Raw genomic sequence first — 72,089 nt, forward strand, 5'->3', positions numbered from 1 at the left:
TTATAGGGCCCTGTGAAATGTATTTTAGTTTTTTCCAAATTCCATTTTTTTCCCGTTTAAATGTTTCTGAATTCCATTTTTCAATGGTTAAATTAAATAATATTAATCAAAAACACGTCTAATTAATTGAGATCGTGAGAACTTACACAATTTAACAGCAGTTTAGTAAAAGATTAACAAAAATTACATTTTTAGAGCCCTATGAAGTATGTTTTTGTTTTTTTCGCCTCAAATTCAGCTTTATTCTTACCAAATTCCATTTTCAATCAGTTTTAATAAATCAGAAGCATCTCTAATGAAATGATTTTATTTAAAAAAAAAATATATATATATATATATATATATATATATTTTTTTTTTTTTTTCAGAAGTACTAAGTTGTGTTTTTACATTATTCTGGTCAATAATTTTCCTGGTAAGTATTCCTTAAAAATAATGTATTTTATTAATAATGTCACAGTTTCTTCAAATTAAACCAAACTTTTATTTTGACAGGTTTCTGTGAATACCTGTTTTTGTTTGTATATATGACAATGGTTTTTCTCAAAAGAAACGTTAAAATGTCCATTACGTGTCCATAACATTTTGATTTAAGTGTACTGACCTAATTTTGATTTATTCATCCAAAATTTGGCAAATTCCTTGATCTCCATGACATTATGGGCCCTGTATTTAATTTTATGCATTAAATTGTCAGTGGTATTGTGTATATGAAAGAGATACAAATGTATCATATCGGGACTCAGTAGTAAAGATTTATTAATTTATTAATAAGGGCTTGTGGTTTGACTACTAGTAGTTTACTTGCCCTGCAAATATTTTTAGTAGCCCCACCACAAAATGACTGATTTTTATTTATCAGTGCTTTTTTGGGTTAAATATATTTTAGATTAAATGATAAGTTTTCTAACATTTTATTATTTATTTAATTTTTAGAGTTGACAAAATAAAATGATTTGCATTGAATAGTAAACACACGCTGCAAAAAATCATATAATTCAAAACGTTACACTTACTACTTTTTTATTTATTACTTCAGTGAAACTGGACCAAAACATTCTCTTATTGTTGAGCTCTATACTGAGTGTGTTAATTAATGACTAATTTTATTGATGAAATCTTCTGCTAAACACCCATACATGTCTGAAATGTATTGATTTTTTTTATAGAAGTCTTAAAGGTCAGATTGCATTTCCTCAAAATAGCCAATTATCAGAATCTAATGTGTAATGATATTCCATGTGGGCATGAGTTTCAAAACAAACAAATTCATAGAGCAAGGCATTGTTTTTTTAACACATAAGTTGTGAACTTTCTGAACTGCCGGTAAACTCCAACAGAGTTTATAATTAGGTATTTCTACGTAGGTTTTATAAAGGTCAGTCATTTTGGTGGTTTTCACTATTTAAAACATTGCGTACAGTCAAACCAGCAAGCAATTTAGAACTGAAGATGCACTTCAGCGACCTCGCTGAGTCTGTGGAAAATTATTTGTCTCATTTAATAGAGTTAATGATGTTTTAGCATGCATATTCAAAGAGGATGTCATATGTGGCACAGCAGTGCTCACCCCACTGCTTGTTTTACATGGGCCGGATGGAAAAAAGTGAGTCAAAGAGGCCAGCGCTTGTATCAAGTCGTGTTGCGGTGTGTCAAAGTCATGAGTTTAGCAGAACTAACGAGGTTAAAAGAACAAGTTCCCTTTCTTGAGGGCAGAGTGTGGGAGGAAGTTAAATCTCCAGAGCGCAAGTTTGCAGCCTTGCACTATAACTCAGAACAGGAGGTGGAAAAAGCGCTAGCTCGCACAAGTACACAAACTCGTGTTGTCGCCGAATGAGTTGCGACCGCAAGACTGTTTTAAAAGTCCCCCTTTTTTCCCCTTCTATCGCAATGCGCCGCTGTTATCTCTGAGTGACAGTTGTGGCTTGAACGGTGGCGATATATCCTGACTGGGAAAGTGAGACACTGTATCTTGAGAGAGAGAGAGAGAGAGAGAGAGAGAGAGAAAAAAACAAGCCCACAGACCATAAACCACATGCGAGCAGCCTCTGTACTGCAGCGCGCCTCAACTTCAAACGCTAACAAGTTGGAATAACATTTTGCTTGGGGAGGCTTCTGCTGGCGGTGGTAGCAAGCTGATTTGAAAGAAGCCAGATTTATTACATGGCTTGTAGACCTCAGATGCAAGGAAAACCGCATTGCATAAATAGCGGGGGTTGGGTGCGAGGGGTGTCGCTGGTTGAGTTCCTGATTGCTCGACGCAGACCCTGGCTTTTCCGCTTCGATTTCCCCTGCATCTTTTTTCGTTTCCTCTATATTAGGCCCGGTCCTCCTGGGAGAAGGCGAACACTTTCATTTCGAGCTGAAACGTAAAGGCGCGCTTTACCGGCGCATCCGACGAGAGAGAGTCTGACTCTTTCCGAATATGCTGACAGGGAGGTAAATTATGCCGAAGGGAGGACTGGATGTGTCAACTCTCCGTGGCTGGGGCGCAGCTAGTTCTGTGACAGCATGGGGCAGAGTGCTAGGCTCCACACTAAATTCCACTTAGGCTAACTGGCAGGGCTGTCTGTTGTCATGGCAACAGCCAAAAATTTTCACAACTGACCTCCCAGCATTTCTTGCCAGAGTGTACCGTTTACCACGCTTCACAGATTTCTATCTCTTTATCTCCTTTTATCTATGACTGTCTGTTCCTTAAGCTCACTCTCATTTCTCTCTCCCTCTCTCTCCACACCTTTTCCACTCGCACGGTTTCTCTGATGTGATAACAGGAAGTCGGAGCCAATGGGATCCAAAGCGTCTCCTCGCACACACACATCGCAATCGTGCCGTTGCACGTAAGAGCTTGCGCCCACATAAAAACCAAAGCGGCTAAACAGACAGCAGGGCCTAATGCGATAACTACTCGCACATGTCTGAACAAAGTTGCGGCTTTGCAACTTTGGTGGGACATCGACTCATGCGCCATCTGAGATGCAGCACGAAGCGAGTGTGAAAAATGTAAGCGAGAGCATGTTAGTTCAACCACACCGCACTAAAGGAAGTGGCATGGAAAGTATGGTTGAGGGCTCTCGGTTGAGACGTAGATGCTGTTTGTTTTTGTTACAGACTAAGGTCAAGATCAGAGTGTGTTTTCAGTTCCTCTGTAATACGCTTCCGATCTATTTGTGTTTTTCCATCACACAACAATAGAAGCAAATCTCACTGCAGAGATGAGCGTAGCTTTACCTTCACCTCAGGCTTTGATAGTAAGGTTAAGGCATGGGCTTTCAAGAACACTCAGCGATACATCCTTTTAGTGGATTGTGTATGTCGCAGTATGTACAATGTGAAATTCTTGAGCCTTCGCCAAGCATCTCCGTAGTGTATTTAAACTTGAGAACTTGCATGTCACCAGAGGTCAAAAGCGTTATAGACGTCTCTATTTAGATTCTTTTCTAAGGATGAAAAAGTAGGTAGTGGCTGGAAAAAGCCAGCGGAGGCAGCTCAGACCACCCACCTTGTGACGGAAGTATAAATCGGGCAGAGTGTGGTCTGGGTGAAATGAAGCCTCTAACCAGATAAGTCTGTGCTTTCATCAACCACATTAGAGGAACCTACATCTGCAGAACATTTCCGCCTTCATACAACTCAACAGAACTCTCCATTTAGACATCACAGGGTTGGAAATTAATGATTTTATTGATGGTGATAGGAAAATGGCCACATTTAGTTTAATGAGCAAATGAACACGGCTGATGTTTCATGTTTTAAGTCAGATAAGCGTTGTCGTTTATTTCGTTCGCTCATCTCAACCGGAAATCCTGTGGGACATTCTATGAAATTCTATGCAGTTTTAAGTTTGTGAAGGTTTGGTACATTCTGTCAGACAGGTAATGGAAGATATACAGCAGTATACATGAATATAAATAAGCTTTTCATTGATGCACGATAGGAGAATATTTGGCCGAGATAAAACTATTTGAAAATCTGGAATCTGAGGGTGCAAGAAAATCAAAATATTGAGAAAACTGCCTAAAGTTGTGCAAATGAAGTTCTTAGTGATGCATATTACTGATCAAAAATTAAGTTTTGATATATTTATGGTAGGAAATTTACAAAGTATCTTCATGGAACATGATGCTTACTTAATATCCAAATGATTTTTGGCATAAAATCTATCATTTTGACCCCTATTGTTAGCTATTGTTACAAATATACCCGTGCTATTTACGACTGGTTTTGTGGTCCAGGGTAACATATTTAGATTTGATAGGAAGGCACAGAAACAAAAACTGAAAATTCTGGGTGCACTTGGCCGTAAACTGAAAGCGAAAATGCTTTTTAATTATTATTTATTACTTTATTAAATGATATAAAATTATTTTGGAAGACTTTAATTTAACTCAGTAATTGTAATGATTTTAATGAATTTAAAAAAACAAACAAATAAAATAACCACACTTTTATGAAAAGTCAAAAAATAAAATTGGACAGAAAATATAATCATTTTAAATATTAATATATTCATTTTATTCAGTTCTATGCAACAGAATCAGGTTTAACTTTCATCTAATTATCCAAATAATGTATAGGCCTACAAAGCTATTATTATCAGAGCATGTCACAAGATGATAGCGTCATTTTACCAGCATTGCCATTTTCACCTGTTAATTTTCAGAAGCCGAAATTTCCGTGCATCCCTAAGATTTGATCAAAATTTGCGCTTGTTGTTGACATCAGCTATTCGCTGTTAAAATAATTTATACGCATATGTATTTAATAGCCACATATTCATTGGTTGGACAAACATAGTCTCATTTATCTGACCCTGGACCACAAAACCAGTCTTAAGTAGTACAGGTATGATTGTAGCAATAGTCAAAAATACATTATATGGGTCATAATTATCGATTTTTCTTTTATTCCAAATCATTATGATATTAAGTAAAGATCATGTTCCATGAAGATATCTTATGTTTTTCCTTTCATAAAATATATCAAACCTTAATTTTTGATTAGTAATATGCATTGCCAAAAACTTTAAACCTTTACTTTAAAGATGATTTTCTCAATATATTTGCACCCTCAGATTCCAGATTTTCAAACAGTTGTATCTCGGCCAAATATTGAACCCTTAATTGACTGGTTTAGTGGTTCAGGGTCACATATGAGGGACAAATATGAAGAACATTTTGAACAAAAATGTAATTTCTGCAGCACTAATGATTGTTTCTAAACAGGTTTCCCAAACTCAGTTGCTATCTGGTTGGCATTCAGTGTGTACGCTTTTTACTTAGAGATGTTTTTGTTGTATTAATGCAGGAGAAAACTTTTAAAAAGATTGTTTCCATTGTACTCTCCTTTCTTGCTTTCTCTTTTTTTGTGAGGACAAACACTATCTGCTGGGTTTTTCAAAAACTCTCTTGTCATGGGCAATCAATACACAGCCATGATTGTAGTGGTTAAGAGCTTCTCTGTTGACATGCTGAGACCTCTCCTATTCTTATTCTTGAGTGGTCACACCACAGTGTTCACTGTATTGGATGAATGGCCAAAGTTCAACCCAAAGTGGGTTGAAGACGGCAGAGAGATTAATTACGCGAGCTTGATGTCTGTGTGGTTTTTATCCTTTTCGTATTTCATTGATTTACAGCAGCGAAGCAGGCTCATTGTCCCAGCCACTAAAAATAACAGAGAAGGAAAACAACAACAGTGACACGGCAGCGGTATTGATTTTAATGGCCGGCCGCAGCCTCCCAGCCGCCCCAGGGTGCTTTTTATCGAGAGCAGTAAAATAACAAAGGAGATCGGCTGGAAGTTTTCCATGTATACCAATCAGAGTTTATAAATTGCTCCATTACCTTCATTTCCCTTGGTTACTCTGGGAACATTAGCAATTATTTTCTCGCGGGCTTTGCCCATGAAACTAATAATCTGGTGATTTAGTGCCTTGTGGCATAGTGCACCCTCTCCTGCCTGCCTTAATCCATTCATCTTGCCACCTATCAGTTTGACTTTTGCGGGGACAAATTGCTTTTCTGAGTACATCCAGGAGAAAATGGGTCAATAGGTGTCTTCATGATCAGTCTGAAGGTAATTTCTCTTGTAAAATAAGCTAGGCCTGGGCAGAAGGTGGAAATTGTATGTGTGTGTATGTGCTTCCTGTATAGATCATACACAAGCAGAGAGGCTTATACATTGTCTGTTTGTTTGTGTGATTATCTGCGAGTACACTAGTGTGCAGGGCAGCGGCTTATTTTAGTTCTGTTAGTACAGTAGATGGATAGCAGGCTGCGGGAGCGGAGAGGGCAGCTGCGGTGTTGTGGCTGCAGCATGCTGTCCCATTAGCACACCCCTGGGGAGGGACAGACCTGGAGGACAAGGAGACAAGCCTGGATTAGCTCATAAATCACAGCCCCGGGGACCTACGAGAGGCTGTGACATCATCATTTAGAGACAGGCCACTGCTCCACACAACCCAGCTTACTGCACACTCCTCCTGGTGTCTATCTATCTATCTATCTATCTACCGTTCTATCGTTCTGTCGCATTTTATTAGGGCCCTATGAAATCCATTTTATTTTTTCCCAAATTCCATTTTTTTCTATAAATTCTAGTGCTGTCAAACGATTTATCAAGATGAATTGCATCCAAAATAGTTTTTGTTTACATATTATATGTGTGTGTACTTTGTATATTTATTATGTTTATATAAATACATGCACATGCATGTAAAAATTAAAATATTAATAAATAAATTAAAATTAAATATAATATAAATGATATTAATATAAATATATGCATGTAAATACATGTAAATATTTTTAAAAAATGTACTGTATGTGGCTTTATATATATATATATATATATAAAATAAATATACACAATACACACACATATTATTTAAACAAAAACTTTGTTTAAATAAAAATCGTGATTAATTGTTTAACAACACTGCCAAATTCCATTATTTTCTGTAGTATTTTTTTCTTAATTTTTTTTTTTTCATTTAGATTCAAAAATATTAATTAAAAGCATGTCTAATTAGTTGATATCATGAAACTTGCACCATTTAACTGGAATTTATTAAAAGTTTCACAAAAAAGTGATTTTTAGGGCCCTATAAAATACGTTTTATTTTTACCAAATTTTGTGTTTTCCATTAATTTTCTGGATTCCATTTTTATGGTTTCATTACATTTTAATAAATCAAAAACATCTCGAATTAATTGATTTTATATATATATATAAATATTATTATTGTATTTCTTTTTTATTTTCAGAAATACTGTGTATAATATGGTAAATAAATTCTGGTAAATATTTTTTTCTGGTAAATAGTCCTAAAAAATAATGTTTTATTAATATATCTTATTGGTCGTAGTAATATAATTACATAAAGGAATATATTTCTGTCACAGTTTCTTTAAGTTCAACTAAACCTTTATTTTGACGGGTTGCTGTAAAGACCTCTTTCTATTTGTATATGATATGATGATAGTTTTTCTCAAAATAAATGGTAAAAAGCTCATGAAGTGACTCTCAGAGCAGTTCTAGATGTTTCTGTTCATTTACTCATATATTGAGGCAGCAGATGCTGAAAACAATGCGAGAGGCTCAGTATGTGCGTAGTAAACAAAACTGTGCGTCTGTGCCATTAATTCACACAGAGACATGCAGAACATTCAGGATTCATATTTAAATAGTATTTTTGTGGCTTAATATTTGATTTACTTCCATTTTTATGACTGGATACCGTGATTCCATCCTCGTTTTTGGCATCACCGAATTCATAGGGCCTTATTCTATCTAATGTTCTATCATTCTCTCCATATGGCCTATAAACCTTCAAACATCAAAGCATTTGAAACTTTTAAAAAATTCTTTTAACTTTTAACTTTTAATTCAATTTAATTCTACTGAAAGTTCTTAAAATTCAAATTGCAGTTCTGCATCCTGTTCGCTACTTTAATTCAAGAGGAATTGGTACAGAAAAAGAATTGGAATTTAAAAGGCATTCTCAAGTCAGTTCTGAATTGCTATACAGTATATACAGAAGTCTGTGTAGATAGTAAATATTTCTTTTGGAAACTTTGAGGTGGATGTTTCTGTCCATTTTTTTTCTTTGACTAGGGGAGTTTGTCTTTAAAGTTGGTGTGCGGGATGTGTTTGTTTTTATGGAGGCCTCAAATTTGTCCAGTTCTCAGTCTGTAATAAGGCTTGTGGGTCTCCCTCCTTCACACAAACTCACACACATGGATCTGTGGTAAGAGAGTGATCCAGCGTTGGCTGACGGCCCTGACCTCAGCTCTTCCCAGGCTGGGTGGGATGGCGAGCCCAGCCAGGCCGCAGTTTTACCAAAATGGGCCGAGAGCGCAGACACCACAATGTGCGTATATGTGTGTGTGTGTGTGTGTGTCCATAGCACAAGGGGATGTGGTTGTTCCACCAATGACCCTGTTATACCAATGCCGCATACCAGGTTAGCCCACCCAGGAGCTCCTGAACACCAGTAACCTAATTACCCGCCCAGCACCTGGAAGCGTTGCAGCGGCTTAGTACGTGGCTGTGCATCAAAGGTAAAGGGCTTGAGCAAATGTGGTGCTTTCTGTCCACAGCAATTCATGTCACCTCCGAGGCCTCTGCGCTCGCCGTAACAGCAGCACAGTGCTGTGGGATGAAGGCTCTGTGTATAATAGGAGTCGACACCCCGCTCTTATACCCATTGGCTGGGGGGTGATGGAGTGGAAGAGCGTTTCTCTCCTAGGTACCGCAGACCCAGATCTCTCATCAAGCCGTCTCAAGGCGCTGGGGGCAGAAACTGTGTGTCACCCAGGCGCGACTCACCACTCTCTCTCTTTGCTCTCCCCACGGGTGCTGCCCTTTGTCCCTGTCATATTCTGTTGATAGAATCTCTCAGACTAAACTGTACATTCGCACAGGATCTAAGGCCGAGATAAGATTCCTCAAGGGCCTGACTTATCTGGAGGTATCAAAGAGGGAGCAGGAGTCGAGCTAACTTATCTTGCCCACCAGTGTCCACAGGCCTGCTGTTTTGTCTGACTGCAAATGCAGATTTTGTATAAAAACAAGAAGGAAATAAGCTCGATATAAATATTAACAGCTGTCACAAGTTTACCGCACTGCACATTCCCACATGTAGGATTGTCTGCGGAGTGTTTCCTGCATGTTTGCAGATGAGAGGCGAGAATGTCTGTCTGCCTCTGGGTTTGCGAGAGCTACTTTTTACAGCTTGCTACCATATGAAATATCAAAACAGAGTCTGAGCAGGAATGAAAATAAGACATCACAGTTTAAGTAGCAACAGTGTGCTCATCTGAATACTTCCTGTGATCCTGATGCCTGTGGAAGCATTATAATAGTTGATGTGTTACAGCCGAATCAATGGCGTAGCCATAGACATTGCATGCAACCGCAGGGGCCTAGGCACCACTCAGCACTACCGCAGTCCCAAATACAGGGTAGTCGGCTCCACGCTAAACCCCATGTTAAGCGGCTTCCCGACCTCAGCGCTAGGGGTCAGAAGCGGGAAAAAAACATCACACAAGAGCCACAATTACAGCCCTCAGACATGAAAAGTGTCTCTTTTTATTCCCTGACAGGGCTCCCGTTGTTAATGGCCGGGTCTGCATGCTGCGTAAACAAACAGGCAAGCCGAGGCCCGGCCGCGTCTGTACTGGCTGCCAGCAGCAGCGGCAGTGGTTTCAGCGGTGGGGGACGATTACAGGATGCAGCATGGGCTGTGGCTGAGATGGCACACAGTTCAGTCCACTTTGGGCTTCCGTCACATTGTAAAGTGCTGTCTATCTGTCTCCGTTTTTCCCTGACCCTCAATCTCTCACTTTCTCTCCATTCCTATTTCTTTATGTCTCTGTTTATCAGCAGTTCTTGCTGAATGTTTATAATCAAATTGATGGCTCAAACGAACTGAAAAGCCTTCATGTAAACGCCTCAGTCAATCTGACAGAGCTGGCTCCTAATGAAATTTCCATCGAACTGAAAGAGCTGGGCTGGAATAAAACAATCAACAGGAAAAAAAAATATTTTTATAACTTATTTTTTTATCATTATTTTAATATGTTCCTTGAGGTTTACTTATAATGTTAAAGGGGTCATCGGATGCCCATTTTCCAAGTTGATATAATTTGTTAGGGTCTTAATGAGAAGTCTATAACATACTTTGGTTAAAATTTCTCAGTGGTAGTGTAAAAAATACCCTTTTTACCATGTCAAAAACCGCCCTTTTTAGAGTGAGCCATTCTGTTGCATTTGTCTTTAAGTGCTAATGAGCTCTGCTCACCCCGCCCCTTTTTTCTGTGGGGTGACGAGCCGTAATGTTTACTTTAGCCACATTTAACTGCAAAACTTGCTATTAAGAAAGGCAATTTGCAACGATGCATAAAACCCCTTAAACTCACTTCTGCTGTAGGTGAAGCTGGATCACGAATGATTCGCACAAACATAGACACATTTATGTAGATTGCCGGGCACATTTTCTTCAAAAGTGAAAGTAACGTCTTCAGCGGCTCAGATGTTGGGAGTAAATGACGACTGATGTGTTCATTATTACATCCAACAACAAAACACCTCAAACGCTCAGTTGGAGACATTATTGTCTTCCCCTGCACCGAAGTTGACACAATGGCGGTCGGACTGTTTACAGCTCACTCAGCTCAGTCAGGGCGGGTCTAAGGTAAGACGGTCATGTCAGTCAATTATCGTGGGAGCGGCCTTGGTCGGTGTGACGTCATACCGACAAGAAGCTGAGAATGGCCTGACTTGAAAAAGGGGATATTATTTAAAAAGATTAAAAAAAAAAAAATACCACTGGGTGGTTGTGTACACACACTGCCAACACACATATCTGTTCAAACAACATGTAAAAATGAGTATTGCATCCGATGACCACTTTAATAAAGTTTTTGCACATAAAAAAAAACCTAAACAAATAAATATGTGGAAAAATTATTATTTTCAACCCTCATTCTGATGCTCTGTCTAAAATGACCTGTTTAAAGGGGCATGTCCTTTAAGGCTTTTCAGTAATCTTCCACTGTTATCAACAGTATCAATGCCCTGCCCCCTTACTATTGCATGTGAGTGTTTTGACAACACAATCAAAATAAAACGGTCATTTCCAGACAAAGCATTATGAAACCATTTACTTACAGTTTGTGATGCAGCTGCAGTCAGATCTAGTACCGTAATTTCTATTTACTTTTGACGCAACACGACATTTGCATTCAGCGTATTGAAGTGTCAGGCATTAAGCGACTGAGCGCAAGAGGGTGGGGCCTATGGTGAGAAGATGGGTTTCTCATGTCATGACCCCTGTAATAAATGATAATGAGAATATTTAAGACAAGTTATGTTGTTTTTCTTTCTTTTCTTTTTTCTTTTTTACTTTGAGCACACATACAGTGAGCAATCAAATAGCAATGCTCTAGCAACCACTCTAAATATTATAGTATCATGGAGGCAAATTTTGCAAGGCAAACACCACTCATATTTTCTTTAGAAAACTGTTTCTCTTTCTCTCCTTGCTGCCATCGAAGCCTCATAGTATTTTGGAAGCCTTTAGGCTTCCCACAGATTCAAATCAACTATCTTCTGGTTTAGGAACTGTGTGTTGTACATTTGTTATGCAGATATGGTCCCTGAAGGAATGACTGCCGTTATGCTGATAAAGTCCGTGAGGAATGACTGTGTTACCATCATTTGAAAAATGATACTAATATACAATATCTTTAGCGCTGAGAACATCATACCCAAGAGTTGGGAATTATCCTGCTTGAACTTATCTTATCCTTTACATATTCAGCACAAACTAAGCCTTCAAACCTGCCTTTAAAGCAGCAGAATTAGGTGGAATTTGAACTCCATATTCACAATCCCTTATATACAGATGATTTTACTCTTAATCTTAGTGGAACATTAACAATGAACAGTTGTATAGTTGAGGTCAAAAGTTTACACACACCTTGAAGAATCTACAAAATGTTAATTATTTTACCAAAATAAGAGGGATCATATAAAATGAATGTTATATTTTATTTAGTACTGACCTGAATAAGATATTTCACAAAAAAGATGTTTACATATAGTCCACAAGAGAAAATAATAAGTGAATTTATAAAAATTACCCCGTTTAAAAGTTTACATACACTTCCTTATTTCTTAATACTGTGTTGTTATCTGAATGATCCACAGCTGTTTTTTTGTTGTTGTTGTTGTTGTTTTTTAGTGATAGTTGTTCATGAGTCTCTTCTTTGTCCTGGTACAGTTAAACTGCCCACTGTTCTTGAGAAAAATCCTTCAGGTCCCATAAAAAAATGGTTTATCAGCATTTTTGTGAACCCTTTACTGATTTTGAGATCCATCTTTTCACACTGAGGAGAACTGAGGGACTCATATGCAACTATTACAGAAGGTTCAAACGCTCACTGATGCTCCAGAAGGAAAAACAATGCATTAAGAGCTGGGGGGTTAAAACATTTGCATTTGAATATCAGGGTAAATGTAACTTATTTTGTCATCTGGGAAACATGCAAGTACCTCCTGTAGTTTCTGAAGGTCAGTACTAAATGAAAACAATATTATATTTAGGCAAAATAAGAAAAATGTACACATCTTCATTCTGTTCAAAAGTTTACACCCCTGGCTGTTAAATTAGTGAGTGTTTGAACCTTCTGTGATAGTTGCATATGAGTCATTGTTGGAAAGAGTCCAAATACACAAAAATGCTGAAAACCCAAAGAACTTGTGGGACCTCAAGGATTTTTCTGAAGAACAGTAGGCGGTGTAACTGTTTTCGGACAAACAAGGGATTTATGAGCAATTATCACAAAAAAACACAGCTGTGGATCATTCAGGTAACAACACATTAGTTTTGCAGATTCTGCAAGGTGTATGTAAACTTTTGACCTCAACTGTATATAAGCGCAAGCCAAATTACTATGTTTATATTTAAGCCATCACTAAACCTTGAACCACCCAAAAAGAAAGTAAAAGCAAAAATATTCTTTTATATGCAAGTTAGATTACAAGGTCCAAGCATCCAAAGTCCAAGCTGTCTTTTGGTGATCCTTGTAAAGTAAGCTAAACATTAGTCAGCTCGTAAATACTTGAAGAGCCTGTGTTTGATTAAAAATACATTACAAGGAGTAATGTTATTACAATTCCCAAAAAATTTTAATCAATCAAAAAATGAATTTATTCCTGTAAAGGCAAAGCAGAATTTTTAGCAGCTGAATCTTTAACGATAATATTTGCCTAATATTTCTGAGAAACTGTGATAGTTTTTTCAGGATTCTTTGATGAATAGAAAGTTCAGAAGAACAGCATTCACTAGAAATTTCTTTTTTTTTTTTTTTAACCTTCACTGTCACTTTATCAATTTAATGCATCCTTGCTAAATGAAAGCATTAAAATCTTACTGACCCCAAATTTTGAACAAGTGTGTAAATATATAAAAAATGATATTTGTTCATGTTAATACTTATACTACATCATCTAACATAGACGTAAAGAATATGTCTTTTTAAGGCCCCTGAAGTTTTTAGCTTTACTTTTTCGAGTGGCTTAATGACGGCTTAAATAGGCCTCCTCATAACACCTTTGGAAATTGTTTGATGTTAGTTTAAAGTAGACAAAACTGAAAACGAAAACATAGGACAAATTGAATGAGGAAGATTATGGCAAATACAGCCCTTCCATTAGACATGCACACACAAACATCCGTACACTTACACACAGCATTCCCCCAGCGGCCTCTGAAATAGAGAGAGAAGTGCAGCTGGTGCACCTGCCTGTGTTTGTCTCCTCTCCCCTCCTAAGCTCTGCTAATGAGGGGGATTTTAATTACTGATAGCGTGTCCCTATCCCTCCGCTAACTGTACTCGGCTTCATTAACCGCCATCAACAGGAGAGTGCTGAACATAAACACAGCTCATTAATGCTGCCTATCCTCCCGCTCAACTCGCCTCATTTTTCTCTTTCTCTCTCTCTCTCACACACATTTTCCCTCCCTCTCTCTGGCTTTCCTCTCATTTTCCTCGGTGGCATTCCTGTGGGATGAGAGGTCACAGTCCAGGTCAGCCCTCACTTAGATTAAGATGCAGAGCGCTGAGAAAGTGATGTTTTGTGTTTGTGCAAGGACTATTTCAGGGAGTTCTCGGGGTAGGTCAATATTTGTCCCCATAGAGGTCACATGACTGTATAATCTCCACAGGAGAGATTCACCTTGATATAGAAATGCTGGCTGTTGTTGTTGCTGCTGAATTATCTTATGAAATGTCACAGAGCAGTTTGAGAAGCAAGTGAGCAGAGAGCACCCAGCGAGTCCCCGTGGCACGTCAGATAATATGGATTAATCTGCCTTTCACACTCCAGATACAGCAACAGCATGAGTAGGCCCGGTCCCGCTCTCTCTCTCTCTCCTCACTCTGGACTGTTCATTGGACCTGAAAATGTATTTTCACATCTCAGCCATACAGAGAAGGAAGGAGGGAGGGAGAGTGCTTGGGCAGACCTCTCGGATACAAGAAGCACACAAGAACTGTGTTTTACTTTCTCCATCTTCCTCTTTATCTGTGTACACACTCATACACAATGTCTTTACACTTTACCAGTCTGACAGACACCCCACACTGCGTGGGAAGCTGTTAAACATCACAATTTCCTTTGTATTCTCACCCAGGAAGTTGGTTTTAGTACTGTGTGACAATGACAATAACAACAACACACTAATGACTTGTTCATGACTTACATAGAAAAAAAATGGCACAACATATATACATACCCTATTTATAATATATATATATATATATACACACAGTGCTGGGTAGTAACTGATTACATGCAATCTGGATTACGTAATTAGATTCCAAAAATGAAGTACTTGTAATTACAGTATATTACATTTTAAAATGCTCATAATGAGTTTACAGATTATGAACCAGACTGTTAAGTGTTCAAGGGTTTCAATAATTTTTATTTTGCATTTTTATGATGTAATTAATTTATTAGCTTTTTTATCAACTCATAAACCCACTGCAGTTCTTATAATGTAAAAGTAATCTAAAAAGTAGTCAGATTACATTACTTAAAATGAGTAACCTATATGACGTCACTAACTACAATTTTATTATGTAATTTAAAATTACATCATAACTGGTTTAATGTAATGTTTAATGCATTTTATGCTATTGATATAATGTTGACAAAAAATGGAATGCATTTCTATGTTTGATGGTAAGTTTAATATAAAAAAGTAGTCTAAAAGTAATCTAAAAAGTAATTACGTAATTTAAAATTAAAAATGTAAAAGTTTGGGAAAAACCCTGAGTAAATGTAATGTATAATGCATTTTATGATGCTGGTATCAAAAAATGGAATACATTTCTTTTTTTTTTTCACTTTTTATGTTAGTATGGTATGTGTGATGTCAAATTTAAAACAAGTTTGATAAAAAAAAGTTATCTAAAATTAATCTAAAAAGTAGTCAGAATACATTACCTTAAATAATTAACCTAGATTACATTACTAAATACAATTTTTATTACATAATTTAAAACTAAAAATGTAAAGGTTTGGGAAACCCTGGTTTAATGTAATGTTTAATGTTTTTATGATGTTGATATCAATTTAAATGTAAAGACGGCCACACCAAGGCTCCAAAAATATCAAAAAATGTTATTTAATTGGTCTGATGAAGAGCCTGTGTGCTCAAAACATCACACGCTATGCGAAAGCTTTTTAAATAAAATGTTTTGATATTTTTGGAGTCTTGGTGATGCCGACTTTACATTTAAATTGTTGTACTTGTACTTGTAAGTTTGGGAAAACCTGGTGTAATGTAATGTTAAATGCATTTTATAATGTTGATATCAAAAAATGGAATACATATGTCTTTTTTCCCACTTTTTTTATATCAATATGGTATGTTTGATGGTAAGTTTAAATTTTACATTTCCTAAAATGGGTAACCTAGATTACGTTACTAACTATAATTTTCATGATATAATTGTAATCAGTAACAGAGTTTGTAAGTATTCTGCCCAGCTCTGTGTATAAAAGTACTATTATATCATACATACATAGTCCAATTACATGCATGTGACCCTGGACCACAAAACCAGTCTTATTTTGCACAGGTATATTTGTAGCAATAGCCAAAACTACATTGGATGAGTCAAATTTATCGATTTTTCTTTTATGCCAAAAATCATTAGGATATTAAGTAAAGATCATGTTCCATGAAGATATTTTGTAAATTTTCTTTATTATATATTAAAACTTAATTTTTGATTAGTAATATGCATTGCTATGAACTTCATTTGGATAACTTTAAAGGCGATTTTCTCAATATTTAGATTTTTTTGCACCATCAGATTCCAGATTAACAAATAGTTGTATCTCGGCCAAATATTGTCATTTCCTAACAAACCATTTATTCATTATGATGTATAAATCTCAATTTCGAGAAATTTACACTTACGACTGGTTTTGTGGTCCAGGGTGACATATGAATGTATGTGCATGTGTGTAAATAAAAAATGTGCGCTGTGCTTCTTTTCTTGTCATTTCTAACGTGGCTTCACCTGTATTATGGTCACATTCAGAGACAATAAAGTTTAGAAATCGGGTGAATCAAACCAAGTTTAGCTTGTTTCAAAAGTGTTGTTACCTTTATAGAGCTGCAAGGTTTTGTTACTATTTGTATGTGTAACATGTATAAGATTGGGAAAGAAGTGAAAACATTTTTCTTGCATAACATTTGGAAACACGCAACGCTTGCATTGATTATCTAGACATCTTTCACGGTCCAGGATTGTCGGTAAACTGATTTAAGGTCAGCAAAGAAATCTCAGCGATAAGCGTTATGGGATATATGGCCTCGCGTGATAGCAGCGCTCCAGTAAAACCAGTCCTGGCTCTGGGATCAATGATTAATGTGGCTACAAAGAGGGAACGTTTATGACATCATCTTCCCTTCTGGAACATGAAATGTGTCAGATGTAAATGCAATCATTTACCATTCTAATTACTCTCCAACCAATCTCTTTCTCCATCACACTGGCAGAGTGATACATCGCACCAGCGCTTGCACGGCGGCACAGTCATTAGGCAAAAGTGGCGGCAATATCACAGGCCTGGAATGTCGGCCCACGTATTTGGAGCTGCGCGAAAACATTTTGGACCGCGACTCCGAATCCTGCCCGCCACACGTCATCAAAGCCTTTAATGTTGGCTGGCTTAGGCGTGCACACTGTAGCAGGTACACTGTGCTCTTTGTTTACCCTCTTCTCTTACCAATCTGGTGCACAGATGGCTAACAATTATTTCTCTGTGTGCTCATTGCTGCTGGCAAACTACCAGCGTGCTCTGAGATTGGTGTAATCTTTTATTATTTATGATTGTCTTAGATTTCTGGATCAGTATTTGAGCACAATCTGTTGAATAGCTGAGAGGCGCGAGTGAACGGGGGAGGCGGAGGAGTAAAATTGAGTGTAAACAGAGCCGAGAGAAGTGGAGGAGCTACCGTAATGAAGCTGTGATATTGGGGCCGTTTAAACACGAGACACACTCCTGAATTCAGCTGAATTTAATCCCATTACCACACGCTAAATATACAATTTGTTTTAAGCTTGCCGTCGGTTGTGTGTATGTTAATAAGCGGCATGCTGTAGGCGCTTTCAGGGAGACTTTTGGAGGGCACAGGCTAATAATTAGATTTCAAAAAGGAAGTCAATTTAAATCCTCATTTGAAGGAAAAATAAGAGGCTTAGTTTCACACTGTAGCACCACATTAATTTGCATGGCTTCTGTTCGCTCTTCTAAGATTCCTAGCGCCGTACCATATCGAAAATCTTAAATTAGCCAATGTAATGACCTCGTTCCAAAGATATCAAGGCTGCGAGGAGTCGTTCTTCATCGCACGGCCGTTTTTGTTTGTTTGTATGTTAAACAGCCGCCCGGCAAGGGGGGAGCTATTGCGTGAATGGCGTATAGGTCTCGGACCAGTGATCGGTGTCATTTCCAGCTGATTGTTTTGCAGGCCCACCGGCGAGATCAGAATGCTCCGCTTCACGGAGTCTTCTCGTCCCAGTGAGCGATCTCTCGCAGAAAGGCCAGAGTTCCAGCTAGAGGCTCGCTCTTAACACCAGGCCTCATCTCCTGTCAGAAATCCCACTCTATCCATCGATCTGTTGTTCCACGTAAAAGACATCTCTCTCCCTTACCCTGCCTCTTTTCTCGCTCTCTCGCTTCTCTATTATTCTTTGACTCTAGTCGTCCTTCTCATTTTTCTCCTCCTCTCTCACCGTATCACTCTATTACATTCCCTCCCTATCTTTCTCTCTCGTTTTCAACTTAATAATGGAATGGAGTCCCCCTCGGAGGCGGCACGGCACCGCAGATGGAGGAGTAATTTTTTTAGGGAGCATGTGTCAGTCAGCAGCTATAGGAGTGCTTGTGCACAGGCAATTTTGCCTGGAGGAGCAGGGCTTTATTGCTTTTGTGGCAGGAAATAAGAAAAGAGACTCTCCATGGTGTGGAAGTCATGAAATTACAGTATCTTGGAAGAAAATGAATAGGGGCCGTGTGAAGTAAGCGCCAGCCTTTGTTCTGTGAAAGCAGCACGCACTGGCTGCCTGAGCCTGTCCGAACGTCACCGTTTTCCTTCCTATCAAACCGAGTACGATGGAGATCAGGTGTGGGACGGGAACTAATGCAGAATTCAGTTTTTAGACCACAACAGTGAGAAGCTGAATTTTCTTTTTTTGCACGGTTATGAAATGGGTGCAGGACACTATAGTTAATTTATGTAAGGGAGGATAGCAAAATAAAACAAACTGTGACATATGCCTAAAAATTCTAAAAATAATTGGACTACCATTACAATTAATAAAAAGACACTTTTAATTTTAATTAAGCATTGCTTGGTAATTGGTCAACAAAGTACTTGTAGTTGTGGAAATATGGTCATACTAACAGTTGGCTGAATTTTTGGTTAATTGTAATCCATTACATACCTTTTTAATTTTTTCTGACACAGTTTAACTCTTGAGTTCTTGTCATATTTTATTACCATTTTCTAAACTATAGTGAACAAACTGTGATAATATGAAAAATGTTGAAGGTGTCTGAATAAATTTTGATTTTACACCGTAAAAATTTGTTTGAGTTAACTTAAAATAATTTGTTACCCCACTGCCTTACAAATTTTAAGTTCAGTCAACTCTAAGTTTAGTCAACTTGAAATGCTAAATTGTACTAAGTAACAACTTAGATATTTGAGTTGGCTAAACAAAAAATTTGGTTTGTTGGACTTAAAAGCTGAGCTTGTTACCCAGCTGCCTTCCAATTTTAAGTTGAATCAACTATAAGTTGTCACTTAGTACTTAACATTTCAAGTTGACTAAACTTTTGGCAGAACTTAAAATTTTAAAGGCAGCCAGGTAACAAATTATTTTAAGTTGACTCAATAAATTGTTTTTTATAGTGTATATTGATATTGTAGCACAGCCTCTTATCTTGTTGCTTAATTACAATATGTGAGATCTAAGATTTAAAAAAAAATAGATATATATCATAACCAATTTATTTTTGCTGTTCTTGTTAACCGCATATGGGTTCTTCCTGCAATGCTGTGCTAAAATACTCTTCGTTTCCTTCATTACTATTCAGTGAGAACATACAGTGCGACCAGTGAAGTCTGTTTCTCAAATGAATCAAAAACATACAGCAGAAGTAGTCTGATTCTTCAACAAATTACTCTTATGAGACAGTTGTTTTCAGTGAATCAAAATGAAACCAGTAAAGTCTGATTCCTGAGCTAAGCTAGTTTTTTTAGTACAACGTCTGCATGAAGTCTGACTCCTAATTACTCATTTTCCAAGCAAAAGACTCTTATGACCTTTTGGAGCAGTTTCTTAATTAATCTGACTCATTCACTGAACCGCAATTTTGTACTACTCTTGAGACCCCTAGGTCAGTGTAGTTATTGACTGTCTGTTAACAACTAACAACTGTTTCTCAGTTTTTCTTTTTTGTTGTTGTTTTTTTTTTGTTTACATTTATTATACAGTGATCTCAGCATTTAACAATTTAGACAATTTAGAATTGAAGAGTTTGGTTGCAAAACGCGATAAACGCCATTTTTTGACATTTGGATTTTATTATTGGAAATCACTGTTCAAATGTACCTTAATCTATGTGTGAATTGCTGCCATTAATAAAATTTAAGAATGTACATTTTAGGCCTTCTATAAAATTTATTTTTTCACAAAACGCGATATCCGCCAGACCAGTTTCTTTACAAAGTGCGATATAACCGGGGTTCGAAATTAACACCCGCCAACCCGCCAAATGCGGGTTAAAAATCATTTTGGCGGGTATTGATAAAAACTTACCAGCCAGTTTCGCCGGTGATGCATGAGCCAATCATGCAAATCATGTCAGAGACGCTCTGGGTCGTTTGTCCCCTCCGTCCTACATTTCACATGAACACTACACTACGGGTGACGTTTTAGATACCTATTGGCAGCAGCGCGCAGATACTGTACGCTTCGGTTTGCGGGTCCAATCAACGACGACAAGAGCGCGAAAATACAAACAAGAAATAGGAAATATCGGATGAGCAAAGAGGACTGAGCTGGACAGCGAAATAAGCTAAAATCAAAATGCTGCGGTGGTTAGGACAGACGTCAGGATCAGGAAGAGGTGAGAAGAGGAAGGAGGCAGAAGATGAAAATGTTGACAGAGCGTGCGAAACAAAGAGAAGGAAGTTTAATTGTAAATGGCAGACAGGTCGTCATTGGCTAGTGTTTGATAGTAAAAATGCGGTCATGTTTTGTCAGATTTGCCGTGAGTACACGAAAGAAAATTTTATTGTTTATACTGTAGGCGAGCTTTCAGTCACGTAGGCTACGTTTATAGCGTTTTGCAAAAAGTTATGTTATGTTATGTTGTGTATGTTCTGGCCAAAACTAACTCAGAATCTTATTATTATTAATCAATCTACTATTCCATATATTTATGATGTATTGTTTTTTTTTTAACTAATTTAACATGTTTGACAATGTTAAGATAAATATGTTGCATTTTGGCATGGTTTTTGACTTATTTATGAACTATTTATGGACATAAAATTAAATAAAAAATATCCTGGATTTGAAAAATATTGTGTCCCTGGCCTTCACTGAGCTCAAGTAATAGTTTAATGTACAAAAATTGTGAATGAACTTGACTGTTGATGTCTTAAATAATAATGTCAAATAACCAACATTTCTCAAAATGGATATATCTCGTTTTGCAACGAAACTCTTCAATTGCATTTCTGTTATCTAATTGTTTCTTTCTTAAAGGGGTCATCAGATGCTGCCTGTTTTGTTGCATTTGCCTTTGCCTATGCTAATGAGCTCTGCTCACCCCACCCCTCTCTTTTGTTTACACTGGCCGCATTTAGCCGCAAAACTTGCTAACTAGCACATTATTTAGAAAGGCAATTTGCAAAGAGGAATAAAAAACCCTTATACTCACTTCTGCTGTAGGTGAAGCTGGATCACGAATGTTTCGCGCGGACATAGACGCATTTATGTAGATCACAGGGTGCATTTCCTTCAAAAACGAAAGTAATGTTAATCCTCTGCATATTCAGTGGCTCAGATTTCAGGAGTAAACGACAACTGCTATGTTCATTATTACATTCAACAACAAAACACCTCAGTTGCTCAGTCCTGCACTGGAGTCGACAAAATGGCAGTGACTGTTCAGAGCTCACTCAGGGCGGGTCTAAGGTAAGACAGCCGTGTCAATCAACTATCTTGGAAGTGGCCTTGGTTTTTGTGACATCACACAGACAAGATGCTGAGAATAGCTTGATTTGAAAAAGGGGATTTTACTAAACTACTATAAAGATTTTTAAAAAATACCACTGGGTGGATTTTTGTCATTATAGGGTGGTTGTGCCAACACACATTTATGTTCAAACTACATGTAAAACTGAGTTTTGCATCCGATGACCCCTTTAAATTCAAAAGAACCACAGATAGATGAGCATTTGTGGTTAAAGAGTATATCATTTAAAATTTTTTTTTTCAGAAAATGACTAATCGTTTTGCTAGCTAACTCCTTGCATTGAAACTGCAATTTGGACCTTCAACCCACTGATCTAGATTGAAGTCCACTATACAGAGAAAATCTAGGAATGTTTTCCTTAAAAACTTCCTTTTCCTTTTCGACTGAAGAAAGAAAGACATGAATATCTTGGATGACATGGGGGTGAGTAAATGATCAGGAAATTTCCTTTAAGAAACCAGAGTCATGTCGGCGCCAATATCCTCGTGTTTAGCGTGCCAACCCGAGTTTGAGTCCCGGCTCATGGACCTTTCCCGATCCCACCCCCTTCTCTCTCCCCCACTTCGCTTCCTGTCAAAACTACACTGTCCTATCTAAACAAAGGCATAAAAACGGCAAAAAAAAGAAAAGAAACCAGAGTCGTTAAATTCCTTAGTTCCCACCCAAGATCTGTCATAACATTCATCTCTTTCTTCAACAAGTGTGATTTTGCATGATCCTCTAAACGGAGGTCCTCTGTCCTCTGTAGCACAGGGTGCAATTTTTATTATTGTCATATCTGCATTCTGTGCTTGTAATACATCTCTATAATCACACAACACCGCTGTTGGTCAGACAAGTGATAACTTAATCTGTCTTCTAATCCTTCTCAAAGCATTCACTTACACTGAAAGCCTTGACCGAATTCCTAAATATTACTTTAAAGCATCACTTCGCATAATGCGTAGTTATCTGCAACTTGTCGAGTCCAGTGTCAGGTTGACCGGAGAGCCATCCCTTAATTTAATTACAAGTCAATTAGAAGAATGAACCGCCAGACTGCCTATCTAGAAATAGCGAGTGCATTTTGTAAAATGTGAGTCATGGTTTATCATACGAGCGTACGTTGTTGTGTTTCTTTTGCCATGGATTGCACTTTTCATACTTGTTCCCATGGCAACTATGTACTGCACCTTTACAAAGAGATTATGTTTTGACTTAAGCGTTCCTAATTTGAGCTTTGAAAATGAAAATAAATTGTTTTTTTATTAAGTCTTTATGCACAGATGAAATAATAATCGATTTTGATTGAACAGTAGCATCTTAGCAAGCTGCGTTCGGCGCATATGACATTCTGGAAGTGAGTAACAAGCACGTAGGAGATAACAACTTGGCATGTAGACAGCGCTCGAAAACCTGCGGTGAGTCTCCTGGCGTGGAAAAGCATCCAGCGACAGAGCAGTTATGAGAGTAGACAGCACGCTAAAGCTGTTTGTTGCACGGGGGGAGCCTGTGCATCTTGGTTCGGCATTAGAAAGCATTTGATGGACATGGGGTCTGGAGCCTTCACGCCGCCCCCTAAAGTCTAGAGTCCACCAGGCTGGCACGGGAAAATAACAGCCCCGCTGTTCCGTGCTTACATATTGAAGCTCCCTGCTATGGTTTCTGGCACATTGATGACATGATGACCCAGTCAACCACCTGCAGCGCGCCTCGAGGGTGGCGTTCTCAGCTGCAGACAGACGACTCCCCCCTTCTATCTGCTCAGACAAGTCTCCCCGTGATTGACCCACAATCCACTGGGCTTTCAGTTCCCATGGCAACAGATCTCCATGCAGTCTTGAAGTGATCTACAAAATAATGCACATCAACGTTCCTGTAATATGCTCCGCTGTCTCTCTTTCCAGCAGCTCGGCGCTTGCAGACGTGCGCGCACGGGCTGGAAATCTGTCAGACAATTAGTTTTGCTTAGATTCATCACAGAACTGTCAGGCACGAAGCTTACATCAATCACACTCCATTGATTTTATCTAACTGCTACCGCAAGAAACGAGACCTTCGCAGATGTACAACAGATAGTGTTGATTTGTGTGAAAATACAGGAGAGGCAGAATCTAATTAGAATCGGATTAATCTTTAAGGGGGGTTTCTGCCCCCCGCCCTCGCACGGGCACAAACTGATTTCTGTTTCCAACAGAGAGGGGGAGGCGTGTGAAAAACAGCTTCCAGTAACTTTAAGATGCTGATGGCATCATCTTGCAAGGTGTGGTGGGTTTACACCTTGGTTATGGCCCATTGTGCTTTTCATCCTTTGGGGACAATTTGGGCTAAGGTTTATGACAGCGAGAATCTGCGGTAGGGGTAGTTTGGGGGGGACAGTGGCGAGCGAGAGAGCCTTGTTGATCAGTGTGGAATAATAATGACACAATACCCCATTAAAATCTCCCTCCTAGTGACTAATCCCTCTCCGCTTTAATGAGAGTGAACGAATCCAGCAGAGACACAGAGCGGTTCGTGCTCTGGGAGTTCAAAGGAAAGGCTCTGGGAACTTTAGCGGCTCATTGTGAAATTGATGTAAATGCCGAAGTAAGTGTCGCTAGCAATTATCTAACGGCATTGCTCCGGCCCAGAGTGAGATGTGACTGGAGCACGGATAACAGAGGGCCCTTTTGCTGTTTCAGCCATGGGTTTAACGCTAACAAGAGAGCGGAGGGGGTCGCGACGTGTTTACAACAACACTGAAATCCCTCCGCAGGAGAAAAAAATGCATTCTCAAGTGTCATCATGTGGCTGGTTTGCGGTTAACCTAAAGCTACGTGATGCTGTGTATTAATGGGTTGCTAATCAACAATGGCACAAGAGAGGCTTTCAGTAGCTTTTTGTAGCTAAGAATGCCTGACAGGAGGTCAGACTTCAAGGGTTTGATATCACACAGTCTGCCAGCCTGAGCGGAATAAATGATGGCCGTTACCATTATGGAGGAGGAGAGGCTTTGTAAATGGGAGCATACAAGCCTCTTGACAGATGAGTCAGTCGCCGCGCACAATAGTCATTAATGCGGCTGTGTTCTCAAAACGGGACTCATTGTAGCATTTTATTGTCACGGGCTGAATAGCATTAACCCTTGCTCTGAGGATATGAATATACTCTCAACAGATCCTCCAAATGAGGAAAAAATGACCATCTGACTGGTAGTGAAATATTAGCGGGCCGGAGGGAGTGTGTGTGTGAGGCGTTTCTTTGGCCGTTAGGCCTCTTCTAAAGCCAGTGTAGACAGGGCTATTGATTTTTACGACAACACAGTGAGAAGGTCATTGTGGTTGAGAGGTTTTGGGGGGATCTTTACTGTTCATTCTGCTAGCGTTTCACCCTTGGCGGTTCCAGCAAATTGCCGAGGCAGCTGTACCTTTCAGACACTCGCGTGTAACGAGATCTTGGCTTGAAGTGAGATCAAAACGCTGAGGAATGAGACCGATCGCATTTATTAGTGACAACCAGAAAATTAAATGAAACTAAGAGTAAAAAGTGACATTATTTTTAAGTATACACTTCCAGTCAAAAGTTTTTGAACAGTAAGATTTGTATTATTTTTTTAAAGAAGTCTCTTCTGCTCACCAAGCCTGCATTTATTTGATCCAAAATACAGCAAAAGCAGAAATATTTTCACTATTTAAAATAACTGCTTACTATTTGAATATATTTTGAAATGTAATTTATTCCTGTGATCAAAGCTAAATTCTTCAGTGTCACATGATCCTTCAGAAATCATTCTAATATGCTGATATGCTGTTCAAGAAACATTTTTATTATTATTATTATCAGCAATATTTAAAATAGTTGAGTACATTTTGTTCAAGATTCTTTGATGAATAGAAAGAACATCAGCATTTATCTAAAATAAAAAGCTTTTGTAACAATATGCACTATACCATTCAAAAGCTTGGAGTCAAAGCTTGTAGAAATTATAGAAATTAATACTTTTATTTAGCAAGAATGCTTTAAATTGATCAAAAGTGATGATAAAGATATTTATAATATTACAAAAGATGTCTATTTCAAATAAATGCTGTTCTTATGAACTTTCTGTTCATCGAAGAAACCTGAAAAATTCTACTCAGCTGTTTTCAACATAATAATAAATGTTATTTGAGCAGCAAATCAGAATATTAGAATGATTTCTGAAGGATCATGTGACTGGAGTAATGATGCTAAAAATTCAGCTTTGAAATCAAAGATAAAAATTACAATTTAATATATATATTTAAATAGAAAACAATGATTTTAAATAGTATATATATTTAAAAAATGTACTATTTTGCTGTACTTAGGCTTGGTGAGCAGAAGAGACTTCCTGCTGTTCATAAACTTTTGACTGGTAGTGTAAATATAAAGTTGTGATGGGGAGTTTCGCATGAGGATGAAATCCTGCATGATTTGAAAGTGACTTGTGTGAGTGGTGCTTCATACAACTCTACATTATAATGGGCTTCCCACACAAAATGTGACCGTACTGTAAGATTGTGTCATTCTCAATTTGTGTACAGTGCGACGCAGAGACAAAGCATTTCCGTTCGCTTGCCGTGCGTAGTGCTAATGCCTGTACTTGAGGCTTTAAGATATCAATGAGTGGCTGTTGATGTCAGAGAATTAGAATTTCAGAGTAGTAATTGGCTCTGTTTCCCCGCTGCTGGCTGCATTCAGCCTGGACGGGAGCCTCTGCCAACGGCTCCATCCCTTTTTGTTTGGCGACACTGTTCATGTCTGCATTTGTCCCTTTTGATAAGGCCTTTCATCCTGTTTGCATTGATTACAGCCTGACGAGTCACCCTGATACACTGTGGGCCATTCAATTCCCTTCACCACACACTGGGCCCATTGTGGGCTTGGAATGCTTGTGTGTGTGTGATTGCACTCTCTGTTCTTCTGGCTTTTAGGTACCAAAGCACAAGCATGTCAGTGCCCCGGAGACAGCACCGCGGCACAATACTCACTCATCGCAGAAATAAGCCCCCCATTTTATGCTCCACGAGCAGGAACCTTCCCGATTGAATATGGCGGAGAGTGTGCCGCATTACTCATTTATGGGCTGAGAGTTTACATTTCACCCTTGCTTTTTATATGCGTCACATTAATGACCACATACTGAGCAATCTGCATAAGGCACCAATCGGATGGTGATGGATGCTGGTGCAGTTTCAACAATTTATCTGTGCCTCGTTTTCAGCGTACAAACATTAATGGGGCTCACAAGATGTATAGCCTCCTTATGAACTGGCATTATACTGTATGTTTAACAACGGCTGAGCCAGAACACGAAAGAGCCATCTATAATGGCAAGAGGGAGAAACATCAAAACACACAAGACGACCTGAATAACTGGAATCTGTGCACACATTGTTACTCAAACGTTTGAGGGCGGCCTGCTTGTTTAGGTTGTGTGTGAACGTGTGGGAACCGGGCAGCAGATCAGGTTGAGAGCGGGGCGGGCGATCCTTGTTCTGCGAAGAATTAAAAGCACCTCTGCAAATAGTGGCATGTGTAAATTCTGGGGGGTGGGAGCTTCACAGTGGCTGGGGTTTCCATGTAAATAAACAGTGAGGAGGTCTGCGTGGGTGGAGGGGCCCTGGCCTTCTCCCTGGGGTTAGGCCTAGTCTTTTGTTGCTCTAAATCCAAGCACTTTCTATTGAGCGGGATGGGGGGGTTGCCTGGGAGAGATTAGTCTGCCAGTTCTGACACCCACACACACACATACATTCTGTTTCTCTTTCAGCCAAAAGAACAGCCCTGATAAGCACCTCCTGATTTTTTTTTTTTTTTATCAAAAGGATGGACAGAATCGAGAGTATCAGTCACAGGCCAACCACAGAACATGACGTGTGTCTCTATGCATGACACCCCCAATTCAAAACCCAAACCACAGTCCATAAATACTAAAGACTTCACATCACTGAGCTGTAAGTAGTCCCAGACCTGGAATAAACATTAGGCAAATTCATGGTGCATTGCAATTTTTTTTTTTCTTCTAAAAATCATAAAAAGACCACCCTGGTGTTTACATGTTGTAGATTATGCATGTCGGTATGCGTATTCAAAAACATATAAAAAATATGTAATATGTAAATTTAGGAAGATGTAAACAGGTTTAGAAAAAAGATTTATAATATATATATATATATATATATATATAGTTTTACCATACTTTTTCTTTATTTTTACAGGAAAAAATAATGTATACTGTAATAATGATGCTATATGTCTGGAAGTTGCTTTTAAAAGTATGTTTGCAATTTAAACATTAGAATTAGATGTAGGCTTATTAGCCATTAAGATCTCTTAGTTTACGGAAACGTAAATGACATTAATATGACTTTATTGGTATGTGGGTAACATGTGATTATGAGTGAAGGGATTTTTTTTAATGTTATTAAGTGTTTGCATGCTCCTTTGCTCCTTTGTTTTATGTAAGGCTCTCATTACCACGTGGTAGTAACAGATTGTTTGAACTGGAAAGAAAAGCCATTCGAAGCTAATTAAGCAGCCATTCCAGGCACTATTCACGGGCAGAAGAGCGAGAAGCACAGGCATTTGTCAGCGCTTGACCCCGCGTGGTATTGATTGACAACAAACCTTCTTGAATGACAGCCTTAACCTTTACTGTCCAATTGCAGTCGAGAGAATATGAGCGCCGCGCTGCGATTGGCTGAGAAGCTGTAAAGCCGCAAAGGGATCCCACGTGGGTGCAGCAGAAGAAACTGCACAGGATTGGGCGCTTCTTCTGAGTTCAGACATGGCCGTTGTTCACGGAGATCAAACCTGAACAATCATCGTATTCCCAACGCTAGCTATCTGTCCATCTTGATGATAGGTCATATTCGTATAAATGTACAGGATGGGGTGCTAAATTACGTTATGAACGGGACACTAAGCTCGAGAAATCGGAAAAACAATGTCCTTTTGTAAACACCGATTTAACCCGCATTATTCAAATAGGAAAATGCAATTTTACAACTGTTCCAAAATAGATCTAGGCAAATTATGACGTGTTATATACGCCAATTTTAAATTGTTGCGTTTTAAATAAGTCAGATGTACACAAAACAACACCTCAAGAACTTTAATATAATACGTGTGTGTATATATTGTTGTCCTCTTAAAAACTGCAAGGCAGAAAGCTGACTTACTCTATGTAAACATTAGCGTTTTAACCGACATAAATAATAAATAATCGTGATTTTTGTCATGTTTTTTCCGCTCAGAACGACGCCCGCGTCTATACTGTGACTGTATTATATCTCCAAACAAAGACATTCACTGTGACATCGGACCACTTTGTTCAAAAATACCTAGAAATGTTCAACGGCTGCATTACGAGCTACCTGTTCTGATCTAAAATGGCGAGTATGATGTCATGCATCAGGATGCAGTCCCCACGTGGGGACAAGACCGTGCGATTGGCCGGTAGGGCAAAACTCTGGGTTCTCTCATCTGATTGGCTAGCAGGAGGTGCTCTCGCAGTGGCTCAGCCCTCGTGTCAGTAGACTGTCTGTGTGTGGCACAGGGTTGCATTGCTGGACGAAGGGGAAATGCTCGAGCAGCGAAGAAGTACAACGTTACACTTTTAAACGTTCCAAACCTCGTCAAATTCGGAAGTATATTTTTGCCAGTGTTTTCTGGGGATTACACGAACATTTTTTCCCGCGCCGTGGAGTTTGGCGTCTCTTTATTTCTTTGCTTCGGAGAAGCTGATCTCTCACCGAGTAAAGCGAGCGGACTAGAGATGTTCGCCACCGTTCGCGTCCACCAGGAACCATATCTTTCTCTCAGATATTGAAGCGGTGATTAACATTTCAGAAGTTACTGGAAGCGTGGAAGCAATTCGGCAGCTCGGACGCACAAAGACAGGTACAGTGGACTAGCAGGTTAGCTAACGACAATAGCTTGTTATCCAACCAAGCAAGACTTGAAGCGCTTCTCACACTCACACACTGACTGAGCTCCTCACTTATCACTTTGTCGACTCATTTACGGGCTTCTTATTCGGTTTCTTTCAAGTAATGTGAAGTGCTAGATGAGCTTCTGTCACAGTATCAGTTGCAAAACAAAGAAAAACACATTTTTTTTATTATTATTTGTCTTGTTTTGCTTTTATAGTAGAGAAGCTGTCGTTTCGCTCGATCGCTCCGCGCGTAGTTTTTTTTTTCTCCCCCCAAACACAATGAACTGAGTTGTTTTTAAAAGTGCAGGTGAAAATACGTTATTAACGCTCTTATAGAGTTCCTCTCAACCGCAAGTTTAAATTTCCAACCGTCATTTTAACCCTCTGTTTGAATGTAACGGTCTCCTCCTCGTCTGTTTGTTTATTTTTCATTGTTTGGGTTCCAGCGGCAGAGATCTGAGAGGATTTTTGCCCCCAGCGTCCAGTGGGCTTCGTGTCCGGCTGATTTTTACAGTACAGTGGCGTGCCAGTGGACACCCCCCACCAAATAGACCTCCAATAAATAAAGGATACATTTCAAGATGTATCCACAGGGCCGGCATCCGGTAAGTGCATCTTGAACTGATATGGAACATAATTGCTACATCTGCATCAGTTTAGCTGGAGAGCAAGGGCAGAGCCGCCCGTCCATGACGAACGACATCCTGATGTGCATGATGTGCACCTTCATTTGATTTGCTAAGCCCTGGTGCCTGTGATAACGCTTTGAAGTGCAAAAAGCACAGTCAAGTGGGGTAAAACCCCCTAACGCCTCTTGTCAATAAAGCACGTTGAATGGTAAAGAAATCGTCTTTGTTCTCTAGTACGTTTTCGTGTTTTATTTTTCACGAGCACCTGGTTGGCTGAAAACAACAGCATTTTTACAGGCGCAGTTTGGCACGCTCAGACCCATCCATGCGAGGCGACCCCATTTCTCCCGCCGGTGTTTATGTGAGGCACTAAAACGGCAGAGCCAGAACTGTAAAGATTCCCCCGCCTCTTTTGTCAGAATGCTACTGGTGCTCCAGCTATCTCCCAGATGTCACTGTAGCGTGGATGTCACCCCAGCCCTCATTCAGGCTGAAATATTAGAGCTGCTCTCCCAGGGCCCAGAATGCATTAGAGCCTCGCTCTGCAGTCGGTGGAAAACAAATTTGGTTCTCTGAGGATGTAATTGAGTTTGATTGATGTGATGGCTGTCTTTCAGGCGCCCCACCAGCCTGGTCAGCCAGGCTTCAAATTCACAGTGGCGGAGTCCTGTGACAGGATCAAAGACGAATTTCAGTTCCTGCAAGCCCAGTATCACAGGTAATAATTTACAGTTATATGCCCGTAAAGTAGCTTGTACAATTACCGCTTCGCCTAATTGTGTTTCACAGGCAAAAGGGAGGAGAGCTAAATCTAATTCATGTTTAAAAAAAATGTGTGTGCGCTAAAAGTTTTAGAGGTAGAGATGCACAATGTATCGGCACTATATCGGTGGTGTCATGGATAATTAATTGTATCTAAAAATGTTAATAAGTGCTTGATTACAGTGGATATTTAACCTTTAAAACTACAATTTTTGTTTTCCTGTTACAACAGGACTTAAAATTTAGTTTGTCATTTCATTCAGGTTTTTTTTTCTTTAGTAAATTTTAGTGAATGAGGTTTTTATGCCTGAATTAACTTTAGCATTACAAAATTTGAACTAATTTAATTTTTTATATTTATATTTTTAATATCAACCATTATATTGTTTTGGCTCAAGTGTGAAAATAATATTTGTATTTGATAATATATGACCCTGGACCACAAAACCACTGTTAAGTAGCACGGGTATGTTTGTAGCAATAGCCAAAAATACATTGTATGGGTCAAAATTGTTTTTCTTTTATGCCAAAAATCATTACGATATTAAGTAAAAATGTTTCATGAAGATATTTTGTTAATTTCCTACTGTAAATATATCAAAAAATAATTTTTGATTAGTAATATGCATTTCTAAGAACTTCATTTGGACAACTTTAAAGGTGATTTTCTCAGTGTTTTTATTTTTATTTTTATTTTTTCTCACAGACCATACATTAAAAAGCTTATTTACATTTAAGATGATGTATAAATCTCAATTTCAAAATATTGACCCTTATGACTGGCTTTGTGCTGCGAAAATATTTATTTTTATCATCATGAATTTTAATATCATTGCATTCTTAGTTTAAAATGTTAAAATTGATTTATGAATTCATAACATACTCCTGTAAAATGTTGATGTGTTTGTTTAGCTTAAGCAGTTAATACGCATGTCTGTTCAGTAACTGATGTGTTTTGTTTTCCTCGCAGTCTTAAAGTGGAGTACGACAAGCTGGCCAATGAGAAGACAGAGATGCAGCGCCATTATGTCATGGTAAGATTAGCCAATATGTAAGCTGCCATTAGCTAGTAGCTGGGGTGAAGGTAGATGTCTAGTTGCGTGTCTCTCTGTATGTGTGTGTTTTAGAATGTGTTTGTGAAACCCCCTCTGGTGCTTTTAGTTCAGCCTCCTGCTTTATTAAAGGGCCCTGACTGACTGCTCTTAGCCTCGGGCCCTTTCATACACCACCCCTTAGCCGTAGGGGTCAATGACCACAGCATTGTCCCCTCTTCTCACTCCCCCTCTGTTCTCCCCCTTCGCTCTACCTCCCTCTGTGTGTGGATCTGATTATTCTCCAAGGAGACGCTGCTCTCAGACAAATGCATGGCCGTAAATTGGGTGAGGGGTGATGGAGGAGTGCCAGAGGCGTCTGTGGGAAAATACTCGATCGCTGCAGAAATCCAAAGTCTCTGCAACGCTGTCTTTGATAACCAGATTTTACGCACAAACAAACGGCTACATAAATTCAGTGTTAATCTTAATCACAAGCTTAATCATTTACACAACACCAAAGCTCTAAATTCAATCGTAGACGTTCAAGAGATCAAAACAGCCTCGTGTGAGGATTTATGATAGGGAGAGGAAAAACAAAGCTTTTCGTGGTGTAACTAAACAAGGTTAAACTGTGGAAGTGTATTCTCTTATCTTGTGTAAACACGCGAGCCATGACTTTAACCAATACCCAGGGACGCTAGTTAAACATTCCATTCACAGGAAAAAGCATGTCAGTCAGAAAGGGAGGAGGAGAGGTTAGGTAAACACCATGTAGAATCCCCACGCTGACTGTTTGACTTGATAGTGTCAGAATCTAGACTTGCGGGACTGCACTGTAATCAGGGGGTGTTTAATCTCCTTTTTATTATTGTTACAATTTTTTAAAAAAAATATTAGGTTTTATTAGGAAAAAAAGAGTTTTTTCTTTTCTTCTTCTTTTTTTTTTTTTTTTTTTTTTTTTTTTAAGATTCTTTTATTCCTGGGAAAAACATGAAATTTGATAATGTTTATTTTTTTTTATTTTATTCCTGTGTTTTCTGGCTCCAACTTTTTTTTTTGCTAGAAATAGCACTTTGTAAGAAATTATCCTCATTATTATTATTATTATTATTATTATTTTAAATGACTAAGATTTATGGGGTGTATATTAGATTTTATTGGTCAAAACGTGTGGGATCTCTGATCTTACATCCAAGTGGGATTTCCACTGTGTACTTTCATCTGTATCATACAAAGAAGGAGAAGCTGTGCAGATATGAGACACTGTTATGGGACATGATTTTGAAGTGCGCATCAAAAGCCTGTTCTCCTCTTTTCCCCCTCATGTTTCGCTAGAATCTGACTTTCTTTTCCCTGCTCTCTGATGTGAGGTGAAAATGTTTGATGTGGCTCGGATTGAATAAAAAAAAAAAACTGAGTATTTTTCATTTCTCTTTCTTTCAGTACTATGAGATGTCCTATGGGCTGAACATTGAAATGCACAAACAGGTATGTAGCCTTTTGATCCCTGTTCACACAATCTCTGAGTCACAGAGGATCTGTGCGCTGTGTGTGTAGACGTCAGTCAATGCAGTCACACTGGTGTGTTAGGAAACAAGTGAAGTGCACTCCGTAGAGATGATGAGAGAAAGACTGTTCTTTTGAGCAGCAGTTAGAATCAGGCTAGAAGTCAGGACATTACAAGCACACACACACTGAGTCAAGTCTCTTTTCCTGCTTGTGCTGAGTAGAGTGTGGTCAGACAGCTTTGATAAGATTAAAGTCAGGACTTTGGCAGGAGGGTCCGTGTGATTTAATGACTAAAGGGAGCAGAGTCTGAGGAGTCCCTATTATGTCAGCACATTTAAGACACCCTTCATAATATAACGCTAAGGGAAAATAGAACACTGTAAATTCATCCCTTCCAATCAATTTTTACCCTACCCTGCAACTAACGTATTTTTGATAATCGATTAATTGGTTGTTTATCTCTTTGTTTTAATCAGATATTCCATGTCTTTTCCAATAAGTGCCTAAAGCTAGAACATGGCCACATAAAGCTGTATGACCTATTATGACCTTCTTTGAAGCGCTGGGCAAATTGTGTTGTGACCTTTTTCCCGCCTCTGCCATTTTTCAGTTTTTCCTCCCAGAAATAGTTTTTTACAATGACATCCCTGACAAATATCCGTTATCCGTGCACAGCACTGACTAATCAACTATTTTCATATTATTAGCAACTAATATACCACTCCGCATCATATTTGCTGAAAGAAATCCAATTTTTTTTTTTTTTTTTTTTTAAACTAATTTCTGGGTGCTGATTTCAAAAATAATTTAGCATGTCACACTCTCTCACAAAATATGATGTGCATTTCAGAATTTTTGCTTTCAACCGTTGTTGTAACGTCAAAAAGTCTTTGATCCCTTAAGAACAGAAAAACTGCCACAAAGACATAATTCCTTTCTTCCTCTGATTCATACATTAAGTCATGATTCCAAGGTTAGAAATATGGCCAGTGACAGAAAAAAATGTAAACATGACTCAGATGTTTTCTGCTACATCTGTGTGTGTTTTACTAAATCCAAAAATTACATATTTTAAAGATTTATTTATGAAATAATGTTTATGTAATGCTCTTTGAAATTAAATGGAGTATTTGAACATATTTTCCACTCCTTTGCAGAAATGAAATATGATAAAGTTAAATAATTCATTCTGAATATTTTTTTGTCATTTGACTGCACGTGATAAGTGCACTTTTTAAACTGTCCTTCAAATTTAGGGTTCACTTTCACCGTATTTACAAAGACTAATCTGATATATCCTGACAATATTGTGACGCATCTAACATTTCCTGTCCCCCAGATAATAATGAGATTGTGCAGTGCACCAGATGTAGTTAGGCCACCTCAGAGACAACCCAGCTCCCTCAGCCTGCTCCCCTTCTCCACCTCATGAAGGTTAATGGCATCAGGGAGGAGCTGGTGGATGGCGATCCATCAGTGTCCACAGTGTGAGTCTCTGCACTCCTCTGTCTGTCAGGCCCCTTGCCCCTGCGATACCTCCTGTTAACCACTTATCTCCCAACTGGCAGCTGAGGGACAGAGAAGTGAGAGAAAAGGAGTAAAAGGATGCAGGGTGGGAGGGCTGGCCTTGTGTAAACGGGTTAATCGACTGATCCATTTTAGCGCCTTGACTTTTATCAGGAACCGCCACAGAGCCCATGGATGCACTATTGAATAATTCATCCAGCGTTGCCTCTAACCTGCTAAAGAGGAGGGAGGTAATGGTGTTCGTAAGCAAACAACGCAGATCACACCCTTTTATCCCGGTCTGTTGATCTGGGTTAAACTGAACCCAGGAGTGGATGCCAGGCGGGGGAGCGGTTAACCAACTGAGTTAGCGAAGATTGCAGGATCCGTACCCCATTATTCTCAGCTCTGAGGATTTAATTCCAACCGTCAGGCAATCCGTTTCCTCTTCCATTCGGTCGTCTCTGGGCGCTTTGTATTTTAAACAGTCGTGGCGTAATGCGGATTTCAGGATGCACGCCTGCGTCTGATACCTGCGGACTGCCATAGCAAGGGAGGAAATGCAGCTGTAATGGCAGCTGCTCCATGTCAGTGAGCCGCTGTGATGACTGAGGCGGCTTATTTTGTGAGTTTTTCTCACCTGTTGTGAGACTCCGAGGGAATCTCCTCCCCTCTCCTCGCTGTCAGACCCCGATTGAGCCAGTCAGGCCCGGCTTGACACGGGGACACTGATAAATGATTTATAAGGGGTGCCCTAGGAAGTGTTTGCTAACTGCTGGATTGTCCTTCTCTATGTGAGCCAAAGCAAACTGACTGGCTCAGTGAGGTGAGTACACAAAGCCTCTGTTAAAGAGGAGGGAGGATTGGGAAACACAGGCCCGCTCCGTCACACTGTTTATGGTGGTTAGGTCATGAAACCAGGTGAACCTGTACAATGACGCTCTAAACATATGCATAATAGAGCAGGGCTGTCGTAACAGGGCTGAGTATTTGAGAGACGGCCAAACAACAATAGAAAACAGAAGCTAGCCACCCATGCGGCTCTGCTGCCGCCGATCAATGCAGGTAAATTTTAATGCCAGTTCTCAACAGCGCTGTGAGTTAACAACCCTGTTAAGATCGTGCGCTCACCTCCAGCACGCACATATATAGACCTTGTTACACCTTTACTACTGAGCACAAGGCTGTCAGAGAGCATTACCTCCCTCTCACCCTAGCAGAATACAGGGCCCCATCAACCCGGCTAGGTCAAGTATTGTTTGTGATGGAGACACATGCCTGGAAGGGCCAGTTGTTTTCCTCTATATTCAATGCTCATCAGCGTCTCACTCTATTCCGCCGGCGCTGATGGCAACAGACAAATAGCTTTCAGCATGCCATTGACAGCCTGGCCCTGGAGTGCTCTTGAAATGGTGCTAGACAGGTCCGAGTACCTGTAATTGTGTACCAGAGCGTGAAGCTCGCCACTTAAGAGGCAGGCTTTCATCTGCTTAAAGTGACATCCTATTTTTATCCGCAGTTGTAGCTAAAAGCTCTGCTTGTCCAGCTCAATGCACAGCACGGCTTTCATCATAGATTCATACATTACGCACAGCGTATGCCGGCTTTTTGCGTACGTCACCGCCGTCGGACATGTTTTCCCCCGACAGCGGGATTGTTTTTGCAAGATAAAGCATGATGCTTTGGAGTGAGTGTCAGATAAGGCAACCCTTGACCTCACTCGGCCAGCTGTCAACGTCGCGTTAAGCCCTTAAGGAATGTGTTCGATGCTCTCCAGGCCTCTCAGCAAATCCTGTCAAATGTTAGGCTGCTATTGACGCGGTTTATCTCGGCAAATAAGGATTATACACTGAGCTGGCTTTTCAACCAGCATTTTTGTTGATGCATTCTTCTTGTAGTTTTTTTTCCAGAGTGTAGTTGGGTGTCTGAAAGCTAAACTGGTACCCTGCTTTGATCCTGTTGATTTGGTGAAATGTAACACTCAGTCGTGCCACACCAAGTTCGACTATAACTTTCAAGAATGTATAAAGCTGATTTGGGATGCCACAGTGTAGTTTGATTTTTGATTATTTTTACTCATGCTTTAGTTTTTATGCTTTCATTTATTTTAACCATTGGGTCATTATTCTGCACTTAAAGGAGAAGTTCACTTCCAGAACAAAAATGTACAGATAATGTACTCACCCCGTTGTCATCAAATGTAAAGTGCCTTTCTTTCTTTAGTAGTAAATGAAATGTTTTTTGAGGAAAACATTTCAGGATTTCTCTTCATATGGTGGACTTCTATGGATTTTCTAAATTCCAAAATGCAGTTTAAATGAGGAATAAGGGTCTTATCTAGCGAAATTATCTGTCATTTTCTAAAAAAACTAAATTTATATACTTTTTAACCTCAAATGCTTATCTTGTCTAGCCCTGTGATGCGTGTGTGTACTCTGTGTATTTCGGGTCAGTACAGTTAGGGTATGTCGAAAAATGTTTTGCATGGCAGAGCTAGACAAGACGAGCATTTGAAGTTAAAAAGTATTTTAATTTTTATTTATTTATTTATTTATTTTGTTTTTTTTTTTTGTTTTTTTTTGTTTTGTTTTTTTAGAAAATTACAGATCGTTTTTAACTAGATAAGACCCTTATTCCTTGGCTGGGATAGTCTAGAGCCCTTTGAAGCTGCATTTAAACTGCATTTTGGATATTCAAACTCATGGGCACCATTAAAGTCCACTATGTGGAGATAGTTTCTGAAATGTTTCCCTCAAAAAGCATAATTTCTTTACGACTGAAGAAAGAAAGGCATACTTCAGTAGTCAAAAATATATTGTGCCTTCCTAAATGACATGGATTTTTTTTTTATATTGATGTAGCATCATGCTTTTGATAAACACTAATATTAGCTCTGCATGTCGTTGTTATAAGGTCTGCCGGACTTTTCTCAACCATATTTTGCCTATAGCTTGACCCGACACACGTCTATATTCCTTTGATGGGAAAGAGCGAAACTTTCTCGTGTGTTACGGAGTATCTTGTAAAAAAAAATATTGTGTCTGGCTCCTGCAACCGCTTGGCATTTTGGCAATATGTTATAAATAATTTCCTGGTCGGCGCAGCGCTGCGTGTTTGCCATTGAAATGAAAAATAGAGCCGAAATCCCTGTGATGTGTTTGTGCTCCGTTCTGGCCCTGGGTTGAACTGAGCCTCATAAATTCTATAGATGATGTATCTGTAGCCGAGTTATTTTTCAGAGGCTTTCCTCCCCCTCTCCTTTGGTCTCAGTCAAAGCCAGTGCCAGACCTGTGATGTGAGCTCCTTTCATCACTGGAAGAGGCTGTGATGTCGGCCGTGCTGTGTTCCTGCTGGCGTCTGATGATGGAAAGGAAGAGGGATGGAGTACATCCTACTGTAGCTGCGTGTAGCCTTCGGGTGGAGAGCCCTGGCTTTGCCCCCACCCCTCCTTTTACTGTCATGTGTTCTCACAACGACCCCACATCATCCTCTGCTATCGCTCGCCTTTTTATCCACCGTTCGCGTGCGGTACTCATCCGATCGACAGGCTGAAAATTCAATTTAATGACCTGCCTGTGTGCACGTAATATGATTTTACAGGCTGTTACGGTCAAGCTGAGGTACCATTTGCATAATGATCGGCGCGCGATAGGAGATGGGGCCTGCTCGGCTACAGTTGCCATGGCAACGGTCAGGCGGGTGGAGAGAGAATGAAGGTCGGGTCCCTGCGGTGGGCTAGATGAAGGGGGGACTTGGGGGTGGGTTGCTGAGAAAATGAAAAAGGTGGGGTCTGGAGAAGGCAAAATAGGCCTCAGCTCCTGACAGGTCTGGATGTAATCCACCTTTGTTCATTAGTCAGAAATGACACGTTGTTGTGATCTGAACATTTTCTCTTCCTTTGTAACATGAATGTTAGGTGTCAGTATTCCAACAGACATCATCTGTGCATTGTTTAACTTTAATTAAATAATGTGCTTTTTGTTATACTCTGCTGTAGCACTGAAGCTCAAAGATGCTGAAAATCCTTTGGCTCTGCCTGCTATTTAGACCATGTGTGTACAATTTTTGGATGGTGAAAATTCATAAATTTGGGATTTATAAAACAGCTTTTTTGTGGTCAGCTCTAAAGTCTTTTATCACGTTCGTCTGCTTCCAACATGTCCTCAGGGACTGTCTGCATTATTTAACATCTGCTAAACAACAGGAGTTGGCAGTCATTTTGTTGCGAAGACGTGCGAAAAAAAAAAAAGACTACTTCTGCAGGTTTTTTCTTTTTAGTGCAATTACATATCAGCGGTGATAATGGCTGAGGTGTAAATGTGAAGCCGGGAGTGCAAAAGAAAGTCTCGTGTGCTAGTAGAAGACTGTACCTGCAGGCTGATGATGGCAGCTGAAGTGTAGCGCTGCTCTTAACACGGCTCCAGTGTATCTGGCTCGTTCTTCATGTGGTTTGGAGTATACACTCATCGCAGCTGTGCTCTCTCTCTCCCCTGGGCTCTCATAATGTTTTAAATATTTCACATGTCAATATCACGCAGTTTGGAGTGTGCCGAGTCAAGCGGTTCTGATTGCCGTGGTAATTGGCTTAATCGTTGGGAAACGCTAAAAAAGACTTAGTGGTGCACTTTAACAGAAGTAAATTAACCCTTTTTTAACTTTTCCCTCTTTCTTTTTCTCTTCCAGACCGAGATTGCCAAAAGGCTCAATGCGATTCTAGCCCAGATTATGCCTTTTCTGTCACAAGAGGTGAGCTTTATGTGATTTCCAAGCTCATTTCCAGTCCTTTCAAGCTTTATAGGACACTCAAACCATGTTTTGTCGTTAATTGTACTATTTACTATTATCATTTGAGAACTATTTGGTAATGCATTGCATTGAAATCTAACCATGTTTTCTCTTCCTGTTGCAGCACCAACAGCAGGTAGCACAAGCTGTTGAACGTGCAAAGCAAGTGACAATGACCGAACTGAATGCTATCATCGGGGTACGTGGACTTCCCAATCTGCCTCTCACCGTGTGTATACCCCTTTAATTACTTTATTTGAACCTAAGAACAGGGCAAACCTGCATTGTTGTACATGCAGAAGAACCCTATTAAAGAAGTCCACTTCCAGAACAAAAAATTACAGATAGTGTACTCACACCCTTGTAATCCAAGATGTTCATGTCTTTCTTTCTTCAGTCGTAAAGAAAGTATGTTTTTTGAGGGAAACATTTTAGGATTTTAGGATTTTTCTCCATATAATGGACTGCTATGGTGCCCCAAGCTTGAACTTCCAAAATACAGTTTAAATGCGGCAAACGATCCCAAATGCGGTTATAAACGATCCCAGCCAAGGAAGAAGCGTCTTATCTAGCAAAACGATTGGTTATTTTCATAAAAATAGTACAATTTATATACTTTTAAATGACAAACGCTCGTCTTGTCTTGCTTTGCCTGAACTCAGTTTTTTCCGGTTCATGACAGGGTTTGTCGAAAAACTCCCATCTCATGTTCTCCCTTCAAAATTGTCCTATATCGCTGTTTTACCTTTCTTGTTAAGGGTGTTTGGTCTTTGCATGTTCACTTTTTACTTAATTTTTGAAGCTGAGGGAGAAAATACGAGTTTTTCGACATACCCTAACTGTCTTGAACCAGAATACACAGAGTTCCGGCAGAGCAAGACAAGATGAGCGTTTAAGATTAAAAAGTATATCAATTATATTATTTTTATGAAAATAACCCATTGTTTCACTAGGTTATTTTCTTCCTTAACTATTTGGGATCGTTTGAAGCCGCATTTAAACTGCATTTTGGAAGATCAAACTTGGGGCACCATAGCAGTCCATTATATGGAGAAAAATCCTGAAATGTTTTCCTCAAAAAAAATTCTTTATGACTGAAGAAAGAAAGACATGAACATCTTGGATGACAAAGAGGTGAGTACATTCTGTAAATTTTTGTTCTGAAAGTGGACTTCTCCTTTGACTGATTTAATGATTAATTTTGCAATTAGTAGCTTATTTCAATCATGTGCAGGTTTGCCCCTACAGTGAATGCCTTGTTCTGAAGTGCATGCATCATGTGTATATGCATGCATCATGTGTATTTGCAGGTTGAATGAGGAAGTGTATGTATTTATAGGTGTATTAGCGTCAGAGGTGGTGCTAAGCATAAACTTTGTCATTTACCAAATATGCAATACTTTACAAAACTGTTAAATAAGAGTCAGTCCGTTAAAGTGATGGATAATGATTATTTATAACACTTTCTCTGATTACGTGTCAGCTGTGTTTCATTGCTTTCGTTTACTTCTTGGCCCGTTGCCACGTTATTGTTTATCTAATGTGCAGCTGGACGCTGTTGACCAAGCTTTATTTAGTCTCCTCTATATGTGGCATGAGTGTGCTTAGCATCCTCAGTCCCCTGAGTCTGCATCTAGAAGCTGTTCAGAGCTCTCTTTAGAGCTTGGATACCTTTAATTAGATCAGGTTTTACAGGAGAGGCTCATTCCTCTTTGCTGACCTGGATTGCGCTGGGAATTAAAGACAAATAGGATCTTGCACACATATCCCTGAGCTACTACAGCTATTCCTTTCCTAGAAACGCCACACAACAGCCACTTATTGATCAGAGGGCGAGTGACCCGGATCCCTATCAGTATGTAGGGAAAAACACATCTGACCTCTGTGCATCCAGTAGCAAGGCTAGCTCTGATCTGATTAGAGACGTTGAGCCTGCTTTGATTTACCTTCTTAAGAATTGTTCCACAGCTGATAATGGTGAGGTGAAGGTTTGAGGGTGGGTTTGTGTCGTCTGATATCGGAATTCAATTAGATCCTGAGCATTGACACTCACTCAGAGATAATTCCTGGAATCAGGTCTGGACGGAGCAGTCATGTGGTCGCTCTTAAATGCCATGTTATCTTCAGGAAGGATCATGTTGTGTTACATCAGATCAACTTTAATGACTCTTATTCTTTTAGGAGACATTTAAAAGTTGAAAAGCTAAAAATATACTTGCTTGTTTGAGTGTTTTATTTTTCTTTCTTGGGGTAGGTGGACATTTGTAATTCACACAGTAGGCCGTGTGTGCACTCACGCAGGTGCCAGAGTCCTCATAAATAGTATAAGGCAGAGGTGAGGTGTGAGCTACCCACACACACACACACACACACACACACACACACACACACACTCTCTCTCTCAGAGCAGAAACCACCAGCATCTCTTATTGATGAACCTCAGGGCCGGTAATAGGATGCATCTAGGGCAGCAGGTTTTTTTTTCTGCTGTGCTATGACTTTGATCAGAGGTCTTAAGATGGCCTCCTCCAGCAGCTCAGTATTTCTGCCCTCACCAACAGTTTGTGTGTTTTTCTACCCTAGCCTTATTTATTTTAGAAAAGGATAAGCATTTCTATCTAATGTCTTTAGTTCTTTCTCCACATGCTTAACTTCCTCTCTGTTCTGGTTAGTTTATAGGCTGTGGTTGAGTTTGGAGCTTTTAGTGGTATTGAATATTTGTTTGATGGCTGTATAAAACTAAGCCTCAGTGAATATCTTGTTGATTTTAATGTGCTTTTTATTTCGTCATTAAGTTTCCCATAGAGCGTGTCATTAGACTCATTTGCTATCCTTCCTTGTCTTGTGACTTTTAATGGCGTCTCTTTAATATATAAGGCATTAAAGTTAGTAAGTTTGATTCATTTTTGAAAATGTCAGATGTTTTAGTAAAAAAATAGCTGTTTTTCCTACAATATACTGTTGTATTGTTGCATATACATAAAAATAAATGACCCGGTTTCCTTCTGTTTATTTGGTGAAAACAGTGGAAGACATTTTTACTAGATAGATACTTATACATTTTTAGCCTTTTTTTAAATACTTTTTTTCTAATTATAATTTTAATTCTAATTCTAATTTTCTCTGTTTTAATGGTTAAAATTAAATTTTAATTTAATTTGAATTTAAATTGTTACAATTTTATTGATTTAAAAAGCATGTCTAATTAATTGAGATCATGAAACTTACACAGCTTAACAGCAATTTATTAAAAGTTTGACAAAACATTACCTTTTAAGGCCCTATAAAATATATATATATATATATATTATTATTATTATTATTATTATTATTGTTGTTGTTGTTGTTATTATTATTATTATTTTTTTTTTTGTCAAATTTAGTTGTATTTTTATCAAATATTGCGTTTTACATTCATTCTTTATTCCATTTTAATGGTTTCATTAAATTGTAATAATCCAAATAATCTCTAAGTAATTAATATTATAAAAAAAAAAAAAGATTTTCTTTCTATTTTTTGCCTGGAAATACTGTGTTATGTACAGTATTTACATTTACAAATAAATTCTGGTAAATATTCCTTAAAAATAATGTTGTAATAATAATTTTAGTAGTAGTAGTACTATCAGAACCAAACTTTTTGACGAGTTGCTGTGAAGACCTTTAAGTTTCTGTTTGTAAATAACATGAAATGGTAAAATGATCATGAAGTGACTCTCAGAGCAGTTCTAGAGATTGTTTATGTGTTCATGCATTAATATGTTGAGGCAACAGAGACTAAAAACACTGCAAGCGTCACACGTGGTTCGATTTGTGTGTAGTAAACAAAACTACTCGTCTTCGCCATTCACTCAAACGCACAGGACATGCAGGACTTATATTTAAATATTCTTTTTGCTGCTTAATATTGACAGACACTAGTCCGTATCTCAGTTTGATTTAAGTGTACTGACCTACTTTTGATTTATTCATTCCAAAATGGGCATTATACAGTAAATTCTATTTTTGTGACTGGATTCTGCGTGTTCCGTATCACGGAAATCATAGGGCCTTAAAAATGTCGTATGTTTTAGTAAAAAATAACTTGTTGTATTGTTGCATATACATAAAAATAAATAGCATGCAGTTTTCTTCTGTTTATTTATTGAAAAACAGTGGAAAACATTTTTACTAGATAATTAATTGTACATTTTTAGCAAATTTATTTGGCTGTTTGATTGTAATATTTAAAAGAACATCAAGATATAATTGTTTTAGCTGTGCTGCTGAGCCTAGCGTAGTGGGCAGTCTGTTTTACCGTAAGTCGTCCGCTGTATTGATAGATCTCTATTAAGACTGCCCCTGCTTGTGCTGTGGGCCCAATTAAGTGTGTTTGTGGCCAAGAGGGCGAATCATGGGGCTTTATGTTTTTGAACTCCCTCAGGCCTGCATGTTGCGTGGTTACAGCACTAAACTCAGGATGGGGTTGTTTAACATACACACCTGAGAATAGAAGCAGGCGCTTGTCTGATCTAGCCACTTATCTTTTTTATATGTCCATTGTTAATTGTTCACACCGGGCCCGCGTTCATTGTTTTGCTGTAAGAGGCAGAGATTAGCAGCAGTTGAGGCGGTCTTTATGCAGGAATATTAAATTACTGGCGACGTTTTATTTCTTTATTTTCTTGTCTTCATGGCCGGGTCTCTAATGAGGGTTCTCTTATTGTCCATGCATATTACACATCAGTGGCTCATTAGCTGGAATGAGCAGGGAGGGTTCTCCCCCGTGAATCAACGGCTTCTTTAATTTCCCATGTGGTCAGTCGTCATCTCTGAAGCCACACACACCAACCCCCTCCCCCACGAGCGGTTCATTTCACTTCCTGACACATCCACACGAACACCCTGGCACCAACACTGTTTCTGTCTTACAATCACTCACTTCCACTCTTGTCTCACTATCTCTCTCCTTTTCTCCTGCCCTTTCAAGAACATGCGCCCACCACCCACGCTCAGTACACACACACACACACACCTCACACATACACACACCCCTTATCACATCTCCTCACAGATCCACACTCTGAGGCACAGCTCATAATTGGCTTGGCAGCTCTGTTGTGTTGGGGAGGGTAAGGTTGCAGGTTCAAATCCCAAGCGGAGCTCTTCTATATACCATTCGCTCTCCTGCCAATCTCAAAGGCCCCGAGTCTCAATATACAGCCAGCTGTGCAAATAATCCGCAAAGCTGTTAGCAATTATACTCACCCCGAATAAGGGCCTGTGATGGACATCTTAATAATGATTTACCCACTGGAAAGGGCAAGCTTTTGGAGCATTCCAGACTTATAAATAAGCCTTTAGTATTGATATTTACTTATGGCATGGCATTAATGACCTGCTGATAATTCTGAAAGGTTGTACTACCGTGCTCGCCGTACATAGCCAATAACATCTACCCTTTCCACGTGCCGGGATTCTAGAAAAATGACCGTAAACGCTCATTGATTGACGGGTGAGGCCTGTGAAAAAGTTGGCCGGTGCGTGCTCTAACAGCCATCTGAATAATTCATTCTTCCTGTGGATGCTAATAAATTGTGGAGTCTGGGATTTTTTTGTTGTTGTTTTTTTTCCCTTTACTGGTGGCTCTGCTAAGTATTATTTAACCTTGCTTTAAGCTGCTCGCTTCCCATGCTGAGTGGTTTTTAACTCTCATCAGTTTCCTCCAAGTTTTTCAAATATTGATGGAGGTATTGGAGGCTTGAACGCTTGCCAGAACAGGACCCCTCGCTCTTGGCCGCCGCCGCCGCCGCCGCCGCCGCTCAACACGCTCACGCACACACAAAAGCTGAGCCCAGCTGCTGTTGGAGTGGTGTTTAAAGTTTGGTTTTCTCGAGTGACTCATACTTTGTGTAATAACCAGACCCAAATGTGAGGGGAGTAAATATAGCCGTCCAGCTTTTTGATGGGGCTAAGGAGCAGGTGGTGTTAAGCCAATGAGCTGACAGCATTCCAGCGCCTGCTGTCTTTAAACTGTATCTTAAATAGGGCTTGACGACTCTCTTTTGGAGAGCGCGTGCGAGTGTGAGAGTTTTATTATTTAATGAGTGAATTTACATGCTTTCTGTATGACATTCCACAGTGTTTATGTTACACTCAAGCAGGAAACCTGAAATATAAACTAACAGCACTCCAACATTTCATACTTTCAGGTTAAGATCCAAGCGGCATAAAGACAGGTTTTGTTTGCAGGATCCTCAAATAGGACATAAATATCCCTGTACCCCCACCTGCGCTTCTGAATTGGCCGCCCAGAAGCTGTGTTTAGTTTGCGGCATGGATTTCTCCACTTTTTTCCCTCTGGCCCACTCGTTGTATGTCTCTCCACAGCAGCAGCAGCTCCAGGCCCAGCACCTCTCTCACGCTGCCCACGGCCCTGTGGCTTTACCTCCCCACCCTTCTGGCCTTCAGCCACCAGGAATCCCGCCGGTCACCGGCTCTGGCTCGGGCCTGCTGGCTCTGGGAGCCCTGGGAAGTCAGCCACACTTGCCAGTGAAGGATGAAAAAAACCACCATGACCTGGAGCACAGAGGTAAGGAGCAGACACACACTGCTCTCATTTAAAACCAAGAGAGTGGAACATTAGTCGCTCAGCCATATAGACCTCTTGTGTGAATCAAACGCTTGTTTCATAACACCCCCACCACCCTGTTCATTATTATTACAGCTCTTATAGGCTGCTGACATTATTGACCTTCTTAAGTTTGCTTTATATGAGTACGCTACTCTCATGGCTCACCATTTAAGGATGTAGCCTATTTTCAGAGAAGAACCGAAAGTGTGTAAAGCGACTGAACATAGACATGACGCTGTATGTGGCTTGAATAAAGGATGCATTTGCTAGCTGTATTGTGTACATAACAGACATATTCTATCTGCAGATGAAATCTACTTTTAACTCTGATTGTCAGTTGGTCAGGGTAACTGACTTTTGTTTATCTTTGTTTTGTCTTGCCGTTCTGCCTGTCTTTCAACACCAACCGGGTTCTGCTGACTACAGAGAGCACGGTGAGTATTAGGTTTCCTGTTGTCTCAGTTGTCCTCTTCCTCTTAAAGGAGAAGTTCACTTCCAGAACAAAAATGTACAGATAATTTACTCACCCCCTTGTCATCCAAGATGTTCATGTCTTTCTTTCTTCAGTCATAAAGAAGTTTTTTTTTTTTTAAGGAAAACATTTCAGGATTTCTCTCCATATAGTGGACTTTGATGGTGCCTGTGATTTTGAACTTCCAAAATGCAGTTTCAGAGCTCTAAATGATCCCAGCAGAGGAAGAAGGGTCTAACGAAACAATTGGCCTTTAAAAAAAAAAAAATTACAATTTATATTTTTTTTAACCTCAAATGCTCATCTTGTCTAGCTCTGTGAGAACTCCCATCTTATTTTGTTCTCCAACTTCAAAGTTGTCCTACATCGCTGTTTTACCTTTTTCTTTTTTTGTAAAGGTGTTTGATCTTTGCATGTTCACTTTGTAAACACTGGGTTGGTGCTTCTTCAGCGAAAATGAGATGAGTTTTTTTTTTTTACCCTAACTGTGTTGAACCAGAATACACAGAGTTCACACAGAGTAAGACAAGACGGGCTTTTGGGTTTAAAAGTATATAAATTGTCAATTTTATTTTTCATTTTTTAAGAAAATAACCAATCATTTTGCCTTCTTCCTTGGCTGGGATTGTTTAGAGCCCTTGGAAGCTGCATTTAAACTGCATTTTGGAAGTTAGAAAATGCATAGAAGTGCACCATATGGAGAGAAATCCTGAATTTTCCTCAAAAAAACATAATAGAAAGAAAGACATGAACATCTTAGATGGCAAGGAGGTTGAGTAAATCATCTGTAAATTTTTGTTCTGGATGTTAACAACTTCTTTAATAGTTCTGTTCCAAAACCTAGTTAGCTGCCTACATAGATAGCAACTTAGTTGTTTTAAGTAGTTTAGAACAAATTGTGCTAAACGTTGGATAATGTAATGATAATACTTTTCTGTACACATGTTTGTCAACCATTTTGATTTTATTTAGTATTTGGCTTAATATAAAGTGTCTTAGGAAGCAGCATAATTAAGTTGCGAAGTGTTTTGAACAGCCTCCGTGTCAGGAGCGCACCTTAAATTATGCCTTAATGTTGCCTCCGTAGGCGGCTCACTAGGTTTTGAAACGGAGCAAATACGTCTTAGTTTTACTGGGTGAAAAGCACCTCTTGGCCCATTTCATGCCTAAGAAAATTTCCATTAATGTAAATGTCAAGTAAGATCCTTCATCCTGAAGCACACGCAACTCGTGCACGAAATGGTAATCTGCGTTCATTAAAATGACTAATAGAGAAACAAGCTTTTTATGAAATAAGCACTCACATCTCTCCGCAGATGGGAAATGACTCGTATTACAGCGCGCAGATTAGCGCGGCTCTATAATTTCATCACAATTAAAGACGACGTCGACTCCCTCCCTCCTTTGTGGGATTTATTTTATCCCTCTCCCGTCCTACCCACCCCTCCGCTATCTCCACTTGTTTACCGCCCCTCTCCGCTCTCTTTTGCTAGCGCGATAAATATGTATGAGCACAGGCGCAGGAATTGTTTTCCTCCCTCTCATCTCCGTGCCCTTGTAAAAGGCATTTATTCGACGGGGCTTAAATCTCTCTGATGGCTGATTGTGGCCGTGAGATTGGGTTTCTGCTGGCCCGGCGAGGCCTGAATGGGTGCAGTCATGTCTGAAGGAAGGGGAGCTCCTCTGGCGGTTAGCAGTCCAGGCGCTGTTGTGTATTCGCTGCTGCCGTTGTCTAAGGTCATCTGATAGCACGCTGGTGACTCTCCTTAATGAGTCACGCTAAGCATCTCTTTAGAAGGTCAGACATCATGCAAAGAGAGCGAGAGAGACGGAGACTATTGGGCGTTCGGCCCAGTCTGCTACTTCATCTTCTCAGCTTAGTTTCCTTTTACGCTTCCAGTGATCTGGCCGCATTTTCCCTCTGTGAATCTTGTTGCCTCACACTGAGCGAAGGCTCTTGGGACGGGATGAGTAAAGCTCTAGGAGCGAGATTGTTTTGAGAAAGTGCCCAGAGAGCACTCAAAGTCCTGTTGATTGCTAAATACTATGAATATTCTCACAACGCATTATTGTGAGTATGGACAGTGGGCACAGACAAAGTCGCCCACCATTTCCTGCGGATACAAGTCCCTTTTTCCCCGCACTGTAGTCACTGTCTACCGGGACCGCAGACCCGTAAAGTGCCGAGGGAGGGGTACTGGGAGATGTCCAAACACGCTACAGGAATCAATGACTATTACATGCTCCCACACACACAGCCCGAGCCGGACTTCTCACGGATAATGGGCTGTTGTTTGACACTAACGTGCTGCTCATGTCTTTCTGAAGCTGTTTGTTGTCTCTTTCAGAAGATGGAAGGAGTGAGCTGGGGGAAGGAAGGGAGAGTGGTGGGGCAGTGAAAACAAGCCCGTCTTTGCTCTGGTTAACTGTGTCTACTCTGTAGTGCGGCCAGCACATTTTTCTGTGTTTAGTCTACTGTGGGTTGTTAGATACGGCTTGGCGAGTCTCACTTTATTATGTTAGGCCTGTTTTGGGTTTTTGCGATGGATAGCTGGAATGGATAAATTGCTTTTGGCTTTTTAAGTGTGCGGTTTTGGAGTGATAAGAGCTATTCTGTCCTTTTTTTTTCCCTCTCTCGTTGTTGACTTCCTAGCTTGGATCTCCTTCAGATCCGACAGCTGTGAAGTACCTGTCATTGTAATGGTAATTGTTTTTGACTCTAAACTCAAATAATTCATTTGTCACCCGAAATAAATTGGAATCAGGTTTGGATATGAATATCTGGTGCTGAAAAGAGTTGATGGGGCCTACAGAAAGGTCTTCTGGAACAAAACACATTTAAACCACCCATAAATCTGCATGTATAGATGAATGAGTTGAGTTTGCAGTCTTTAATATTTCTTCTCTTTCTCCTCCTCAGAACAACTCAATTTCTCCATCAGACAGCCTGCGCACAACCAGCGAGAAACACCGCGGCTCCTCCGACTATAGCTTGGATTCCAAGAAACGCAAAGTGGAAGACAAAGACAGCATGAGCCGATATGTGAGTTTTGTGACATGAACTTGTAATATAACATTCTTCTGTAACAAAATGCCAAAAAGGGATACTCAGTAGTTGGCTCATTGTGTTTCAGGACAGTGACGGAGACAAAAGCGATGATCTGGTTGTTGATGTTTCCAACGAGGTGAGAAACGCATGTAATGTAGTTCCAGAGCAAAAATTTACTGAGAACATACTCACCCCGTTGTCATCCAAGATGTTCAAGTCTTTCTTTCTTTAGTCGTAAAGAAATTTAATATCAGGAATTATCTCCATATCGTGGACTTCTATGGTGTCTATGAGTTTGAACTTCCAAAATGTAGTTTCAATCCAGCTTCAAAGGGCTCTAAACGAGGAATAAGTGACTTATCTAGCAAAACGATCATTGTCTAAACATAAAATAAAAATGTATATACTTTTTAACGTCAAATGCTTGTCTTCTCTAGCTCAGCATGTACTCTGTGTAATCCGATTCAATACAGTTAGGGTATCTAAAAATTCCCATCTCATTTTCTCCTCCAACTTCAAAATCGCCCTGCATCGCTGCAGAAGTACCGACCCAGTGTTTACAAAGCGAACGTGCAAAGAAGGTCAAACAGCCTTTACAAAAAAAAAAGGTAAAACAGCAATGTAGGACGATTTTGAAGTTGGAGGAGAAACCTATATGGAGAGAATTCCTAAAATGTTTTCCTCAAAAAACATAATTTCTTTACGACAGACATGAACATCTTGGATGACAACGGGGTGAGTACATTATCTGTAACTTTTGTTCTGGAAGTGAACTACTCCTTTAATTCAACTGAACACTTGCATTTGTTATTTTTTAGATATTTACCTCATTCCTGTTATATTTTTGTACTTTAGGACCCTGCCACGCCCAGAGGAAGCCCTGCCCACTCCCCTCCTGAGAATGGCATAGATAAGCCCCGCCCAGCAAAGAAGGACACGCCCAACAGCCCCGCCTCTGTGGCCTCCTCCGGCAGCACCCCCTCCTCTAAAAACAAGGAGCACGGCCATGTACGGATCTCTCTCTCTCTCACACCACACACACACAAGCTGGCTACATTTAATACTGAATGCTGCATTTACGTGTATCAGCTCCATTTATCCGGATTTTGCTACTGTAATAATCAGCGGCGTTGCGTATAAGATTTGATAGAATCTGGGTCTGTGCCATTGAAGCAGAATTATAGGATATGTTTGAGGAAAAGGGTTTGATGGGCGGGGGCAGCTAGGGAAGCTTGAACGCCCTGTGATCTTCCACTCTCTCTAATGGCTCAGGAGTGAATGTCTGTTTCCCAGCCTCGGCTTTAAATACATCTGTAAATGTCAGGGATAATGCATTCCCATAGCTGGATCAGTCGTGTCTTCCCTGCTAATAACTCAATGCGTTTAACCATTCTGGGCCTCTGCATCAAAAAAAAAGATTAGAGGGAGAAGCGAGGGAAGGATAAAACGAGCCTCATCTCCATTGTAGCAGTAATGGGTTTGGGGATAAATAGCAGGGTTTATAGTTTCGTAGGAGTAGTGAGTTTGTCAGAATTGGATTGGATTAGGTTCTGCCGGCACTTAAATCTTCTGCCTGGATGCTGCCTCGTTTGGGGGGATTTTAACTCTGTTTTCTCTATCTCTCTCTCTCTTCTTTCCCATCTGCAGAATGACAAATCCTCCACGCCTGGTCTCAAGTCCAACACCCCCACGCCTCGTAACGACGCCCCCACCCCGGGTACCAGCACCACCCCCGGGCTGCGGCCCATCCTAGGCAAGCCTCCAATGGAAGCTCTCGGTGAGTCGTTTCGCGCCATACCATCACCTCCTGCAAGGGTACAGCACAAATAGCCAGTGTTGTAAGCAAAAGAGAGCTCTTTGCATATGGAAATAATCCAAAGCTTTAGCAAATTTTTAGGCTCGCCTTTTTAACAGAGCTTAAAGCAGCTTTCATAAAATTCATCTTTGAAGCAGCTCAGTGTAGGCAGGTCTTTGATTGAGATTTATCTCCCTGCTCCCGAGTTCAGCTCCTTTCCCCGCGGTTGACTGATGCTGATTTATGATTGGCTGTGTGTGTCTATGTGTCTGCAGCCGCCCCTGCTCTGCGCACACCCCTGTCTTACCCAACTCCCTTTGCCATGATGAGCCACCATGAGATGAATGGTTCTCTGACCAGCCCTGGAGTTTACGCCGGCCTTCACATCTCTCCTCAAATGAGTGCAGCCGCAGCCGCTGCCTACGGACGCTCGCCTATGGTGAGTATGTGTGTGAATAAGCACCTTTAATGTAGGTGCAGGATCTTTCTGGAAATGTTCACAATTGAATTAATAATATGCATGCTCTTTAAAACATTTATGGTTGCCTTAATGTGAAATTTCCGCACAAAACGAAAGCTGAGCTAGAGTTATTGTATGCTGCTTCTGCTTGATCAGCAGGTCAGAGCAGGCATACTGTTTGTTTTGGCAATATGCCACCTTAACTCCCTAAAGATTTGTGCTGCTATGCTGCAGCTGAAAAATTGAGATGTATTGAGACTTTTTTTTTTGGAATCTGATTGTGACCCCCTGAAACAAAACTGAATCAAATCCTGAGATGCCTAAAGATTCCTACCCTCTACTCCAAAGTAGGCCCCACCTTACCATTCTCTCCCAATTTCTTCCTCTCATTTCTTTTTATTTTCTTGCTTGATTTCAATCTCACTCTCTCACCCAAAGCCCCCGACCTGAGAGTGGAGGGAGAGCGTGAGGTGATGTAGTGTGTGTGACTGGGTGTGAAATGAGCGTTACATTGACTGGGCTCTCAGGCTACCTGACTGCCTGCCGTCTGATTGCTTCATCCTTTCGGTTAAATGAAGGAGCAGGGCACGAATCATTCCTCTGTGGTTGCATGTTCGGTTTTGCAGTAGACGTCGATCTGGTCAAGTTAAAGGAATAGTTCCGACTACTAAAATCTAAATTGTCATAATTTATTTAATATTATGTTGTTCCAAACCTGTAAAAGACCAAGGTGAAAATTCAAAGAATTGCACTGGATGTTTTTTTCCATGCATGAACAATGCTTTCAAGCTTCAAAAAAGCTGATCAAAATAGTACATTCAGCCTTTGAAGCCAAAATTAATGCTCTGAGCTTGATTCAAAAGTGTATCATGTGGTTCATTGAAATTATTTATTGAAAAACAGTGATTAATTCACACACAGCTATTGTATGACATACACACAGGTTATAATTTATGCTTGTGGTGTTTGGATGTGCGTTTTAATACAGATCTCTCTTCTAATGCGGCCTGTTTTGTTTTGTTTTGTTTCTGCAGGCGGGTTTCGAGCATCCTCATATGAGAGGTCCCGGCCTCCCTGCCAGCCTCACCTCAATCTCTGGAGGGAAACCGTAAGTGTCCAACAAAGATTAAATGATCGTGACTAACTCGTAGCCAGTCTCTTTCCCCACACTATTTATGTAACAGTTCCATGAGAGTGCTTAAGAGCACAACCTTTTCCACCTCTTAATACCTCATTTCAGACTACTTACTCATATTGCTGTAATTGATTTAATTAACCCACTTCAATCAGTGGGTTGTTGACTACTAGATTACTAAAGAGGTCTCCCTTTCTCTCTGTCTGTCTGTCTCTCAGAGCCTACTCTTTTCACGTCAGCGCTGATGGACAGATGCAACCTGTGCCCTTCCCTCCAGACGCTCTAATTGGTCCAGGGATCCCACGTCATGCCCGTCAGATCAACACACTTAGTCATGGAGAGGTGGTGTGTGCTGTGACTATAAGCAATCCCACTCGCCACGTATACACTGGTGGCAAGGGCTGTGTTAAGATTTGGGACATCAGTCAGCCTGGAAGCAAGAGTCCAGTGTCTCAGCTAGATTGCCTGGTGAGGGTCAAAGTCATACTTACTGTCCACCTTATTTTTCAACGCAGAAGTAAGCCATTTTCTGTAAATGTGCAAGACTTCCGGTTCATTAGTCGTGGTTGGGAAATATCGAGAAGAATAACAAAGTGCAGTAAACGGTAAAACTGTTTGCACTGCAAACCAGTGTGTTCATAATTGAGATAAAACATTAAAATAATATGTTAAGACACACCAGTTTGCAATATCAAGCAGCAAAACAAGCTGTTTTGTACAGCTAAAAATAGCTGGAAGCAAAGGAGACCAAAAGCCTCACACATAAACTTTACAAATGGCCACTGCCACTCTTACGGGAAAAATAAGGTGGATAACTATTGTTTTGATTAGAGTAATAATACTCTAAATACTAGTAGTACTTTTTAGTTACTTCTAAAAATTTAGCATAATGTTGAAAGCTAAGTTGTTCCCCCCCCCCATCTACAGAACCGGGACAACTACATTCGGTCCTGTAAGCTGTTGCCTGATGGCCGCACTCTTATCGTCGGAGGGGAAGCCAGCACTCTTACCATTTGGGACCTCGCCTCCCAGACACCCCGCATCAAAGCCGAGCTCACCTCTTCTGCACCGGCCTGCTACGCGTTGGCCATCAGCCCCGATGCTAAGGTGTGCTTCTCCTGCTGCAGCGATGGAAACATCGCTGTTTGGGACCTCCACAACCAGACTCTTGTCAGGTGGGCCTTTTCAGGATTTTCCCTGCATTTTCTTGCATATTTTTAAGATTTAAAACAAGGCTGTTCTCTAAACCCGTTCTTTTTTGTAATTTGCAGGCAATTCCAAGGCCACACAGATGGTGCCAGCTGCATTGACATCTCTCACGATGGCACCAAGCTCTGGACGGGTGGCCTTGACAACACAGTCCGCTCCTGGGACCTGAGGGAGGGACGGCAACTCCAACAGCATGACTTCACATCTCAGGTTAGGCCACAGAAAAATAACTTTAAATCTCTGAGCTTTAGGAAGTGGAATTAGTGACAGATCTCTTCATTGGTATTATGTGTACATCTGAGTTATCAGATTATCATTGGAAAAAAATATTGGGTAAGCACTTGGATTGATGCGTAAATTGTAGATTGGAGTTTAAAGGGGACATCGGATATCCATTTTTCCACAAGTTGGTATGACTCTTTAGGGTCTTAGTCGACAAGAAGAGCCAAAAAATCCACACGAAGTGGCGAAGTCACTCAGCCTGTGATGGACAAATCTTTAACAGCTGGTCTATGTGGTAATATTGTACACTAGGCTGGACATCCAAATGCTCACCTATCATTCATCAACCTCAAATATGGCTTTTAATCTGAAGGATGTATGTAGTAGCAACTTTACATGGCAGCTCAATCTAATGTTAACCTAGAAAAATGTGTGCTATTGAAGTGTCTGTGCAGAGTGTGGAAGCTGAATAGTAGCACGCTACTGCATGACAGATGGAGGTGTCGGTGCACTCACTTGCTTATAAAATGCTCCGTCATTTTTGGTCATACAGATAAGAGTAATACATCTTTAGAGTCTGTAAAGATTCTACGCTTATTTGTGTGCTTTCACAAAAACAACAAAATGTTGCGCCTTTGTAAAATAAAGCAAACAAGATGTGCTTTCTGCCATCTTGGTCTCTGTGAACTTGAGCACGAAACTTCGAAACTCTGTGTATACTGCTTACAGACATGAAAAATATATCTATAGGCCTAGAGAGTGTCTACTTTCAAATGATCTAATTCTAATAGAAAACATATATTCTCAGTTTATGTAATCCATATGAAACATGCATAGAGGTGCATCCCTACTGCGGAGATGTCAAGTCAGTGTCGCTGACTTCATCTCTTAAGCCGAAAACAAAAAGCGCTATAGTTTATCAATAAATTATTAAAACATTAATGCAGTCTCCATGCTCTTTTTCCCAGACACATAATTATTATATCTGTCGGTGTGCTGTGGCAAGCTTTTTTGCGTGAGCACTTATTAGACTATGTAGGCAATTAAAGGCTCATTATTATGATTTATATGGTTTATTAATAAACGTGCAGCTAATAGTCGACTGATGCTTAAAATGAATTATTTTACATCCAACTACAAAACATCCGCGTTGCTTACGGGACATTGTCGCTACAGCTGCTTGAGCATGGAGAAAATGGCGGACAGTGTACAAGTGGCTTTGACATCATACTGCTCAGAAAATCAAAACGGCATGATAACTAAGATTGTTTAGGTTTTTTGTGTATTAAAAAAAAGGGATAAATGGATTTTTGTTGTAGGGTGGTTGTGTCCACCCTAAAGGCAAATTTTTATACAGACACCATTAAGATGTGGATGTGGAGGCAGATGAATGTGAGGTTGCAAGGACGGGGTTTAAATGGACAAAATGATCTGGGACGTCCTGCATAAATCACCATAGAAAAGTCTGTCAGTTTTACGACATATATATATACGTGGATGAATCGTTCACAGTAAGATATTATAACAAGCTTTTGGAAAACAAATGGTGAGTTTAAGTGCAAAGCAGTGGTGCTTAACTTGTGTCTGTTCCCCCAAACACAGATCTTTTCCCTGGGCTACTGTCCTACGGGCGAGTGGCTGGCTGTCGGCATGGAAAGCAGCAATGTGGAGGTTCTCCACCACACCAAACCTGACAAGTACCAGCTGCACCTTCACGAGAGCTGCGTTCTCTCTCTCAAGTTTGCCTACTGTGGTAAGTGACTGGATTCAAGCTTCATGCATTGAAGGCACTGTATACATATCTTCACTAAAGCTTTTGCACTCTCTTGAAGTTATACGCCTGTGCTTCTGTACAGCACAACAGAACCTTGACTGTCCTTTTGTACTAGGCTGTCTTTTATTTGGCTTTCTGTGCATATCTGGGTTTCGCCTGTACTCTGAACGGAGCTCTAATTACGTTTGATTTCCCTTGACAAGGTAAATGGTTCGTGAGCACTGGGAAGGACAATCTGTTGAATGCATGGAGGACTCCCTACGGCGCCAGCATATTCCAGGTACAGAGATCAATACAGACTGTCTGCAGGAAATGTGTGGGCTGCCTGAGTCAGTAGAAAGGGCACAGTGACCGCTGGCTGACAGGCCGGGCCTCGATCAGCGGAAATGGGCTGGAGTATGTCATTAACGCTGGGTCCTGACCACTTAGTGCGGATGTGGGTCCGCGCGTGTAGCTCGCATCTACCAGCTTAAGAGTAAATAATGATAACCCTTCAAGTGTTTATGACTGAAGGAGCTCGGCATGGACGCTAATGCATCGTTTGGTTGGGGTGGGGGCGCTTATGTATACAGCTGTCAGCATTTTCTTTGAGTAATAGAGGATGTCGGAAGATTTTATGCAGGCCCTTTGTGGCACATTTGAAGTTAAGTTTCAAATCTTTTTATTTCGCCAGATTTATCATGGCTTTTTTTTTTTTTCTTTCTGCAGTCAAAGGAATCATCCTCAGTCCTGAGCTGTGACATATCAGCCGATGACAAGTACATTGTTACAGGCTCTGGAGACAAGAAGGCTACGGTGTATGAAGTGATCTACTAGACTGAGAGGTAACAGACTGGAGCAGCTCAGGCCTCTGGAGGAGGAAGGGGGGACACACAACTTCTCACTCCAGTGACTCTCCTAGTCAAACAGACAGGAACAGCCCTTGTCTGTCTGTCTGACTGTCTGTCTCACACTCACTGACTTTTAACTGACTGACCACAGACGTGGAAGAGTGGACGCTGGGATGATCTGGACTTGGACACAAACGTGCAGCCCGACAGAGCCCACACACTCAGCCCAGTTCGTATGGCACTAGAAAACACTCGATGTTTCCTTCCTTGCTGTTTTTTTTGCTTCAAGTCTTTCTTTGTTGGATTTTGGTTCTGTTTTTTTCCTCACTATGCAGTGAGAACGTTCCATAATGCATCGTGAAGCAGCGCTTCGTTCTGAAACTTCATCTGTGTGGAGGGTATGTGAAAAGTGTACATAATGGAGTATTAAAATGCCTTTTATAGATTTATATTTTGGTGTCCTGTTACACTTGTGATGGTTCTCTTTCTCTCTCTCGCTCTCATTCTCTCCTCGATGCTTCGTTTCCCCTTCGAGGTTTGGAAATTAGATTAAGACGTTTTTTCTATGAGGATATTCTATTCCGTTTTTCCCCCCCCCTTTGAGAAGTTCATTTTCCAAGCTGACCTTTTATGGAAATCTAATTTACTTTTTCCCTCCCTCCTGAAAAACAATTTTGAGCTAAATCGCATTACAGAGGCGTTTTTGTAAAATGTCCTGTGGAATTTTTTTTTTTTTTTTTGTTTTTGAGTGGCTTAAACCCGATGCGAGGCACCTGAGACTGCATTCGAGGCTCCGCGGGGAGGGGCGGATCAGTTCCCAAACAAACTCGCTGACTGGACGCTCCGCCTTCCTGCGAGACCTCATTGGTGCACACGGACCTGGATTTTTATATCTACCGATTAGTAGAGGACTACTCTCGAACCTGTGACTTCATTGTGCTGTTGTATGACCAGGACATGACATCTTGTCTTGTAGTGGAAGAATTGGAATTTGGATCAATTGGTTATTTCCCCCTCCCCCTTCTTCCTGAGTCCCAAGTGACATACACTGTGTTTTGTGTGCATAGTGTTCCATATACAGGAAGCACAGAGTAAAATGTCTGCCGGACTGTAACGCTCCAGGCATTTACTTACTGTCCAGCTTGTTTATAGCATCACACTGTTAGTATTTCCCCTCCCCAAAATAAAGAGAAAAGAGCTGCAAGAAATGGACACGTCTCAAAACACACCAAAGTATGTAGCAAACTGTGTTGTCACTGAAGATATGTACAGTTGTTGATAATTCAATAAACTGTTTTTTTGTAAAAAACAACATCTTTAAGAACGTCTCGGTGTTGTAAACTAGTCTCTCACATTGGCCTGTTCACTGGGTATTGTAATGGTGCATCAATGGAGAGCTGAACTTCAAGGCACTTGAGGGGGAAGCATGACGCAAACCCTGCTCTTCGGCCTCTCTCTGAATGTTCTGTTGGTAGTGGAGCACTCTTATTAGGCGGTCAGCTGAGATGAATGCCCTCTCCAGCCCTTATTTTCTGTCTGTTTCTCTGTATAGCGAGGGGCTCTCTTCGAGAACTCCATCCCCTCGCCTCTTTAGTGATGTTTTTGTAAGACTATAAAAGCAGAGACGGATGGTTTTGGCTCTGAAACGCTCTCTCTCCGCTTTCCTCTGCTCTGTTCCCTCTCTGTAATGCCCCCCCGCGCTCCCGACATAGGCACAAGTGTGCATTTCCTGAGTGCATCTATATAGCAACCCCCGTGCTCTTCTGGAACTTTCTTCCTCTCAATCAAGAGGTTGAGGGGCCGTACAGGGATGAAAGCTTTTGCTCCCTCTGAGTGCCTGACACTGGACAAGTGGATGGGCTGTCAGTCGTTTCCGTCCCTTTTCATGTTTTCAACAGATCTGCTGGAGATGGAGACGGCTTTTCATTTGCATCTTGTATTTCTTATTGACAATGAAATCAGGTAAGGCTTCAGAGATCTGTGATCTTGGTTTCAAGAGAGGCTTGATCTTTGTTGGAGCGGCTTTCATCTGATTGGTGCGTGAGAGAGAACATCCGTTTTCAAAACCTTGGCCCTGTTTAAACTCAAGTTCTGTTTCAAAACAAGTGAGCTGCTTCTATAGGCAACATTTTAAGGTGCAGTCTTGAAACTAATATACTTTAGTTTTAGAATTTATTTTTTATTTTTTTACATTTATATAAATTTAAATTGTTGAAATATTTTCACTGTTTAAATTTGTGTCCTATAGTATACTTATATGTGAACCTGCATACCAAACCAGTCTTAAGTAGCACAGGTATATTTGTAGCAATAGCCAAAAATACATTGTATGGGTCAAAATGATCGATTTCATTAAAAATCATTAGGATATTAAGTAAAAATCGCGTTCCATGAAGATATTTTTAAATTTCTTACCATAAATATATCAAAACTTAATTTTTGATTAGTAATATGAATTGCTAAACTTAATTTGGAAAACTTTAAAGGCGATTTTCTCAATATTTTGATTTATTTTATTTTATTTTATTTTATTTTATTTATTTATTTATTTATTTTTTGCATCCCCAGATTGGGTCTCAGCCAAATATTGTCCTATCCTAACAAACCATACATCAATGAAAAGCTTATTTATGCAGCTCTCAGTCAAAAATTTGACCCTTATGACTGTTTTTGTGGTCTAGGGTCACACATTTCGTTTCACTTTCCTTGTTAATAGTGGAGGTGGATAGTGGATGGTGGTCAAGAAACATTTGTTTTTATCAAAGGGATAGTTCACCCAAAAATGAAAATCCTGTCATTAATTACTCACCCTCATGTCGTTCCAAACTCGTAAGACCTTCGTTCATCTCCAGAATACAAATCAAGATATTTTTTATGAAATTCAAGAGCTTTTTGACACATTCAAGGCTCAGAAAGGTAGTAAGGACATCGTTAAAGTAGTTTATGTGACATCAGTGGCTCAACCATAATGCTATGAAGTTACGAGAATACTTTTTTGTGTGTAATAACCAAAAATAACTTTATTCAAGTTTTTTCTCTTGTTGTGGTACTGTTGTGAAAGCGCATCGAAGGCTGACACGGAAGAGGAGAAATTGTTGAATAAAGTCATAATTTTAGTTTTCTTTGAGCATAAAAAGTATTACCGTAGCTTCATGAAGTTACGATTGAACCTCTATTGTCACATGGACTATTTTAACAATGTCCTTACTACCTTTCTGGGCCTTGAACGTGGTAGTTGCGTTGCTGTCTATGCAGGGTCAGAAAGTTCTCAGATATCATCAAAAAATATTTTTTTGTGTCCCAAACATGAACTGGTTTGTGTCCTATGTGTTTGGAACAACATGAGGGAGAGTAGTTAATGACAGAATCTTCGTTTTTGGGTGAACTTACCCCTTAAGAACTGCTCCTTAATATGTGTTTTTTTTGTTTTGTTTTTTGATTACTTAAAAAAGAATTCAAAACTTTTTTTTTTAAATTTTCGGTTCATTAAGATTTTTTTAAATGATCAGTCATGTCAGGTTCCACTATATCACCAAGGCACCTCGCTAGGTTTTGGGACAGATCTTCTATTTCTAATTGACAAATCTTATTCTGGAATTAATCACATATTGACATATGCAGACTTCTTTTTACTGGATTTCCCCTGACCGTTTTGTGGTTTTATAGCCTTTGCTCCTCATAACCCATTTTTGAGCTTACAGTTCCAGCATTTATGGATCCGGATCATTGACGATGTGGTTCTGCTGGCGTGACGTTACCTTCCCTCGTTGCTGGTGGAGATGGCCGATGTTTCGACTGGCAAGGTTCTGGCACGGGGCTGAAAGACTGTAATAATGGCCTAATCACCTGAGCATTGCCAGGCTTTGGCTTTATCTGGCGTGGATGCGAAAGCCCCCTCGGTGCTGTGTGATTACAGCGTTTGATCTGGGTAATAATGTCTTTACTGTGGCCCTGTCTGAGCCCGGCGGGCACTGCTCTGCACAAATCCACACAGTGCATTCTAGTGGAATCGCGTTACACAAAGACCACCAGAGTTCTCTGCAGAGGAGTGGGGAAAAAGGGTGGGGGGGACGACGACGGCTGTGGTTGCCATGGAGACAGATCCCTTTTCTCTGCTTTTCAATCTCCCCTCCTCCTTTTCTCTCCCCTCCGCCACCTCCTCGCTCTTTCCCCCCTCTCTCTCTCTCTCGGGACAGATAAGCATGAGGACAGGTTTCTGTGTTTACTCGACACAGTAGGGCCCTCCAATCCCCGAGCAGGGCTGACCCTGATAACACTGCCTGTTACAGCAGCAAACCACTGACAGTTGATAAGCTGCGGTGCAGGCATCTCCCTTCCCCTTTCTCCCTGCCCGGGATAACCACAGCTACGCACGCTGTGTTCATTTGGATTAGTGTGGATTCAATTGGATTATTCCTCCTGTGTTCAGAATGTTGATGTCCGAAAGCACGGCACTGTTGCTTCCTTTTTTGGAAGCCTGAGCTAAATGTCATAGTCGAGAATCTGCGGCGAAGTTATCAGCCGACTTTTCCTCGTTCCTTTTCTTGGATCGCCGCGTCGTCTAGAAAAGCGGCATTCCGCAGACACCTTGATGTTTTTCTGAATAGCCTGCATTCCTGAATGTTTATCTCTTTTAACTGCTGGCCTGTGACTGGAGTCATATGACGATCCTTTCCGTCCTCTTGACATGGGGCTAATATGCCTTGATCAGAGTCACACAGTGTGGCTGTAAAAGATGAGGTATTTTAAGGCCGGGCTGTCAGACTCAGGCTTTGTATTCCTTCCAAGTAAGCATTGAATTCCAGGCAGTAATTAGATGTTGTCTGTAATGAGATTTGTGCGATACGTTTGCTGTGAGAAGGTACCGGCACTCACTCACTTTGATGTCGAGATTAAGACACGCACAAGAGTGCTTTTATGGCGCATATTAAGCCTACACGGTAATTACATTCTCACACAAATGTTGAGGTTTTAGGCCCAGCTGGGGGTTAAAAAAAAGAACATGCTTAATTATTGAAGCGAGAAACAGATTATTTCGTGAAACAAATGCTCTGTTTTTATTTTAAGAAACCCTAGCTTCCTGGTGTACGTTCACACTGATTTGATTTGTGAAATAATTGCTAACATTTATCTAGATGAGTGTACAAATTAAATGTGATTTGATGAGCCATAGTCTTTGCAATTCCATCAGTCATGGACTATACTACTTTTTGGTCTTTACACACTTTGACTATACCATCAAAATTCTGTCATTAATTACTCACCCTCATGTCATTTCAAACCCGTAGGACACAAATTAAGATATTTTTAATGTAATCCGAGAGCTTTCTGACCCTGCATAGACAGCAACACAACTGACACGTCCAAGCCCCGGAAAGGTAATAGAACATCATTAAAATAATCCATGCTTCATCCGTAATGTTATGAATCTATGAGAATACTCTCTGTGCGTGAGAAAACAAAAATAACGACTTTATTCAACAATTTCTTCTCTTCCGTGTCAGTCTTCGCTACACATTCAGGAGAGTACCAATATGATAATTTCCTGCTGTATTTTAGTGCTTTTTTTTTTATCATCTTTTGGTGGTAAATTATTGTCAGACATCATAAATAGTTTAAACATTAGAATGCTTTCAAATTGTAAAACTGATTCCAGATTGTTTATTTAAGCTCATTCCATTTTTATCACAGAGTTCATGGACTCTGAACTGCCAGCAATATGGAAATACTTAGGGGAACAGAATGTGTTCAGTTCAGGTCATAATTATCTCTAATGAGATTCTAAGAGAGGTCAATCCAAGCTGCACACTGGCTAATTTCAAATAATTATAGATGCGCTCATGCTTTTTCGTCCCCCTTCCATTTTACATTCTTTGTGGTTTAACATCAGGTGACGTTGTTATTGCCATAAAGCATCAAAGATCAGGATGGCAGTACTAAAACCACTTGGATTTGAGAGGCAAATTTTGGCCACCGTTGTGTGTTCATTTTTTTTTATACGCAGACAAATGTTCTTTAACAGGTAAATAGAAACTTCCCTCTGCATCTGAACATTGTTACATGAGAAGTTCTGGTCAGATTTGATTATTCTGTATGAATTATGAGATTCTTGCAGAGTTATGCAAATATACCGTGGCAAAACAGCACGTTTTGCCTTCCCCAAGATAGCCATAGTCAGTGAACCATCAAGACACACAACACATATATTCAAGGAAAAATGCATAGATATGTATACTTGGAATCTTATGAAAGGAATCTTATATATTTATTCATATTGGATTTTGTTTATGTATGTGAGCATAACGAAAATGTATGTAAATCGTGAACACAATTTAACTTGGAAAAATGAGGGAGCACACTAGTACAACATGGTTGTAATATACTTAAAATAAGGGAATGAAATAAAACATTTATGTTCGTGGGAACCCATTTTTAATTTGTGGCAATGATGTCCAGGGACTCTGAGGGACTCGTATGCAACTATTACAGAAGGTTCAAACGCTCACTGGTGATTCAGAAGGACGAACGATGCATTAAGAGCCAGGGGTGTAAACTTTTGAATGGAATGAGGATATGTACATTTTTCTCATTTTGCCTAAATATCTTCTTTTTTCCATTTAGTACTGCCCTGCAGAAGCTATAGAAAATACTTACATGTTCCCCAGAAGACGAAATAAGTTAAATGTACCCTAATTCAAAAAGTTTTCACCCTCAGCTCTTAATGAGTTGTTTCATTAAGTAAGCGTTTGAATCTTCTGTAATAGTTGCATGAGTCCCTCATTTGTGTGAAAAGATGGATCTCAAAATCATAGACAGTGTTGGAAAGGGTTCAGAAAACTGCTGAAAAACCAAAGAATTTGTGTGACCTAAAGATTTTTCTGAAGAACAGTGGGCAGTTTAACAGTTTTAACTATCACTAAGAAAAAATGGATCATTCAGGTAAAAAATACAGTATTAAGAATCAAGCGGATGTAAACTTATGAACAGGGTCATTTTTTACAATTTAAACTATTATTTTCTCTTGTGGACTGTATGTAAATCTTATTTAGGTCAGTACTTAATAAAACATAACATGCATTTTGTATGATCCCTTTTATTTTCGGGTAAAATAATTAACATTTTGCAGATTCTGCAAGGTGTATGTAAACTTTTGACATCATTTATTTGGGGTGTCAACATCAGGAAATAGTTCTTCCAAAGTGTTCCTGTAGCTCAACCAGTAAATCCAACAGAATGGTCATAATTTCAATTTGCATTTATGCTAAATACATCAGCCTGTAATTATTGGAATTATGCATTTTTGCGTTACCATCTGATTATGTTCATACAATTGACTGTTTCTGGCTAGAATACTACTTTTTTTATATATATGTATTATAGCAATTACTTGGATGATGAAAGCTACATCATTTGGGCTTGTAATTTGTGTGTGTGTGTGTGTGTGTGTGTGTGTGTGTGTGTATGTGTGTGTGTGTGTTTTCTATCCTCTGTGAGCTAATAGAAAATTGCCAAGCTCTTTTAGAAGGCCTAGAATTTATGTCAAAATACTAGAAAATTTGTTTTGAATGCTGCACCATTTATTTAAATGCCAACTTTTCTTTGCTAATGGTATCTGTGTCCTGAGGCTGTTTCCCAGTAACTAATGCATTTATTCTTCTAATTGAGCCATAGTGCATTTAGGTATTCCCTTTCAGTGGCTTGGCAATTAAACTGCGGTGTCAACACCTTAATACAACTGCTTTTTGTTTTGTGTCCTCATGCCAGGATTGCAATTACGCTGGTAATGGACACACACTCTTTGCTTATGGGTCAGTAAAATGACTCAATTGACTTAAATGCTCCAATCCAAGTTGGTGTTTATGATTAATGTCTTTGGGCCATTTTAATGTTTTGCAGTTTAATGGATGAACTGTCTTACCCTGTACGGACAGCTGCTTTAGCATTAGCCACGTCTGCTCACTTGCACAACCTAATTTTGACTCATCCCCATCAACTGTGATGCATCTTTTAATTGGCTTAGACATGGATTTGATGGCTTGTACTAGTACACGGTCTAATACTTTATCCCATGCAAGCCCACAAGGCTTTCTAAAACAAAACGTGAGGGGATACAGTGGAGTAGCATGATGTTGAAAAGAATATGTAATGTAACTGTTTAGTATTAGATGTCCACAATAACCCCACAATGGACATTTATTTATTTATTTCTTAGAAGTTAAGGCCAACAGCTGAATTGGTGTTTAAGACAAAATGAAACGTAGTTAAAGATAAATGGTGGTAATGTTGTATTCTTTCGTAGCATAGAAGCTCTGTTTAAATGAAATCAAAGTTTTGTGTATTTATAATTGTAAGGATGCTCTTCTCTCAAGTGGATCTTTTCAGTTAGTCTCTGACGAGAGTCTGGCAAGGCTAAATGCCTCAGCGCTGATATATTGTTAACAGAACAATACCAAGATATTATTATTCATCTGCATAGTGTAGCATAGCTGGACAAAATATGAGGCTGGCACTCAGACTTTGTAAAGCACTAATGGAATGTCACACTTTGTTTTTGTATAAGTGAGTAATTTTTGCCAAACTTGCTTTCCGTTTGCATTTTAAGGTCACTTGAAGTGACCTCGGCGGGACTGCGGTTCACGCTGGGTGGAAAACGCATCTACCGCCGCGGTGATGTATTTGCAGCGGTGGTAAAACCTCTCCAGGTGCCCTGTTTGATTCATTGGCGCATCTGTCATCCCCTGCCTCTCCTGCTGAACCAGACAAAAGCAGAGCCACGCTAGATTGAAAAGGCAGAGGAGCAATCTTTTAAATGGATCTCTTTTCGAAAATATATTATGACATAATCATGTTTTCTTCTCAAAGCCCAAGGGAAGGCTGCCTGTCAGACTCTGGCCTTCTCTTCACTCGCCTTCCCCTGAACAAAAAGCAAAGAAAAAAAAGAAAGCGAGAGGGAGGGAAAAAACGTGGTTGTGTGCTAATAGAACCCAGAGGCACTCTGAAACCTTAGACATTCTGCTTTTCTGCTCTCAGTCGGGAGATTAAAGCTGGGGAAACGTTACAGGAGGCTGGATAATTGCCCCTGTGTCTCCAGCAGACAAAAGCCAACGCTTCGACAATTCCCCGCGGTAAGTCGTCAAGAGAGGCTCAAGGATCCTTCAAGGCTGCAGCAAATTGTATAGTCCTGTCTAACAAACTACCAATCTCTGGATATTATGAGGCACCCATACAATCCCGGGCGTAATGACAGCTTGCACTGCCATAATGGAGTGGAGGCACAAAATGTTTTTTTCCTTTTCCTTTTTTCGTGAGCACACTTCAAATGGAAAAAAAAAAAGCTACACTGGCTACTGTTTTTTTTTTTTTTTTTTTTTCTTCGTCTGTGTTCCCGTTTGTATTTTGATTTGCACACGTCTCTTTTTGTCATTCTCTGTTTTAAATATTCATTATCGCTAGCTGCCGCCACCAACAGGTGATTGCAACCTTTTCCCCAGAGGACCACTTGATCCTTTGCCTGAGAGAAATCTGCAAGCGGCTAATGAGTTGCCTAGCATTGGGGTGGCTATAAATTAACAAGGGTTTTTGGTGCGATTCCACCCCCCCCTCACCTTCTCTCGCTCTCACGTTTTTCGATTTGCTCCCTCTCTCTACCTGCTTCACGCCTCATTGCCGGCAGCAGCGGCGGCGGCGGTGTTGTCTGGCTCGGAGCAACCCTTTTTTGTCGGTTCGGTTCATGTTTAGAATTAGCCATTTGACAAGAACAAAAGAAATTAATTGGTGGTTTAAGCCCTAATGAGACGGCTTTGAAATTAACAGGGCTCATCAATGGAAACAAACAAAATCCTTCAGGGCCGTTGTTGAGGGAGCATTACTCTGACAGAGCTTTTGACACAATGATGAATAGCAGGTCAGGAGAGACCATCTGTGCTTATTTAAACCCCTGCAGGAGAGGGGAGGGTTGCGGCCTGGCTGGAAGAGATGGCGATAAAAAGAGGGAGAAAAGGGGGCCGAAAATAAGCCGAGAAAAGCCTCGAATTCACCAGCTTTATTCATCGCCCTTCAGCATGACACCACTGCCCAGCTAGGGCTACAAAGGAAATAAAAAGCACTCACATTTGCATGTGAAAGGTTCAGGGACTCTGACTATGCATCCAGAAAGCCAAAGAGCTCTGATTTCAAGGGATATTTAACCTCCATTCAGACTGCAACAAAGGCTTGGCTGTCGGGCTGAGAGCCCCGGCTCGGGCTGATTGGGGAAAGGAGGGGTGGGGGTGGTTTATGGGGGGGGTTCGGGATCACAGACCTCATTTGTTCTCCCTCTTTACTCTGCCCTGTCTCTGTATCCGCAGAAGAGCCCTAACCGCTCCCTCCCGCTCGTCTCCACGGGCACAGGGCCCTCCTCGTTTTGTAAAGGCGTCATTTTGCGGCTTTAATGTATAATTAACACATTAATAATCGAGGGGTTGTTCTACAGCAACGCGAGGCGGTTGCGGAAACGCTGCAGACTGTTATCTCCCGGCGCAGCTCAGACTCAATGGCCCGGGCCCTGATCCCCGGGACTGTCCTCCCAGCATGCCTCGGCTCTCCCCTGCCAGCTTGTTTGTGGATCACAGGGGAGTGGTGATAAATAAACAGCCCGTGCGGTTAGTGGGGGGGAAGGGGGCAGCGTGAGTGCTGCGGTGTCTGGGCGATGTTTAGCTCTTCCTCTGTTAGATAAGGAAATGTTTGATGAGGTAAGAAGGAACGAGAACGATTTAGGTCATCTAATCTGATTCTCAGAGAATTGGTTGAGCCTCAGTGGGGAGCAGTAATTACATAGTAGGATTAGCGGGTAGGCCTCCCCCCCTCTTCCCGTCCAAAAAGCGCTCATGCCCTGTAGGGGTAGCCTTTGGGTGGGGGAGAGGCTCAAGGGGAAGTTCAACATGTCAGTCAGGGTGCAATCTGGGTGAAGCTGGCGAATGGTGATCTGGTATTATAAATAGGTAAATCCTTTGCTTGCTAGGGCAGGGATTGTGCTGGGATTAGCCCAAAATATAACATCTGATGCTTTTTTTGGTCGGTCAAGTAGTTGGTATTAATCAAGTGCAAACTGATAGCTGCTTAGGCTCTAATTTATCTGGTTAGGAGGAATTAACTAATAAAGATACAGAGGACACTCTGTTTTAGTTACTTGATTTGTACACCCAGGGATTTTCTAATTGTATTCATCTGTTTTTGTCTGTCTGGTTTACCACTGTTTTCAGTGGTTTAAATTAACAGGTTAGTAAAAATAACTGTGGAAACCTGTTGCCTCATAGTCAGATTATGAAACAGGTAATTGTTTAAACAATTAGAAATTGTTACACTGTGAAATGTAAAGTTGAAATTGATTTATTTTTATTCTATAAATAATAGCTTATAAGGGGTATAGTTTTAATTACACTGTTATAGTTGGTACTGTTTTATAATTGGTTTCTGTGTGTGAACAGCAGTTTAATGCTGTAGCTAACATGAAATATTACCTTTTTAACTGCATTTATTATTCCTGTTAACTGCATTTATTATTCTACGTTAATGTTTTATATTTCAGATATACATATACATACACTACCAGTCAAATGTTTTTGAACAGTAAGATTTATGTTTTTTTAAAGAATTCTCTTCTTCTCACCAAGCCTGCATTTATTTGATCCAAAATACAGCAAAATCAGTAATATTGTGAAATATTTTTACTATTTAAAATAACTGCTTTCTATTTGAATATCTTTTAAAAAGTAATTTATTCCTGTGATCAAAGCAAAACTGTTCAGCATCATTACTCCAGTCTTCCTTATTACATGATCTTACAGAAATCATTGTAATATGCTGTTTTGTTGTTTTTATTATTATTATCAATATTTAAAACATTTGAGTACATTCTTAGATGAATATGAAGATCCAAAGATCAGCATTTATCTGAAATAAAAAGCTTTTGTAATATTATATACTATATCATTCAAAAGCTTGGAGTCTCTCGCTCTCGCTCTCTCTCTCTCTCTCTCTCTCTATATATATATGTGTGTATGTATGTATGTATTTCTATTTAAAAAATTATAATTTTATTTAGCAAGGATGCTTTAAATTGATCAAAAGTGATGATAAAGACATTTATAATATTACTAAAGATTTCTATTTCAAATAATTTCTGTTCTTCTGAACCATCTTCCTGAACCTTTTTTTAGCAGCAATATTAGAATGATTTCTGAAGAATCATGTGACTGGAGTAATAATGCTGAAAATTTAGCTTTTAAATCACAATTACATTAAAAAAATATATTCAAACAGAAAACAGTTATTTTAAATAGTAAAAAAAAAAAAATACTGTTTTTGCTGTACTTTGGCTCAAATAAATGCAGGCTTGGTGAGCAGAAGCAACTTTTTTAAATTAAAAAAATAAATAAAAATCTTACTGTTCAAAAACTTTTGACTGGTAGTGTGTACACACACATAATAATAATAATAATAATAATAATAATTTAAGTGCACATTCATTTTCCTATTTTACATTTAGATTGTTTACCATTATCTAATGCTTGCTTAAAGTTCATCTTTAAAAAGAATAATAATTTAATTTAAATGTAATCTTAGTTAATGTTAGATAATGTTTGCAAATACTGTTAGAAAATATAAAAAAACAAATTTCTATTTTCAGTCATTTACATGATAGTAGTGACAGTGATTAATTTGTGCATGTGTGGTTAAATGCATTTGTGGCAATTACAAGTTCTTTTTTTAATCACAAAAAATTAGATTTGTATTATTTATCTTATCAGTTATCAGCTTTAACATGAAAATGTTTTTTATCTAGAATTTAAATGTCAGATTTTTCCCTAATAATTATAATTTACCTAATGTTTTAAATAATGTTAAAATTAGAACCTAATTGTAACCTAAATTGTAAATTCTAAATTGTAAATATAAGGCCTATGGTTTGTCAATTTAGTAAAGAACTTGGATAGCTGATGTATGTCTATGAATATAAGTATCCAGCATAATGTATGCACATGTATCTACATATATTACATGTAACATTGTAAGGCCTGATCTTCAGGCTCACCATTGGTTCTGTAGCCTCACGGGACCATTTGACAGCGTGCTTTAGCACACAGAGACACACACGGGCATTGCCCTTCTGCTTACCTTCTGTCTGCACCAGAAACACAGTCATCAAAGTGCCTTTTGCATAATTCCCAACTGTCAGTCCATCGCAGCCAGGGTCAACTGGGAGTTAACTTGCCCCCAAGGAACATTATTTGCTGATGGATACACACAATACATATTGAAAATTTCAGTGCGCCCCACCCTCCTCCGTTCGGTGCAGTTGAGTGTGTGCGTCTGAATATTGAGCGGCTACTTTAAATCATGCAGAGAATGCGAGCGCGCGTGTGACATGACTGTGTTTTTAAATTGCACACATAAACGAGCGCGGCCCTATGAGAACAGCAGCCTCGATTGCAGAAATGCCTGCCACGCATGGCTGCCGTTTGGAAAGGGTAATCCACTCATTGCCGTTTGCATTCAGTGCTGTGAACCGTGGGGCGCCCGCCCGGATGCCCGTGCATAAATTACTGCCACGGAACATAAAGTGCTGGGAGGATTTTCCTTAACGATCGCCCCGGACCGCTTTAAACGCTTCTGCTTGAGCAGTCGATACTGCGCAGCCCATTCAATTATGCAGACGGCAGTCCCTCATTAACAGAATCCCGACCTTGACATGTCTGCCCTATTTCTCTCCCCTGCCAGTCCGCGCTGTCTCCCCCGCTACACGCGTGCACGCACGCCCAACCGCTCTGTTTGCCTCTTCGCTGACCTGGAAATCCATGAATATCGATTAGTTGTTTGCAGTGTAATTGAAAATGTCAGTTATGAGGCCTGCACAGATAAAGATCAACACCGGCAGTGGGGGCTTGCTGTACTACTACCTGCTGCCCGTGTTTACGTGTGTGCTAGAGCGGGAGATGAGGCGGCGCTTACCCAGGCGCCCTAAATAATGTATTTCATTGACTCGGTCTTAGTGCGCAAATGGAGATGTATGTCTTCGGCTTGTTTGCATTCTAATAAAGAGGTAGGTATGGGAAATTATTCATTCAAACTCTCTGGAAACTTTTTTCATAACCTTTCTATCATTTCATAACCTTTCTGTCTTGCTGCTGGGTTTGATGAATTGACAGCATGTCACTTGATTTGAATTCAAAATCAGTTTCCGAAAGGTCAAAGGTTAGTTAGCATTCAGTTCACAGAAGGCCCGCTTGGGGTTTAAGATTATGTTGGGCATGTAGATGCCTTGTTTTTTCATCTTTAAGCCACCCGAGAGCAGGTATTTCATTTGATATTTACTTTTTTGGTTATGGTTCATATGTGTTAGCTTTAAAGCTAGTCTATATGCTAAGGTACTCTGAAAAGTTGATCAAATTAGCATTAAGCATATAAATGTGTTTAAACTTCTTTCTCTTTCATTATTTTATTATTGCAAACATATATAGTTAAATATCTATATCTATATTTTTA

The 72,089-nt window shown here is 39.9% G+C and overlaps 1 protein-coding gene across 1 annotated transcript; it reads left to right on the forward strand.

Moving 5' to 3' along the window:
• The first annotated feature begins 29,331 nt into the window (after window positions 1-29,331).
• Window positions 29,332-58,312, forward strand: tle3a (TLE family member 3, transcriptional corepressor a). The gene is made up of 21 exons (XM_051135086.1): window positions 29,332-29,748; window positions 30,229-30,387; window positions 31,029-31,129; window positions 32,144-32,207; window positions 33,651-33,695; window positions 39,906-39,968; window positions 40,132-40,236; window positions 46,380-46,578; window positions 47,047-47,054; window positions 50,013-50,135; window positions 50,227-50,277; window positions 50,997-51,149; window positions 51,789-51,918; window positions 52,212-52,375; window positions 53,431-53,504; window positions 53,750-53,999; window positions 54,459-54,706; window positions 54,803-54,950; window positions 56,565-56,715; window positions 56,940-57,016; window positions 57,445-58,312. Exons 2-21 carry the CDS (start codon window positions 30,364-30,366, stop codon window positions 57,550-57,552), a joined length of 2,286 nt encoding a protein of 761 aa, XP_050991043.1. The 5' UTR covers window positions 29,332-29,748; window positions 30,229-30,363; the 3' UTR covers window positions 57,553-58,312.
• The last annotated feature ends 13,777 nt before the right edge of the window (window positions 58,313-72,089 follow it).

Source organism: Labeo rohita, chromosome 18 (assembly GCF_022985175.1).
Source record: "Labeo rohita strain BAU-BD-2019 chromosome 18, IGBB_LRoh.1.0, whole genome shotgun sequence".
NCBI classification, from domain to species: Eukaryota; Metazoa; Chordata; class Actinopteri; order Cypriniformes; family Cyprinidae; genus Labeo; species Labeo rohita.

Excerpts from the sequence above, each read along its gene's own strand:
- tle3a (XM_051135086.1), top strand. The coding sequence starts at position 30,364 with ATGTATCCACAGGGCCGGCATCCG. Across the intron at positions 30,388-31,028 it reads ATCCACAGGGCCGGCATCCG|GCGCCCCACCAGCCTGGTCA; the intron begins GTAAGTGCATCT and ends GCTGTCTTTCAG. Across the intron at positions 54,707-54,802 it reads CACAACCAGACTCTTGTCAG|GCAATTCCAAGGCCACACAG; the intron begins GTGGGCCTTTTC and ends TGTAATTTGCAG.